Source organism: Ictalurus punctatus, chromosome 26, assembly GCF_001660625.3.
Source record: "Ictalurus punctatus breed USDA103 chromosome 26, Coco_2.0, whole genome shotgun sequence".
NCBI lineage: Eukaryota > Metazoa > Chordata > Actinopteri > Siluriformes > Ictaluridae > Ictalurus > Ictalurus punctatus.
Genome location: NC_030441.2, coordinates 8,562,936 through 8,635,024, shown reverse-complemented (window position 1 = coordinate 8,635,024; position 72,089 = coordinate 8,562,936). Strand labels below are relative to the sequence as shown.

The window sequence follows — 72,089 nt, the reverse complement described above, 5'->3', positions numbered from 1 at the left end:
CTCCCCGATCTTAACTCCAAGGTCCTCTAAGACCAGTTACACCACGGCTTTTAACTTTGCACACAACCCATTGTTCATTTGGCAGAATGTTTTATCCCAAATGACCGAGAATCCAATCCAAGCATAGAGCTGAGTGTTTCAGGGTTAAGGGACATGCTTGAGAAGTGGCTCTTTGGCAGTCTGGAGATTTGGCTAAAGATGAAATGCCCACAGTTTACCCCAAATTTTGTCCGTGGACATGTTTGCTCTGGAACTCTGAGACACTGGAGCTGGCTCCCAAAATATTAACCACTGTTGAGTATAAACTGGTTATAGTTGCGTAACTATGCTCTATGGGTTTTTTTTTCCTTACTCATATTACTGATTCATATGGCGACATCTGCCCCATGATCAATTGTGAATAATTCTGAACGTTTGTGTTTGTACTGTAGGCTTCGTCAGTGTCTCCATGGCCCAATGATGCGCCGTCATTGGCTGCTGGTCGGCGCTTGCGGATGGGTGCTGCTTATCCTCATGTTCGTCAGCAGGTTAATCAGCTTCAGAATGCCGGATGGTACGGGTCACATGGTCTCTTGTGGTTTTACGTTGGTCAAACTGTGGTATTAATAAAATGGTTGAGTACTGTGACACGCTGTGTGCAAGTTGAGGAAACAGAAACTTTAAGCAGCCTTCAAATGATGCTAAATTATTTTCATTTGGGAAATTTCATGAGAACTTGACTACTACAGAGATGGTACTGATATACGCTTACTAATGCGACGAGACTAGAATGCAGTTCTAAATATTTGTCCATACATGGACACCGAGATGATTAAGATATTGCCTAGACTTATGTAGACTGTATCATTTCGGTACAGTGGGTCTCTTGTGAAAGTCAGAACTTTGCTTTTGTCAATTATAAAATGCATCTTTATAGTTGTAACTCAATCAGTCGTTTTATGCTTTGAGCATATTATAAGAGCTGCAACAACTAATCGATAATAATTGATTATTAAAATCGTTATCAATGAATCTCAACGCCGATGTGTGCATGTCACAGGGCTCGATTACTCGGTGCATTACTTCTGTTCCAAAAAAAACCAATACATTGGAGAGTACACAACAAAGTTGTGTCCTAAATGACCTACTATACACTTACACTATGCACTGTGTACTCTACCAACTCTAATTCAGTGTATGAATTTTAGAAAGGTAATATCGTCTCAAATTGAACATTAGCACTTTTTTTTTTTTAATAACCGGAAGCATAAGCCGCTTCCCAGTCGATGGCACGACGTCATGCGCACGTAATGCAACGCTGCTAGTTTTAGCAGATACCCAGAGTCACCGAAAATGAATCGGCTGATTAATCGATCATGAAAATAAGTGTTATTTGCAGCCCTACGTTTTATATATTGTACCTTTCTCCAATGCAATATCTTTTATTCTAGTAGCCTACTGATCATGGGGGTGAATACTCGTACAAGGAACTGTAGGTTTGGACCTAAAAGTGTTTAGAGATTTGCACATGTTCTCTGTTTCAGACTATGGGGGAAGGCCGGTGCTGTTAAACTGGACCTCTCCATCCGTAAAGACTATAAAACCTCTAAATCAGCTTTCACAGAACGCAGCCTCTCAGCCGTCTGTTGCGGTGAGTCAGTCCGCTTCATGCCATAGGCCTTCTTGTGACTCTTATTTACAGTAAGGGGTTGTCAAAAGCGAAATGCTTGCATATAATAATGTACAGTAACTGGATTTCCTGTCACTAACACAATATTACTATTATTATTCCTGCTGCCTAACACAATAGCTTAATTGCTAGTGCCACAATGCCTCTGTCAGTCATGTTGCTACCCAACACTGCTTATTTTGTCATGGGACCACATCATCCCGTGGGCAGCCATTAGAGTATTTCTCCACGTCTTTTGTTGTTGTTTTTTTTCTTTTTTTATTTAGCCGTAAGATGACAAAAAACTGCAGCTGCATACAAACAGGAGTCTCTTTAGCCGTAGACTGGAACCATTTTGTTTTCATAAAACACAAATCAAGTGGACTACAAAATAAACCACAAGCAAACCCTAGCACATATGCGCGAAAAAAAAAATGCCGAGTCATCAATCTGAGGCAAATCGGAATGCTAAAAAGGACACCCTTACTAAAGAATAACAGCGTCTGTGTCTTTGAATGTTTGAGAAGCATGTTCTCCCCAAAAATATGTGCCAAAAGTATTGACACCCCTAAGATATAACTGGGTTTTAACCCTACTGAAAACCTGTGGTCTGAGCTGAAGAGGGAACTCCACATACACAAGCCTAATAATATGAAAGAGCTGAGATCTCCAGTGTTTCTAATCTTGTTAGACAAAACAGGAAGAGACTCAGTGCTGTTATTGTATCCAAGGCAGCCATTGCAAAATAGTCATTTTAAGGGTGGCGATCATTTTGAAACTAGTGTTTTGTTGGAACAATTTTAAAAAAAATAATAAAAAAAAGTGTAAATATAACGATACAACCATATTTGAGCTCAAAATATCTCTTATTGCACATTATTGTTTATAATATAATGTTATAAAAACATTTTTACTAATTTTCATGAAGTGTGCCAATAATTCAGTCATTTTATTGATCATTGCATTAAAATTCACATTAAAATGCATATAACATGGCAAATTTGGGTTTAAATAAACTAAATAGAAAAGTGATTACGTTTATTCTTTTAAACACACTTGTTGTTCGCCTGCAGTGGTTTATAAATGTATAAGCGAATAAAAACTGAAGTGATTTTGTTCTCCTTGACACACCGCAGGCAAAACATTCAGTGTCCTCCTGCGTCACCGCTTCCAGCACTCCACACGTGCCGTTGTTTGCTCTGCTTTGATTGTCGGTCTCTCAGCATTGATGAAGACATAATTAGGTTAATTTAACAGGATTAGCGCTCATGTCGAAACGAGTCGATAAAGCGGTGTTAAAACACAGAAATTCTTCCGGAGAAAAAGTCCATGCATGTGACTCGGGTTAAATAAATCATTTTACTTCTTGATTATTTTTCTAAAACAGCACGTCCTGAAGTGTTTTATTTACAGTTTATCTCTCCCAAATCAACAATTACATACTTCTTAAAAATCTATTCATGTGGTACGTCTCCCATCCGAGTACTTGTCTAACTCGTTACTATAGAAACAATGCCATATCAGAACAAGCATTAATATAAACTTAATATAAGCCACAACAGAGTGAACTGAAAATACATTTGTGTGTGTGTGTGTGTGTGTGTGTGTGTGTGTGTGTGTGTGTGTGTGTGTGTGTGTAATGTAAATAAGAAGCTTCATTCTTAAAAAAAAAAAAGTCTTATTGGGGTGTGTGTGTGTGTGTAGTATTCAGGTGGCCCAACTCAGGTGGAGCTGTCAGACTGGGAGTCAGTGACGGCGCTGCGTTTGCAGCTTTTGTCCAGCGTTTGCAGGAACTCCTCACTCTGGAACCTCACACACACTCCTCTGCGCAAGTTCGTCCTCGACCGCATCTTTGTGTGCGACAAACACCGGATTCTTTTCTGCCAGACGCCCAAAGTGGGCAACACACAGTGGAAGAAGGTCCTCATTGTCCTCAATGGTGAGGGTTTGTTCAGCACATACATTTTATTGCCATGCGTGGATATTCAGGTTTGTAAAGCATGAAACCTGTGAAAATCCTTCTCTTGTGTGGAGTTATGTTATAGGTACTAATGTTAATGATGATTCATCTCACTGCTCTGTGTCCTGATTGTGAATTCTTAGGAAAGTTCTCCAAGGTTGAAGACATACCCGAGAATGTGGTCCATGACCACGAGAGAAACGGTTTACTTCGCCTGTCCTCTATGAGTGACGCAGAGATCACGGAAAGGTCTGGAAAAGTTCATAATGTATCATTTGAGGGGGAAATATATTAATTAATTAATTAATTAATTAATTATGTTTAAAATTCAAGCAAAACTAGTGAAAAACTGCACTTTTTTTGTTTTGCTTTGATGGTCTCGCTCCCAAATGTAATCTCTTCAGCCACATGTGACATGCAGTAATATTATACACAATAATATTATATACACCAATAATTTCCATAAAAGTTATAAATGTATGTTTGTGATACCACCGGGTTTGCTATGCATTACTATGCCTAAACAGAATAAATAATAATAATAATAATAATAATAATAATAATGCAATAATAAGTACCACTGCCTTAAAATCTTCCAATTAATTACATTTTCCTCAATCTGAAGTTCTTTATTGTGCAATATCTATCTGAAATTTCATTAGCTCAATATATTGACTTTTATGAGAGAGTGTATATTCTTTAATAGGACAGTTTAATCCTTCTATATAGTCTTAAACATTTCTTTATACTTCCTGATTGATTAAACACCATTTCAGATCAAGTGAGGCCCCTTTGACTGTCTTTGATATCTGTTCATTTAAACCTAGCTCCTCTAACCTCCTCTGACTCCTTATTAATCCTACAATAGCACTTACTTATTTTCCTTCAAATCGTTTCAGATTAAACACATACTTTAAGTTCTTCATTGTACGAGACCCATTTGAGCGCCTCATATCAGCCTTCAAGGACAAGTTTGTGGAGAACCCGCGCTTCGAGCCATGGTACAAGCACAGCATCGCCCCCGCCATCATCCGCAAGTACCGCAAAAGGCACCGCGACGCCTCCGGAAGCGCCGGTCTGCACTTCGAGGACTTCGTGCGCTATTTGGGTGACGAGACGGGCCGAAAACATCTCGACCACCAGTTCGGAGAGCACGTCATCCACTGGTTAACATACGCCGAACTCTGCGCTCCCTGTGACATTTCCTATGATGTAATCGGCCATCATGAGACTCTCGAGGACGACGTACCGTATATCCTTAAAGCTGCTGGAATTGAGGGCTTGGTATCGTATCCCAGCATCCCTAAAGGCATAACGCACTACAACCGAACGAAGGTTGAGCACTACTTCTCTGGGATCAGCAAGAGGGACATACGACGCCTTTACACTTGCTACCAAGGGGATTTTAGCCTTTTCGGGTACCACAGACCTGACTTCCTGCTCGACTGATATTTGGATTTATTAGAGAGTTGTTTTTTTTTGTTGTTGTTTTTTTTTTATTAGAGGAAGCGGTTCTTCTGTTGCTCTGGTCCTCCTGTAACTTCTGAAATGAGGCACATTAAACCCATACGGTTATTTAAATTGTTTACAGAACTGTAAACAACAGATAATGAGGTGTGTCCAAGAATAAAAGTGTCACTTTAAAGTAAATAACAGCTATGTACTCTGAACTAAAGATGACCTTTATGAGAAGTAGTTACATTTTTTTAATTAATATTATTCTTAATACACTCGTATTGAAATGTCATCCAAATTTCTGCCTCTCAGACTCTCACTACAGAAATGGTTGCTTACTAATAGAATAATAATACTGAGGATTACCACCATAGCTGTCTAATAAACATTTAAAAAAAATAAAATAAATCTCACACTGAATGTGAATCTTTATTGTAGGATTATTGAGAAATAGAAACAGTTCAGTGATGGTAATATTTAGACAGGAACAGCTAATTACGTTATCTTTCTTTACATTAAAATTCTGCCTACGTTCACATTACAAGTATCTTTGAAGAAAGATTTTTTCTTCTTTTTTTTTTTTTTTTTTGCTCGGATACCCATTTGCTAAGTGACTCACTCCTACGTGTCTTCAACAAGAAAGCGCCTGAAAAGCCCTTCACGTTCACACTGATTTCTTGGGAAATTTGTTCCATAGGTTTCTTCCTATATTCAATTATCCACTGAATGGAGTCACTGCCATTGCTGTCCTTTGTGTTTTGTCTATCTGACCATGTTCTCGTTCATGTTACATGGCCACATGTGTCTGACCCATGACCCCAAGTGTATGTGGCTCAGGTCTGATTTGAAAAGGTCAGATGTTTGTGTCTTCACAGTCCTGGAAAAATTCACATTACATTTGTGTCTCTTCAGCCTGCTAATATGAACGCAGTCCTTATTTGGCACAAATACATTTAAACTGTCTACTTCAATAACACGGTTAGTCAGAATCCACTCAACATGCTGAAAATGAATCATTTCAATTCAAGATCATGAATCAGTTCCTTCACATCCATGTGCATGTTTGTTCTTAACTGTATCCATATACTGTGTGACAAGCACAAGATCCTTTTCAGCCCAAATTTGACAAATGCTCAGGGAAAGAATGCCCTCGTTGTATTCACTGGAGAAAAACCTCATGAATGAGTGACTGTGCGTCTTTGTCTTTAGGGAAAACCATAATGCCTGGTGCTGTGTAGCTTCTGTTGTCCATCTCTAGGACTTACTCACTTTCAGTACTCTAGAGATTGTTTTATAATTGGAGCCCCATGGCATGGCAGTGTAACAAGAAATAACAGTATACTTTCTCTCACTATACAGGCTTAAGCCCAAGTTGTAAATATCTTGATATTGAGAATCTAGCTGTGGAACAAAATTCAGCAATTATTTAAACGTTAATTCAAAAAAACTTCTATTGATGAAATTTTATTATTTTCATAATTGTAGGTCATAGGTCTCATAATTTAGCTTGATGATTGATAATCAACTGAGACCTTTCATTTAACCTCACTTATGAATTTTACTAAATACAGTGTCAGGAATAAGTATTGAGAATGAATATATATATATATATATATATATATATATATATATATATTATATATATATATATATATATATATATATATATATATATATATATATATATATATATAATATATATATATATATATATATATATATATATATATATATATAATATATATATATATATATAATATATAATATATATATATATATATATATATATATATATATATATATATATATATATAATATGTGTGTGTTTATTTATTTATTTATTCATTCATTCATTCATTCATTCATTCATTCATTTATTTATTTATTTTCCAATGAGGCTATTCACATGAAATTTTCACCAGACATGTCTTGAAGCTGTCATTACAAACAAAGACTTCTCCACTAAGTATTAAATAAATTTCACTTAGCATGTTCAGTACTTTTTTCCCCGTGTCATTCCGCTTTATCACACATAACTTCATTTATGGATTTTAATGTTGTAAATTCTTTATATTTCCAGATTTCTTGAGTTAATACTGATGTCTGGTGAAAATTTCATGCGAATAGCCTCATTAGAAATATATTTACTGAAAAGAAAAAAAAAAAAACAATGTTGATGCATTCAATGCTTATTTCTCTGATACTTATTTATTCCAGGGTTTCTCAACCTTTCTCTCACTGCGACCCACTTTTTTAAAATGGCAGTCGTCCGTGGCCCACCTGTCCATTAATCGGTACTAATTTAATAGGTTTCTGTTTAGTAAAACCATACTGAATGTAATCCAATGTAATCCAACGCTTTTTGCTGCTTTCGAAGTTGTGTTGAATTGTGTTCAGTCTAGCACTGTGCATGGAGCTAGCGCGTAAGCAAAGAGACCTTGACTGACGTCTCTGATTGGACATAATATATGATGTCAGACTTTTACCTATGGCTGTTTTTACATAAACCTGGAGATATTAACACGATTCAACAATAGAGGTCGCTGTTGCCGTGAACATTGCAAATATACAGTTCTAATTGGTAGTTTGTAATCATGACAGGAAAGTTCTTGCGACCCAGCAGACGATGATCCGCGGCCCGACCCGGTGGGTGAGAAACGCTGGTTTATACTACAGATGTTCATTATTTGGCTTTAACATTACTTATGCTGACATGTTATGGTTTGTTAACATTAACTAAATAATATTAGAAGAAGGAATCTTACCTTGAAGCGTTTCACGAAACTTTTCAGAACGTACAATATTAATTGGGACTTGACCTGGTACTTCAGTAATCACCGTGCCGTTTATAAAGTAGTCCACCCATAAATAAATAAATAAAAACAGTCAAAGCAGCTGTTGCTTTTCATAGATTGTAGTGCTGAATCCCAGAATAGACACTTGACCTATTTAGATGTTCAGTATTTTGTAGTTTATAGAGGGCTCTAGACCAAAATGCATTGCAGTCACTATTTTCAGTCTTCCTTCCTACTGTGACCTACTATACTGCGTGATGTTTTAGGTACAAAATGATTGGAGCTTAATTTTGTACTTGAAACAAATACACACACGTGCACACACCTTCTCATGGGCTGTGATACAATGTAATAGGCACAATAAGGCCATGGAGAATTAATTGGGACTTGATGTTCTTTCTCAGTAAGTAACCACATAACCCGCTAGAGGGAAGAACAGAAACACTGAAGTGCGTTATGTACACATCTTTCAAAGAACACAATGTTCTCATCTCATCCCCTATATTACACACAGTACATTGTGACGATCATGGCCAGGATATGACTCACTTTTTCTTGACTCCCCTTTTAAGAAGCTTGAAACGTCTTTCTTTCATAGCAGATAAAGAAAGTTCAGTGTTCTCCTTAGCATGTTTGTTTGTTTGTTTTTTTGTTTGTTTGTTTTTTTATTAACGGTGAGAACCTAGATATGAACACATTTTCACAGTCATGCTCTCATTGCAGATAGCCTTCACGACCTAGAACAGTGCAAGGCTGCTGATTCTATCCAGACTAGAGTTTCAACCTTATGGCCTAAGTGTGAAATGTAAAGGTCATGTTACAGGAAGTGATGTAATCACTCAAACAAGCCACAGTTGGAAAGGATTATAGATAATCCTACAGTCAGGTACCATTTTTAAACATTAAAATGTTTGTGTTCTTATATACAGTGTATATATATATATGTGTGTGTGTGTGTGTGTGTGTGTGTGTGTGTAAATTTAAACTATGAGAAATGTCATTCCAAACTTTGAGACTTTCTCCTGTTTCACTCCAGCACAGCTGAGTACCTTGTGTTCCTGAGATACACAACAGCTTAAGAGTCTCATCGGTGACTTGAAGGTCATTTTAAAAGGCTGTCATTTCTGAAGGGAACGTGACAGTGGGCAAAACGTGGTTGCCATGGCAACGCACTCCCTTTGCCGTCCTTTCTATACCATGTTGCATGCTCTCTCTTTCTGAATCATGTGACCACTGTGCTTCATTTATAGCCACTGTTAAGAGGCCCCCACCCCCTCCCATCCCCCCACCACCACCACATGCAGTTCCCACTTAGTTCATTTACAGGGAACTGAAGGAAACCGAACGCCCCTGTGTGAAGACCTTAATTGAACGACAATGTGCTCACGGACCTGTGCGGTCTACAGCCTGTGACGCCGAGATGAAAAAGAAAAGAACAGATTTTGAAAGAGAAGCAAAGCAAACAAACCTGTTTTTAACACAAATTGGTCAATTGGGGATCGTCGGGCACAAGTAGCCACTTGCAGCACAAGTGGAGGAGGATGAGTGATTTTGTTTCCAATCTTAAGACCCCCACCCTTGGAAGCAAACACATTATGGTTGATCCAGCAACTGTCTTGAAAGAAGTATTGCAGTTCCATCAGCTGTATCATACAGTCAGCTCCAGAATTATTGGCACCCTTATAGCTCAGTGTCGCACTGAGAGAAATCTTAACATTTCACTGAAGTGAATTCATTCAAAGAAAATAAAACGACCCTTTTTGTTAATACAACCATGTATTACTTACTTGAACATCAATTCAACTCAATTCAGTAATATTTTATACAGTGCTTTTAACAGCAGACATTGGCCCAAAGCAGCTTTACAGAAATCCAGACAGGGCCATTTCTAAACATTTTAGGGCTCAATGTGAGATCTTACTCAAGGGCCCCCACATACACCATTATATTATTCCACATACACCGATATATTTTTTTTTTTTATCTTGCAAAGAGTTTAAAATCAATTAATAATTCATTACCTTGGACGAGGGGGAAAAAGTTCGGTAAACAGTAAAATAGAAATTGTAGATTATACATCCATCCATCCTCTACCGCTTACTCCTTCTTCAGGGTCGTGGGGGAACCTGGAGCCTATCCCAGGGAACATCGGGCACAGGGCGGGGTACACCCAAGCCAGTTTGTGCACAATCACATACACACTCACATTCATACACTACGGACACTTTGGACATGCCAGTCAGCCTACCATGCATGTCTTTGGACTGGGGGAGGAAACCGGAGTACCCGGAGGAAACCCCCGCAGCACGGGGAGAACATGGAAACCGTGCACACACATGGCCCCGGCAGGAATCGATCCCCCTGGAGGCGTGAGGCGAACGTGCTAACCACTAAGCCAAGTAAATTACAAGTAAATTATAATTAATTAATGTACGGAAATACAATAATAAAGTAAAGAAAATAAATTACAATGCACTTCAACACTTAAATTTCTGCTCGATTGATTTTTTTTTTTTTAAAGCGATAACATTTGCATTTGTTCATTTAGCAGATGCTTTTATCCAAAGTGACTTACGAATGAGAAAATACAAGCAAAGCTACTATACAAGATGTATAATTGAGTTCTAGGGAAGAGGTGGGTCTTTAGCTGTTTGTTGAAGATAGTGACAGATTCTGCGGTCCGGATTGAGGTTGGAAGTTCATTCCACCACTGAGGGACGGTTAGTTTGAATGTTCTGGAAAGGGACCTTGAGCCACGCTGAGTAGGTACTACTGAGCGTCGGGCGTGGATTGATCGCAGATCGAGTGAGCGAACGTATGCCTTCAGGAGAGTGTTGAGGTAGGGGGCGCTGTTCCAGACAAGGTCTTGTACGTGAGCATTCAAGGCCTTGAATTTGATGCGGGCGGCTGCAGGAAGATGAAGAGGGGTTTGACATGGGTTCTTTTGGGCTGGCTGAAGACGAGGTGTGCTGCTGCTTTCTGAATCATCTGAAGGGGTTTGATGGAGCTGGCTGGAGGCCCGAGAGTAGTGCATTGCAGTAGTCCAGTTTTGATATGACAAGCGCCTGGACTAGTAGTTGTGTAGCTTGTTCGGTGAGATAGGGTCTGGTTTTCTTGATGTTGTACAGAATGAACCTACAGGACTGGGTTGTTGAAATGTGGTCTGTGAAGGTCAAGTCATCATCAAGAATCACCCCAAGGTTCCTGGCTGTCCTGGTTGGCTTGAGTCTGGTTGAGCCGAGCTGTACAGTGAGGTTGTGGTTGATTGAGGAGCGGACAGAGATGACGAGAAGCTCAGATTTTGCCAATATCATTTGGCAATATCATCATGTGACTTTTTTTTTTTTTTTTTCCTCAACAAGACTTCTTTTACAATCATCCACATAATGAGGTTGTATCATTTGGCAATATTATGTGATTTATTTATTTATTTGTCAGTATCATGGGTCATTTTATTCCCCATGCCTATTTCTCCTTTTCTGTTTTGTCTTTTTTGCATTTTTCCAACCCAAATAGATATGAATGATCCATGCTCCCACAGATGATCATCTGACCTTGGTTACCTAATTTATCCACGTAAATTGAAGTTTCTCTCTCTCTCTCTCTATCTATCTATGTATAATATATACTATTATATAATACATCATATAATATACACACAAAGAGACAGACAGAGAGACTTCAAGCAGCTTGGATTCTGTTCCTCTCCACTCTTCCTCCAGACTCTGGAACCTTGATTTCCAAATGAAATGCAACATTTACTTCCATTTTCCCCGTGATTGTGGTTGTGTGTTCTGAACCAGACTGAGAGATTAAAGCCTCAGGAAACCTTTGCAGGTGTTTTGAGTTAATTAGCCGATTAGAGCTCTTCTCCGGTCGACATTTCCTATTATAAATTTCTTTATTCAAATATTTTGAGATACTGGATTTTTGATTTCCATGAGCTGTAATCATCAAGATTAAAACAACAAAAAAAAATGTAATGAATCTTAAATGTATGAAAGGTCTACTTTTTGAATTAAATTATGGGGGGAAAAAATGAACATTTCTATGATCATCTAATTTTTTGAGATGCACCTGTATACGATATATATATATAAACATTTCCGCCAAATATTAGTAAAGTGTGCTTTTTTTAGTAATCTTTTAAAAATCACGTTGCCCCCTGGTGCTCTGGGGCCCTAAGCGACTGCTTATAGTGAGAAAAAGACCCTCAATGTGGATATAGATTTAGACCTCTAATGAATAAGTCAGAGGCAACAGTGGCAAAGAAAACTCCCTGAGACTCAAAAGGGAACCCATCCTCTTCTAGGTGACACTAGGTAGTGCGATTATAAATCATTTACTCTTCCACAGTTTTATACCATAAAGCCAAAAAGTGTTTGGTATGAGCATATTATGAATAAGAGTCCTGAGGTGAGCACAAGACAAGTCTTTTAGAGTACAGCAGCAGTTCTTTGGTACAAATCTTCAGTATCCAGGTGTGTGCTTTCAGGCATGAAGTGTTTTTGGGAAATGTGATCTTCATTGCATCCATGTGGGTCCATTCACAGCAAGTGTATTCTTTCTCTTGTTCACACTTAACAGCTTTGTTCTGTTGAACAAGAAATTGCAACACTTTGTTGTGTCTTCTGGCCAAGTTTTCTCATGGGCTCTACAATCATTTTGACCTAACCTCTCTGGCCTCCGAGTGTTTGTCCCACAAACTTCACTTGAGCTAACAAGGTAGTATAAGAGCCTTTAAGACAGAACTGGGTTTCCCCAAGGGGAAATAATAAGGGGAAGATGACCAAGGCATTAACAATAGTACTGAAAAGCAGCTTTGGAGTGTGGTGTGGGCACTGAGGTGAGGAGAAGTGTCTTTATCCGGTGCCCTTTAGATCTAAAAATAATATAAACCAACAGGTGGTGTGTTTTTTTTATTTTATTAATTTTTTTTTACGGAAAGTAATCTTAAAAATGTATGTTGTTTGCACTTACCAGCCTTAGGTTCTGAAGCTAAGAAGTAAACAGACAATATGTTCTTGTTTACACTTTGCCAGCTTAGATGGTTTGTCATCTGTGAAAATGGCCTTAGGCTAATGTTCAGGACTGCGTTCTCCTGTTTCAGCATTTCTCTATCTGTTTTTATTGAGTTTCTTGATTACGACCTCTTTATATGGACGCTTTGACAAAACGAATACTTCTCTTGAACACTCTGATGTGATTTCTGAACTCTTGATTTGGTTACGCACTGTAGTAACAAAGCAAACATCATTTTGTTCTCTGAACCTTCAACGCTTGATTTGGTTAAGGTCCACTCTGACAAGCCAAACATTATTTTCAAAGAAATGTATGACTGTTGTCTGAGAGGGCAAGTTATATAATCGTCCTCCAAAGTGCTGGAACGAAAACGGATCATTCCAGCCAATGCCTAAACTTGCTTTTACATGTGATCGCAGCGTGATGCAGAGAAGCAAGAAGGATTGATAATAGGTGTCATAAATTGGTGAGTCATCATGGAGCGCTGTAGAGCCTGCACACGTGCCATGTGAAATGAACACATGGTAGAGACTAAATTCATTTAAACAGCTCGAGCCAGCCATTGTGTCTTGTCTGCCATTCAATAGCACTCATCATTATTAGGTGTACTTTATATGATAAGAGCTTGGGGCGGGAATGGAACCGTGCAGATTACACTCGAGTCCCGTTTACCCTAAGCTTCGGACTCCTTTCTAGGAAAGTTTTAGAGGCGTTTGCTTTTGCACACGGCCCACAGTCGGCTTAGTGCGCTGGTTTGATTATCAACAATTTGATTGCGCAATAACTAGTCCACCAACAAAAATGAGCAAAGAATTTATAGACTGTTGTGCTGCATCCCGGAATAGACTCTTGACCTATTTAGGTGTAAATGGTTTGTAGCATATAGAGCTCTGTCTTATGTCAGGAATGACAGAAAACAATAAATTAATGAGATCGAAAAAATGATGTAAAACTAACTGAAATTTGACTATAATAAATAGACATTGAAATATTTATATACTTTTATATTTATATACTTATTTATTCCCCTATTTATGTCTCAGATATGTCATTTCCTTATTCCTTTTGGTTGATCCTTATTATTCTCCACTGTACACCGGCTGCTCTGAATGCACTACTACTCGAATGGCTAAACAGGCAACAGATGGCCAAACATCTGACACTCTTCAGTGTTTGTTCCAGTTTGTTGATTAGCTATAGTGGATATATAAACATTCTACACACCCCTGTTAAAATGGCAGATCTTTTGTGATGAAAGAAATGAAACCAGGATAAATCATGCCAGAAGTTTTTCCTCCCGCAGTGTGAAATTACAAGATATACAAATTAAGTGAAAAAAAAAAAAGATCTGAAACATTTTAGGGGAAAATAGGAAAAAGAAAAAAAAAGTTACAATAACCTGGTTACATAAGTGTACACACTCATTTTTAACTGGTGATGTGGCTGTGCTCAGAATGAACCAATCACATTCAATCTCGTGTTCAAAAGTAATTATCATGCAGCTGGCGTCAATGAAATTATTCTCATTAACCCTAAATAAAGACCAGCTGTTTCTGTAGGATTTTCTTCACATCATCTTGGTTTCATCTGGCTGCTGAAGTCGTGGTCGCAAAGACCTTACAAAGCATGTCGGAGTCTCGCTGTCAAAAGGAATCGATCAGGAGCGGAGCATAAAAGAATTTCCAAAACATTACATGTACCATGGAGCACCATGACGGCCATCATCAATAAGTGGAGGAAATGGAGCGCAGTGGCATAACCAAGAACTGGGTGTCCTTCCAAAATACACAAAAGGACAAGACAAAAACTTAAAAGCGAGGCTGCAGGAATATCTGACAAGTACTGATTGCTCTCTGCATGTGGCAACAATCTCTCGTATTCTTCACACGCCTGGTCTATACGGTAGGATGGCTGGATTGAAGCCCTTTCTCACAAGAAACATCCAACCTCAAATAAATCACCCCAAACCATGTGACAAAATGTGTTATGGTCTGAGGAGACCAATTCCAAAAGTTATAATAATTCCAAAAGGTATGTTTGCTGCAAAAAAATAAATAAATAAAAGCACGGTGAAGCATGGTGGTGGCAGCATCATGTTTTAAGGCTGGTTTTCTTCAACCAGAACTGGGGCTTTTATCAAGGTGGAGGGAATCATGAATATCTCCAAATACCAGTCGATTTCAGTGCAAAACATTCAGGTGTCTGCTAGTAAGCTGACGATGAAAAGGAATTTCGTCTTTCAGTACAACAATGACCCAAAGCATACATCTAAATCAACAAAGGAATGGCCTAACAAAAAGAAGATCAATGTTTCTGACTGGCCTAGCCAGAGCCCAGACCTGCATCCAACTAAAAATCCGTGGGGTGACCTGAAGCAGCTGTGTACAGGACATGCCCTCACGATTTGATGGATCTACAATGTTTTTGCAAGAAAGAGTGAGAAAATATTGCTAAGATTATCCTCATTGATAGACTCTTACTCAACAAGACAGAGTGGTGTAATAAAATCCAAAGGTGCTTCAACAAAGTATTAGTTTAGGGGTGTGCACAATTATGCAACTAGGTTATTATAAGGTTTTTTCCTCCCTATTTCCCCCAAATTTTCTGATTCCCTAAGTTTCTGGTGGTTTTTCACTTAATTTTTATATGCTGTAATTTCACACTGAAGCTGGAAAAAGTTCTGACACAAAAACCTGCCATTTTAACAAGTGCAGAGTAGACTTTTTATATCCGTTGTATAAACTTGCAAAAGAATACATAACTGAGTTCCAGTGAAAATAGAAAACGTAAGCAGTTGTTAAAGCTTGATTACTGGGTTGTTCAGGTGTTGAGATGTTGTGCAATGACTTAAGTAATAAAAACCTCTGACAGAATAACACTTACTTATTTGGCCAGCATTTTATACTAATGTAGTTATGTTTGCTGTGGCACTAAAGCTATAAAATGCATCAATGTTATCCCATGCTTTTAGATTTAGATTCAGGGGCGCCGTAACGGGGGTGAATATTAGGACGATTCTAAGGGCCCTGGTCAGACAGGGGGCCCAGTAGAACCCCATACTTTCCTGTATGATTTCGGTATTTAAATGGCCTCTTTGCACAAGAATCTATTAAGAGGCAGGCTATAATGAATGCCCTCAGACTGTTCCGAGTGCATGCGTGTGTCCCCTTACGACATTTGTGGATTATTCAGAAACGCGGCACTTCACAGTTGTGAGTTGTTACATGCATCGGGTAGATGGCAGGAGATGACGCAGACGTAATTGGGATACCAAGAAGAAAGAAAAACATGAAAAAGAGGAGAGAGCAAGATGGGGAAGACAGCTAGTCACCCAGTTTTTCCACAAATAAGGTGATTTATGTTCCCTGTTTTGTGCTATGATTCTGAAGTTAGCCCATATATGAAGCTGTTATAATTAACATAAACTAGAAATTCTATCAGTTACTCCCCCTGATGTTTATCCTTGGAAGTTGGAACACAATATTTCCAAGAATGTATGTTTTTCCACGCAATCGAGCAATAGTAATGGAGCATTGGTCTTCAAAAAGGACGGAAAAGCACCGAGCGACAATAAAACTAGTCCAGTGTTGTGTATATTCAAGCTTTCTGAAGCCGTTCAATGACTTTCTGTGAGGAATCGATCGAAATTTAATGTAATGATAGAAATCTAAGAGAGTTTATGAGAGAAGTGTTGCAATGATGTCCGATTCGTGAGTGAATCGTTTGTTTGAGTCGTTCATTTCAATGAATCGGAGAATCCTGTTGATAAATCCAGTCTGAATGATTCATTCCTGAATAGAACCGATTTGATTCTCGAGTTCGACTCGAGGCGGCTTTGTCTCAGGTGGTAGAGCGGGTTGTCCACTAATCATAGGGTTGGCGGTTAAATGCCCGGCCCACATGCCTCCACATGCCGAAGTGTCCTTGGGCAAGACACTGAACCCCAAGTTGCTCCTGATGGCAAGTTAGCACCTTGCTTGGCAGCGCTGCTACCATTAGTGTGTGAGTGTGTGTGTGAATGGGGGAATGAGACTCAGTCTTATAAGTGTGCCATTTACCATTTAACTCACTGATTCAATGATCCTGTCACTGTTTTAGCTAATTTCCACATTTGCTTCAGCAGCTGTTGGTGTGAGAAACATATTATTTACTCACTTAATAATAATAATAATAATAATAATAATAATAATAATAATAATAATAATAATAATAATAGTAAAGTTCATTGCTCTTGGTACTTGGGGAATAAGAAAGTACAAGTTGACAGCTTATAAAGACATCCAGACAGAGTTTCTACAGTGTCTGTGTATGAGAGAGAGTACAATGGTGTTGATTACTTGTATTGTATATATAATTATTTGTATATAGCTATAAATGCATAATTTCAATTAATTTAATAAACATGTCAAATTTAGTTCTTTATAGTCCCTTATTGAATATGCAATAATTGTTTTGCATATTGATAATGATTGTTTTCACATTTGGCAATAAGAAAAGATAATTGAAGGGTGGGAGCTTGGGGCCCGGAGTAAAATTAGCCAAGGGGCCCAGAAACCCTAGCGCCGCCCCTGTTTATATTTCCAATACTGTTAGGTCAGAGGTCCTTAAGCTTTACCCAAAATCTGGCACGGCAGTACAGTTGCAGTCCTGCAGACCTAGCCACAAACCGGCATGAACTATTGTCTTCTTAGGCAAAAGAAACACCAGCTCCTTGGTCTTCCTGATGCTGTTTGTTTAGCTATGAACGCTAAAAACTTTGAGGAATAGCTGTTGTTACATTGAGATCATTTAACACTTTAATTGCACATAGGTCAACTCCAATGAAACAATTATGTGACAATAAAAAGACCGTAAAAAATGTTCAGCAACAAAACAGTAATCCGCATTAGTAATCATAACACAGGCTGTTCCAAGGAACAAGGTTTCATTGAGCTCACATTGATTAGGAAAAAAAGAGCTGCCAAGTCAATGAATATCCCTCATCACTAAACACAAACGACAGTAATGACACAGATGATTGCCTTTAATCTATCTGAAATTATTTATCGTGAATTATTATTTCTTAAACAGTGTTTTTCAACATGTGGGCTGCATTACACAATACACTTTTTTAATAATTAATTTTGTGAAAACAAAATGAATAATTAAAAAAGTGTATTGTGTAATGCAGCCCACAAGTTGAAAAACACTGCTTAAGAAAATGACTCATCTCTGATCTTGATTGCTGTGCCTGAGTGTGAAAAACCCACAGCCTCATTATCATTAGGATGCAACAAAAAAAAAGTAAAACACCTAAAAGGTGTTTAAAATAAATAAATATCACAATCAGAAATAACTTGAGTAAATACTGTATATACCGCAAAAAACTGAGCAAATACAGAAATTCCATTAAATAAAGCCTGAAAACATTATAACTAATTTTGTGAATTCTTGTATTTTTTATTTAGTTTATTTATAACACTTATTATTTTTATTTATTGAGCTACTCCCTCATTCATTCAGTGGTTATTGCCACACAAATGAAACTGATGAATTTCATGAAGAGATGAAATTTAGAAAAGCATGCCATTCCTGTGATTGGGGCTGGATCCCAAATATTTCTGTTGGATAAAAGTTTCGATTAGAATTTGATTTGATTCAATTTCATTCAAACAAGTAGTAGATATAGAGAAACCTTAAAGGAGCTTCTCATACAGTGAAGAAAAAGATGAGTGCAAATACAAAACTGCACTATTAAGACAAAATGAAAAAGACAAATACACTATATAGCCAAAAGTTTGCGGCTACCTGATCGCAATGTTGGAAACACATTGTACAGTATTGTATAAGATGTCTTTGTATGCTGTAGCATTACAATTTCCCTTCACTGGAACTAAGGAAAACAAACCTGTTCCAGCATAACAAAGCCCCGTGCACAAGACGAGTTCCATGAAGACATAGTTTGCCAAGGTTGGAGTGGAGGAACTTGAGTGTCCTGCACAGAGTCCTGACCTCAACCCCATTGAACACCTTTAGGATGAACGGACTGCACCCCGGGCCTCCTCATCCAACATCAGAGTCTGACGTCACTAACGCTCTTGTGGCTGAATAAACAAATCCCAAAACCTAGTGGAAAGCTTTCCGAGGATAATAGAGGTTCTTATAACAGCAAAGGGAATCTGAGGACGTCTGGAATGGGATATTCAACAAGCACATATAGATGTGATGGTCAGGTGTCCACAAACGTTTGGCCATATAGTATGTATAGCCGCAAGGCATTTAGCGTGTTAGTTTTCACAGCTATGTATATCTGGTCAAAAGTTTGCCATATCTGTTCTAACTCTATAACTCGAGTTGTCATATAACAGCGTCTTCGAATCAGGTCTGGAGACAAAACTACTTTTCATATTATGTATTTTTTGTTGGTTTTATTTTGAATTGCTGCAGGATAATCTCAGGTTTCCTTTTTAGCTTCTTGGAACATTTGGGAACATTTTTTTGAATCTGGCATTCATTGCAATTATTCATTAACAACTGGGATGGGTCACCTAATGCATGTAAATCCCAGCCAGCTTTGCTGCTCTTAACCATGACGACTCTGTTTTCTCAGATCTTCTGCCAAAAGCATTCATGACCGTGAATGAACTGCCTGGAGTCCTTTCTTAATGTGGTGTGTAAAGATTTTACAGTATGGACATTGTGCTTTGCAGTAGGTGATATACTGGAGTTACACAACTTTAGTTGGATTTAGTCTGGCTTTTATTTTAGAGATGCATAGAAAGTCTGGACTGAAAAACAGTTTCAGCCTGAACACTGCAATGTACTAACATCTTTTATAACAACTGGAATATCAGGTTGGGTTGAAAAGGTTACATAAGCTAAATGCTCTCATTGTTTTTGTGGGGTTTTTTTTTATTTGTGTTTCATTACACAACATGGCTCTGTACCAAATATTCAAATCAGTGTTCTTTTACAGAATAGAGTACGAGAGGGAATAGCTTCACGGCTAGGATTTCATCGCGGACATGAGCTGAAGGTGAGCTCGACCTCGAGTGTTGCATTGTTTTGATACATCAGTTTATAAAGTAAGAGGTTGCCCGAGGTGATCTGGAGGTTACTTGATTAGTTTCAGATGACCGCGCATCTCAAAAGGTTTTAATCCTCTTATACTACAGCAATCAACCAACACTGAGAATATTAATTATTATTTTTTTAAATAATATTTATTAAAGAATGACGCGTCATACTTTGTAATGTTGTAGAACATCCAGGAAACTGTAGTAGATTTATCGAGTGTGGCAGTAATTTGATTAAGGGTAAAGTGCTCAGGAATGAAGGTCAGAGACACCATGTGAATTAAAACTGGTCATCTACACTATGCTTAACTACAACCCCAATTCTGAAAAGGTTGGGATAGTATGCAAGAAAACAAACAAAAAGAATCATTTGAAAATTCATTCTACCCTGTACTATATTGAAAACACATTATTAACACGTTATTTGATGTTTTACTCTGTGAATTTTATTTATTTTTGAAAATATACGCTCATTTCAAATCTGATGACTGAAACACACTGCCAAATGTTTGGGACATTCAACTGTTTACCGCTGTGTAACATCACCTTTATAACACTTATTAAGCGTTTGGATGCTGAGTGAAGACACCAGTTGGTTAAGTTTAGCATGCGGAATTTTCATCCATTATGCATTTCTTCAGCTGTGCAACTGTACAGGGTCTTCGTTGCCTTATTTTGCGCTTCATACTGCGCCACACATTCTCAATCGGAGATAGGTCAGGACTGCAGGCAGGCCATGCTAGCACCCGGACTCTGCTTACACAACCATGGGCTTGTAATCCGGGCAGAATGTGGTTTGGCGTTGTCCTGCTCTGCATGGCAGCATATGTTGCTCCAAAATGTGTACATATCTTTCTGCATTAATGCTGCCTTCACAGATGTGCAAGTTACCCATGCCATGGGCACTGACACGCCCCCATACCATGACAGACGCTGGCTTTTGGACCTGACGCGGATAACAGCTTGGATGGTCCTTTTCCTCTTTTGTATAGTTTTATCCAAAAACTATTTTAAATGTCGACTCGTCGGACCACAAAACACGATTCCACTGTGCTACTGTCCATCTCAGATGAGACCGAGTCCAGAGATGTCGGCGGCGCTTCTGGACAGTGTGGTTGTATGGCTTCTGCTTTACAGAGTAAAGCCTTAACTTGCATCTGCGGATGCAGCGGCGAATGGTGTTGACCGACAAAGGTTTACCAAAGTATTCCCGAACCCATGTCAGGATATCCATTACAGACTCATGACGGTTTTTAAGACAGTGACGTCTGAGGGATCGGAGATCACGCACATTCAAAAGTGGTTTGACCGGATTCCTTGAATCTTTTAATTATATTGTGCACTGTAGAAGGTGAAATGCCCAAAATCCTACCGACTTGTCTTTGGGGAATGTTGTTCTGAAAGTGTTGGATTATTCGCTGACGCATCTGTTGGTAGATCGGCGAGCCTCGACCTATCCCCACTCTTGAAGGACTAGACATTTTGTGGAGGCTCCTTATATACTATGATCAGACGATTGCCTCACTTGTTTCACATCATCTTCTTATTTCAACTTCTCACATCGCTATTAGTCCTAAATTGCCCCTGTCCCAACTGTTTTGGAACTTGTTGCATGCATCAATTTCAAAATAAATTTTTACCTTCAAAAAACTATGCAGTTGATTACGTAAAACATTATATACCTTGTCTTTATATGGTTTTTATTTAAATACAAGTCAAAGTACATTTACAAATCACTCCTCTTTGTTTTTATTAGCGTTTTCCATACTGTCGCAACTTTTTCAGAATTGGGGTTGTAAAATATTCTTCAGGGCATGTTTGGTATCAGTCTAATCCATGGTTTCATGTCGAGCAATGTGGTGACATCATAACTATCATACAGGTTTAGGAAATAACGTTTACAGTACGCAGATTTATATTTTGCAATGTGTAATTGTTCTTCCCACACACACACACATACACACACACACACACACACACACACACACACACCTACACCCAAGCATACTGGGACCACTTGTCTATACAGGAGACCTTTTCCTATTGTTCCAAAGATTCATTCTCAGGAACCTAATTCACACATAACACCCTAAGGTGAGCTCCTCAGCTAAGGGTCCACATTTCAAAGAGGCGCAGCAGTATGAAAAGGTATGCATTATACAATGTGGGTGTGCATTTATCATCAAGCATCCGATAGCCACGATTCCGTCCACTGACTAATGAAGCTTTACTTCTGTTATGAAACACTGACACTGGAGACTCCTTCCATAACAAACATCTGTTTATGTGGCACATTTACCATACAAGTCCTTGTGTAAGTTGTCACTATAGAAACTATAACGTATTAGACGGAGTGCAGCCAGCACTACTGTCAGAGCTGCGGTTATAGAGAATTAATCAACCAATCAAATTAAGATTTCAAAGGTGCTATAGTGTAATGGTAAATAATTGTTAGTAACTGTGTTTTTGTTGTTGTTTTTTATACAGTATCTGACAAAAGTGAGTACACCCCTCACATTTTTGTAAATATTTGATTACATCTTTTCGTGTGACAACACTGAAGAAATGACACTTTGCTACAATGTAAAGTAGTGAGTGTACAGCTTGTGTAACAGTGTAAATTTGCCGTCCCCTTAAAATAACTCAACACACAGCCATTAATGTCTAAACCGCTGGCAACAAAAGTGAGTACACCCCTAAGTGAAAATGACCAAATTGGGCCCAATTAGCCATTTTCCCTCCCCGGTGTCATGTGACTTGTTAGTGTTGCAAGGTCTCAGGTGTGAATGGGGAGCAGGTGTGTTAAATTTGGTGTCGTCGCTCTCACACGCCCTCATACTGGTCACTGGAAGTTCAACATGGCACCTCATGGCAAAGAACTCTCTGAGGATCTGAAGAAAAGAATTGTTGCTCTACATAAAGATGGTCTAGGCTATAAGAAGATTGCCAAGACTGAGCTGCATCACGGTGGCCAAGACCATACAGCGGTTTAACAGGACAGGTTCCACTCAGAACAGGCCTCGTCATGGTCGACCAAAGAAGTTGAGTGCACGTGCTCAGCGTCATATCCAGAGGTTGTCTTTGGGAAATAGACGTATGAGTGCTGCCAGCATTGCTGCAGAGGTTGAAGGGGGGGGTCAGCCTGTCAGTGCTCAGACCATACGCTGCACACTGCATCAAATTGGTCTGTATGGCTGTCGTCCCAGAAGGAAGCCTCTTCTAAAGAAGATGCACAAGAAAGCCCGCAAACAGTTTACTGAAGACAAGCAGACTAAGGACATGGATTACTGGAACCATGTCCTGTGGTCTGATGAGACCCAGATAAACTTATTTGGTTCAGATGGTGTCAAGCGTGTGTGGCGGCAACCAGGTGAGGAGTACAAAGACACAAGTGTCTTCCCTACAGTCAGGCATGGTGGTGGGAGTGTCATGGTCTGGGGCTGCATGAGTGCTGCCCGCACTGGGGAGCTACAGTTCATTGAGGGAACCATGAATTCCAACATATACTGTGCCATACTGAAGCAGAGCATGATCCCAGCATGTATCCCAGCATGATAACGACCCGAAACACACCTCTAAGACGACCACTGCCTTGCTAAAGAAGCTGAGGGTGAAGGTGATGGACTGGCCAAGTATGTCTCCAGACCTAAAAGCTATTGAGCATCTGTGGGGCATCCTCAAACGGAAAAATATTGACACTTTGGGTCCAATTTGGTCATTTTCACTTAGGGGTGTACTCACTTTTGTTGCCAGCGGTTTAGACATTAATGGCTGTGTGTTGAGTTATTTTGAGGGGACACCAAATTTACACTGTTACACAAGCTGTACACTCACTACTTTACATTGTAGCAAAGTGTCATTTCTTCAGTGTTGTCACATGAAAAGATATAATCAAATATTTACAAAAATGTGAGGGGTGTACTCACTTTTGTGAGATACTGTATACATGAGTAGGGGGGTCCAGTGGTTTAACAGGTACCTAGTGATCCTGAATATGCATTTGGTGGTTTACAGAACACTGATTCTCTGATTCTCACTTTGTGTAAATAATTAATGGGTTAATGGCATTTTAATGGACTGCTGTGATATTCACATCTGTTTTGGCAAGTAAACTAGGAAGTGTTGATATGCATTTAGGCCGGACTGGCAAGTATTGCATTAACAATACAAGTATATGCCAAAACAAACAAGATATTGTTAATTACAAATTGAATATATCCTGGATCTGTAGCTGAAGTAAGAAACCAATAAAATCATCATGATGAGTCCTCATGAATCATCAATCAATTATTAAGACCAGCTGTCCTTATAAAATGAAGTGATGAACTTCAGCAGAGCTGTCAGTCGCTGGTGCTTAGAATACAAACAAGATCGCAAATCTTGTCCGTGGAATCATTCTCCAAAGAATGTGTACGTCATAGCCAGGTGCAGCAGTAGAAACTCCAGAAAACTGCTCCAAGTGGGCGATTAGGAGATTAAAATGTCAGGGATTAAGCCTCCCATCTCGCTCTCTGTACAGCTTTCATTCCACGGCATCACCTCGGGTCCTCGGTCTCTTCGAATTTCCTCACCGATCCCCTTTTTACAGCACCTCTGGTCAAAACATTAAGAAAATCTGCTCTAATGGAAGCAAATATGTTAAAATAAGTACAATTTTTAAGGATTATTCTAAATTTTGTCTGTTTTTAAATCTAAAACAGTATTGGTATTGAGAGGAAGATCCCACGATGGATAGATATGGATCGATGGACCCTTTTTTATTTCCTGGTAAATACCTTAGATAACTTCCTGTTTTTTTCACTGGCATGCCTCTTGACTGGTGGAGTTATGTGACCCACCTAATAGGAGGATAGTTATGTGACAGACCTACTTTAACATGTAACTGCCCTCAAAAGCTAAATATAACTCCAGGAATTATAAAACTGTCTAATAACTAATACATGATGCCAAGAAGCTGTAATATGTTGTTTTTTTTTTTTATAATAATAAAAAATAAATACACATTGTACTTTTTTTACCTCTGATGTTACGGAACGTCCAGGATACACGTTAGTCCCTGTTATCACATATAAGCTCTCCCCTCACCATCCTGGATTGTTTTCTCTCTTTTGAAGTTAATGAAACAAAAAACAACAAAAACAACAACAACAACAACAACAATGCAGCTTGTCATGTTACCGAAAAACCACAAATCCCTCTGTCCTGAAGACTTTGTTACAGTGAAGCTGTACCTCTCGCTCTCTACAAAACATCACAGGAAACGTCACAGTTTTGCTGTTTCTCCGTAACACTTCACCAGGACCAACATATCAGCAATGGCACCCATTTTAAAATCCATTTACACGAGTACCGGCCATCGCCTACGAGTCCCACACTTTCCGAGACTATAGATAAATTCCTGGTCTTGGGCTAAATCAAACGACAGCCCGTGACTAAAACGCTGTGTTTCTTCAGATTCGTAAAGAACTTTCGTAACTTTGTATCTAATCTAATCTAATAACCTTAGCATGTTATGTAAAGACAGCATTGCGTGACAGACGTCATATTAAGGCGGGGTTATCTGACAGACATAAAATAGGAGGACAGTTATGCGATGAACCTACTTGAACATGTAACCACTCTCAAAGGCAATATATATATATATATATATATATATATATATATATATATATATATATATCAATCCAAATAAAAAATAAAGAAAAGACAAGAAAACAAGCCTTTATGGTTTAAACTCGGGGGTTAATCATTATGTCTCTGAATCATTCTCACAGGACTGGCTGTTAAATTGCTTATATAAAGAAGGCTGTTATATAAAAACTGACCCCGCCCCCACGCAAACTTTTTGGGGGTGATTGACAGAGTAATCTGAGGTGGTGTAGAATAGTCGACTCTAGTTATGTTAGCTCCTCCTTTAGGGTTACACAACCCGTGGTTGTCATTATATAAGTGAGCTACATAATGTTCCAATGGGAGGGTGCCTTGGAGGTCACGTGCTACATAGTGGGCGGGATGAATGTGAGGTGTTTATTGTTATGTATCAGGGAGGACGGACCGGTCCTGTTAAAAAACTCGCTCCTCCCCGTTTATCATTCTTTTTCTTTTCTTTAAAAAACAAACAAAACGTATATGTAAGTGATGTAGGTGGTGCATGTTATTTTTGTTACAATGGACTTTCCGGTGTGGGTTTTATACGGGGTTTAAAAATGGAAAGGCGAAGTGTTGGAAAGCGAGGAGAGGGGAAAGAGTCAGCACCGGCGCGTGGAGAACGAGACTACACGGGATTACGCGGAGAGCTCGCGCTGTATAGACACACTGATGCACCGATTACAGAGCAGAGTCGGGTGGTTTTGTTGCTCGCGCTTAAAACGTGACCGCGAGCGTTTAACGTTCGGTGTTTAGGGCTTGGTTTCGTTTGTTGTGTCGTAGCCTGTGTTATCTGCCGTGTGTGTGAGCGCAGACCTTTCACTTCCACCGCGTCGAGCCGAATCCGGCTGTTTTCTTTCTTTCTTTCTCGTTTCCTACTCATTAAACTTTTGCTGAATGGTTCTACAAGTGTCGTCCCGTGTAGCGCTGATCGCATGGTGTGTGTAGAGAGATTGATAGAGAGAGAGATCCGGATTGTGAAACGTTTACGTAATTGAAGGCGATTAAAGAGAGCGCGCGAGCGCGGTCTGGCTAATGACCTCACAAGTCATTACTGTATTTAAATGCACGTTTTCTACGTCATTTCCGGCGCTGATGTAGTCATGACGAGGTAGCGTTTTTGATCACCAAAGACTTGTTCACTTTTTCTTAGTATTTATTTTATTTGTGTGTGTGTGTGTGAGTGATAGATAGCTAGAAGATTTGATTAAGTAAGGATGGACACCGGGATCCAGAGTTCTTCCGAACATTTCGCTCACGAGCCGAGCGCACCCGGTGTGTGTGCAGAAATGCTGGAAGTGGCCGAGGAAGCACGCCGAGCCGGCGATTACGAGCTGGCTGTTGAGATCTACTCGTCTCAGCTGTCCGAGCTCCATCAGCCCGATCGGGGGCTTTGCATGCGCAAAGCGGACACTTTAGCCCGCGCCGGTCGGATAGCCGATGCGTTGGACTCGTACTGCATCGCCGCGGACCTGCACCGACTCCGACCGGAGGAGCTGCGGCTGTTAGTTGAGAGCATCGCGCGCACGATCCGGGTGAAGGAGCCGCAAGCGAGCGCGAGCGCCAACGCGGCCACCTGTTCCGACCCGGACGAGCTCGAGGAAGAGCACGCGCTCGATTTGTTTTCGTGTCGCCTCTGCAAGTGTTTGCTATCCGAGCCCACTACGCTAGTGTGCGGCCACACGTTCTGCAAACGGTGCCTGGAGGACGCCGCGGTTAACGAGTGCAAGTCGTGCCGCACGAGCATGAACAAATCGTGGTGCACGAGCGGCCTGCGGGCCAACGTTATTCTCAGCGGCCTGCTCGACAAGTGGTTCGAGGCGGAAAGTCAGTCCAGGAGGTGCTGGCTCGAGGGGGAAAGCTTGTGGAAGAAACAAGATCTACAAGGAGCCCTGGAAAAGTATAACCAGGCAGTGGACCTAGGTAAGGGATTTAAATAATTGATAGTGTGTGTGTGTGTTTTGTATGGTGTGTGTGTGTGCAGTCTGGTCGCGTGGTAATGCAGCACTGGTGGCGTGACCTACTTCTACTAGCAGTTATAAAACGACTAGAGGGCGTCTGAAACACCCGAGTTTCTTCTAAAGACCCTTTTTTTGGAACAGTTTCTAAAAATAACGTCTACCCTCAGTGTACAAGACTAGATCACATAACATCCAGCAGTGCTTGATGATCCTTGGTTACAGCCCAAGGAAAGAACAGCAGCACTGTTACCAGTTATGAGTCAGTCCATCTGTTTAATTAAAAGTTGAGCTTATTATATATCTCGCACGAGCTTTATTTCTTCACTAGCAGATGGGTTTCCGAGCATATCGTCAGCTGGCCTTTAATGTGCATGGTAGAAATGAAATGAGTACAACTATTAAATAATACCAGCACCAGACACTCACAGCCGTGGTCCAGATAGACAGTGGTAATTATAGCAGGAAGTAATTAAAGTATTAATAATGAACTACAGATATGCACTCCTAGGAAATAGCCTGCACTGAGCCTATACTCACACAGGGGTCAAAGACGCACAAAAAAAACCTTACTGTTATTTAGGCTATGTCATGTTAAGCATCATTACCTAATCAACATTGAATAAATTAAAGGATATATAATAATCATATAATTTAATATTTTTGAAAGCCCTTTTCGCATCTGACCCATATAGACCTATATCTAATTTCAGTCTTAATTGTACAGTCTCGGGAGAATTCCCCGTGCTCTGGATCATGTTGACGTGGATCGTCTCATGACTCGGTTTTTAATAAACCGAGCAAATGAGGTCGTTTGTAGGTGCTGCTTTTAAATTATGACTTAAAAGGGGGTCATGGTGAAGCTGGATGGACCGTGGGATCTGCGCTCTATTGAGCAAGCCTGCATCCTGTTTCTGCTTGCTAGCTGGTCACGCCTGACCTAATTCAGCCCACCAGGTCCTATATCCTGACCCGTTTATATAAGGGAGATGGGTGGAAGCTGCTGGGGTTTTGGTAGAGGGCAAAAAAAAATAATAATGTAGTTCTATACTGAAGATCAGATTGAGAAATAATAAATGCAGAGAACTATAGGGACTTGCATTCCAGCATTCCTGAGAGTCTGGATGTCTCGGGTCAAAATCTTGTCAGGTGCTTGGGTTTTTTTTTTTTTTGTTTTTTTTTTAAATAAATCTCTTGGGCCCTTATTGGGCAGGTCTGTATCTGTACACTTAAAATATTCATTATCGGTCAAATGTTTAAAAACACTCATTCTTTATTTTTATCTTTTTAAACATTTTAGTGATTTAAAAAATCCAAAATAAATCAAAATCATTTAGTGTTTTAGCTTCTTGAAAGTAGACGCCCCTTTTGCCTAGAATTTCCACAAATGTGTTCGTGGCATTTGTCTCGACCGATTTCTTGATGAAAATCAGTATTAAACAGTATTACAGGAGTTCACGCCTACTCTGAATATTTATTGGCTACTTTTTGGAATATTCCGCTCAGTCATCTGTTTAAAAAGAAAAAAAAACTAAACTTGTATTTTAATTCATTTTTTATATATATATAAAAATGAATTAAAATACATGATTACCTCAGGTTTATATGAAAAAGGCGTACACCACTCCCTGACAAAATGACTAACGTCACATCACTTAAGGTTTTTTTTTTTTTTTTTTTTTTTTTTTTTTTTTTTTAAATTTCAGGGAATTGAAGAGAACAAAATAACGATTGTGAAATGGACTGAATAAGTAAACATCAGGCTTCACTCAACTGCATCATAAGTGAACAGTATAAGAACACTGAGTTCTCTAAAATCTGTTTTTCTGGCAACCGAGGTCTCTTCTCTCATTTAACAGCGTCGCTCTTTCCAAGAAAATGTTGTTAATGCCAGAGAGCCGTTTTCTAAAGATAGACAGCTAAAATTCTGTCAGCCGATGAAATTTTTGATGAGGAACCTTTTCTGAGAGGCTTATTCATAGTGATTAAGCAACCTCAAACCGTTTCTGAGCTCACCTTTCCTCTGAGAAGTATCGCTTTCTTCTATGTTCTGTTTTAGCTCCCAGACTTTCATTTGTTTTGTGTGCCTCAATGCATATTTTTTTTTTTTTTTTTTTTTTTTTTTTTGAAATAGCCTTACTGAAATCTAGGAGATGAGTGCACTACATGAGGGAGCAGGGAGTAATCTGATGGAAGAGAAATGAAAGTTCTGAAGTGATTTAGTTAGCCGACATGACTGACTAAACACCATGGCTAATAAGGATGCTATTTAAGTTGCTCTATCTAAAGCTGCACTAAATTGGGTTGCAAAAGGTGAATCTCTGGCTTGCTTTGTCTGAAGCGGTGTTAATTATAATGTTAGTAAGGTAATAATTCTAACAAATTTTATGTTGGAATAGTATCTGGGAGGCAAATTATTTTCATGTAAACTTTACAAAGACAAAGGGTTGATCTGGTGCCGTCCTCGGCTAGTGTTGGCCTCGTGCGGCCAGTTGTTGGCCGCTCTCGGCTAGTATTGGCCTCGTGCGGCCAGTTGTTGGCCGTCCTCGGCTAGTATTGGCCTCGTGCGGCCAGGAAAACGATCCTCATCCACACCGGCGTTTCCGCTGTGTTTCAGAAACGATCTCCGTCCGGACTGCACGAACGAAAACGCATGTCGCATGACCATTCAAGCACACTGGGCATGCCCATACGAGTGTAAACAGGAAGTTGGTTGCATCCAAACTGGCGTTCCATGTCGAAAACAGCGCTGGAGTAGTGTAGAAGACCGGCGTAACCGTAGCACAAGTTATGCGTTTTAAAACGTAAGCATACACTTATGAGAACAAGGCCTTGGAGCTTGAGGTTCACTTTCCTGGAGGTGTTACTTCAGTTTTCTAGGTTCATTACCTCACCTTCCATCTGCATTGAATGACAGACCTCCAAGCATCAAACTGCATCCATATGAGACAATACTCTGAAGTAGGATCAGGAGTGAGCTCATCAAATTACTTTGACTTACTTTTGGTGAGGGTTATAGGATCGTCGGTGTACAGGATGCGCTGTCGTCTACAAATGAATCTCTGTCGTATCCTTACGTCTGTGTTTCAGAGAGACGACGTTCCTGCTTGGCTGTCAATCGATTCCGAGATCTCTACCCAATTGGTTAACTTACTGCCAAAATTACTGACTATATCTAAATGTGGTATTTTGCGGTTTGGGACTTCGCCTTTCTGTTCTTTCCACGCTGTCTTCACTGATTGAGCGTGTAGGCGTGCATATTGGCGGTTTCGTCTCATATCATCTCACAACATGCGGCACAGGCAGCCAGAGAGTAAACACATATGCTCAGTTGACACTGTGTGCTGGAAAGCAGCCTGACTGTGGGATTCTCTCTCTCTCTCTCTCTTTTTTTTTTTTTTTTTTCTTCTTTCTTTCTTTTCTTTTTTTTTTCCCCCCTCCTTCTTCTTTGTTGCTCAAACTTGACAGCTTATTTCTGAAAGCAACCAGTCATGTGTCTAGTCACGGTTTTGCGCATTAGTCACGCTTCACATTGCAGTAAAAGGCAATGTGTTGTCTGGTGGAGGGGATTTGCATTTCTTGTTTCAGAAAGCCTTCACCGGAGAGCCGGTCTCATTTGCGATGACCCGAATTCCCTGCGTGAACCGACGGACATAAATAGATCGCATATGAAGCGTCATATTTTGGGAACTAGATATTTGATCTGGTTCCTGATATTTACGTGACGTTTTCCGTTTCGGAAATACGTTTTGACCCATGTAGACCGATCGCTTCAGTGAGATTCCAACGATTTATCGCTCTCTGTTCGTTATAGAAGCGCAGAGTACAAGTTTGATCACCTTTTTATTGAGTGAGCGAGCTTTTTTGAGGAGGCTTTAGCTAGAATGTTCTCTCTTAAAAACAGAACGTTCGACGTCGGAACACAGGTTTTAGCTCCAGACGAGGGTTTGGATCAACATGACGTGTTCGACCTATCTTCGCCCAAATACGGTGTTAAACTCTCTGAAGCTCAAATAGGATGTTCCAGCACCTGCCAACCTTGTCTTTTTTGGTAGAGCATCATGGGAGTGATAAGTCAGCAGTTACGTCTTTGTTCTAGTAACCAGAACCATGTGGGGAAGCATTAGGGAGCTATATGCTTGGATTAGAGTCTGGATTTGGATGTATAGCTTGGTGATACAGATTGGCGACAAAGGAAAAACCTGAGTAAATGAGCGGAGCATCATAATGACGGCAGGTGATTCTAGACACATTTCTTGCATGATACAATTAACGTCTTGCTTTACCCTGTGGCATGTATAATATGCTGAGCATGGGTAGTTAAAGATCAAAGTGATTTGGGTTTGCTGAGTCACTGGTGGCTCACGTGGACTGTTTGGCCAGTGTTTCAGTAGGAACGGTAGCTAAGATTACATCTGTATGTAGGTCGACGTGAGGGACCGTAACGAGGTTTGGAAATTGGGGCGGAAAGTGCATATTTAACGATCGTGACGCTTGTACATTAGTGCGACGTGTTTAGGAAAAAAAACAACAGAAGAGCTACTGTTCTTCAGGTAACCGAGAATGTCCGGGCAGGATGTGATCAGACTTTCAGCAAGAACAATCCACGAGTTGGGTTTTCCTTTCATTTTTGTCACGAAGAGGAAATCACCTCATTCATTGATGGTCTACTGGAAAAGGTTTGCCATATCGTCTGTCATAGCAGCTAGCAGTTTTACCGTCTTTAACGTCTAGGTTTTTAGCTACAAGTCTAACAGATTTAAGCCAAAGCTACACATGACATTACGCTCTTAACACCCATAATTATCTTCACCAGTATTCGAGTTTGTTCCCCGTCTCTGTTAGTGCAACACCAGTAGTTTTGAGGTCTGCAGCGTTTGGTGCCGTCTGATTGGTATACCCTTCCGTTGTCCCCCTCAGCGGTCCTCAACAAACTATGTATGCTTTGTGAGTTTTCTTTTAATAGATCAGCAGTTGTATTCCAGCTGTGGACCAACTTTATTTCTGGACCAGAAAAACGAAACGATACCCGAAACCATGACAAAAGCGAGGTTTAGGCTATAAGATCCGATGGCAGCAACGTTTTTCTAACGTGGTGTTGAAATTCACAGTTGTGGGGGTAGGAATCAGTCAAAATGCTGTTCACGGAGCCTAGAAGGCAACAGCTAGTCATGCGAATTTTAAAAGGAAAGCCAAAGCCGTGCCGAGGTTGACGTGTAAATGTCAGTCATGTCCCTAAATAATTGTATTCGTGCAACTGATTTATTCATTCATTCATTTTCCCTCCTCTTTTCTCCCATAGCGTCTTCTATCGCTAGTTTACGAGCACAGCGAGCTGAGCTGCAAATGGACATGAAGAACTTTAACCAAGCGATCCAGGATGCGGACAGCGTCTGCCGCCTCCTACCAGCTTCACCCAAGGTGAGAAGGTCGCACTTGTAGACTTCCAAAAGCTCCTCAGCCAAGATTACACGCATGTGTTCACGGTCATTATTCTGTGATCTCTTGAGCTCCGTTCGATTGCTTGCCCCATGGAAAACACTAAGCATCATTCTATCAGAACCAGCAAGCTTAAAAAGAGGTTACGTATTTTTCTACATTCCAAGACGCGTTTTTTGTTTTGTTTTTTTTTAAATCTCGGCTGAAACACGACACGCATCACATTCCTTGTTGTTGCGCTTTCTTTTCCTCTGTAGTACTCGGTTGCTTCACGTTGTTTAATAACCTTATACAGAGACGATGTTGGATTTTAGCGTTAACGGCGAATTCGCGGTATTCCGTCGGGACGGCGGTAAAATTCCTCGAACAAATTGAACACGTTAGCAAAGCAAACAATACGGAGAAAACGTGTGTTATATAAATGAGGAATGAAATACAAGTGGCGTGACGTTGTGGAAACGTAATCGACGATGGAGTGGTGGGATCTAGCCCGATGTGAGCAGGATAACGGATTCCGAAGCCGATTGTTTTCCTATTACGGCGCATCGTTTTTGCCCGAGATTTCTGGGTGGCATCGCTCATAAATATAATTAACTGATGTTAAGGACACTATTTGACCAACAGTTTGTGAACACCAGACCATTACAGTCGTGTACCTTTTTTTTTTTTTTTTTTTTAACATCACATTCCAGAGTTATTCCTTGTTTTAATAACCGCCACTCTTCTGGGAAGACTTTCCACAGCATGTCTGTGGGGATTGGTTTGTTCAGCCGCGCGAGCGTTAGTGAGGTCAGGCGCTGATGTCTGGGGTGCCCTCAGCGTCACAGGTCAGGGTTCTGTGCAGGCCACTCAAGTTCTTCCACTCCAACCTTGGTAAACCATGTCTTCATGGAGCTCGCTTTGTGCACAGGGGCGTTGTCATGCTGGAGCAGATTCCGGCCTCTTCGTTCCTGTGAACTAACTGTAAAGCTACAGCATACAAAGACATTCTATACAACAGTTTGGGGAAGAACCACGTATAGGTGTGAAGGTCGGGTGTCCGTAAACGTCCGGCCATGTTCAGTAGTGTATATACTTTGTCTGATGTTACACAGCCAAGTCGAACATGCACCGATGGATTTGACGTCATGTTAACGCACTCGAAAGTTTCTCCATTTTACCTTGACGGAAAGCAAGGGAGCCTGCGCGAGTCGAGAACACACGGGATGAGGGGAAGGGGCAGGGCTTTCAGGACATTTTGTTTGGAGAGTTCAAAGCATCTGCACAAATCATTCCAGATTAATACGTCCGATTCCGTTCAGTCTTATTTGTATAGCGCTTTTGCAATTGACACGGTCACAAAGCCGTTTTAAAGAAATATATAAATTCCCAATCTAAATTTTAAATTGATAAATTTGAATCTAACGAGCAAGCCAGAGGCGACGGCGGCAAGGAAACTCTCCCCGAGATGATATGAGGAAGAAACTTTGAAAGGAACCAGACTCAAAGTGGAACCTGTCCTCATCTGGGTAACAATGGATAGTGTAGTTATAAATAAATCCCTTCGATAATAAATCCCTTCTATGCTGAAATCATGCACTGTCCACTGATGGAGACCCGGGTTGCAGTCCAATGCCATGTCTATATATGGGCTTCCAAGTGTCCCTAGGCTGTCCATATGGGGCCACCCTCAGTAACCGTGACTGGCCTCCAAGCGATGAGAACCCCAGAAGCAGGGCACCAGGACGGTCCAGACCGGCCCGGAGAGCAGAACAGTTCAGGCCCATTGCTATCCCAGGAGCAACACGTGTAGAGCGTGGGTATTATCCAAAGTCTTCGCAGGCGTTGGCGTCATCTGGAATCTTCATAGAGGCTGGTTCTGAACTGGAGCTGGCGCATGCGCTGATTCCCGAGGTAGGAACAGGAAACGAATGGAGAAGGATTAGCGTGGCCGCTCTTCAGTGAATTTCAGGCGGAGATAACCGTGTGCAATCGTTATCGTTTCATCAGAGATGACTGCAAACACGGTTATGAGATGCGTTACGTGAGTGCTAGGTTAAAGAAATGTTTCCTGTCCTGTTTTATTGAGGAGAAATACACGGCCTTTTTGGCATATTTTTAAGCGAATTGCATAAAGAAAGGCAGGCGTGGAAATACGGTCTCCTCTGAAAGTATTGGAACAGCAAGGCCGATTCTTTTGTTTCTGCTGTACACTGAAGACCTTTTGGGTTCGAGTTCAAAAGATGAATATGGGACCGTAGATCAGAATTTTCAGCTTTCATTTCCTGATCTCAATCCCAAATGTCTTCAGGATGAGACTGTATAATATAATCCGAGTGAACTTGGATATTGGGTTGGTGTAATGGCGAATAAGGACACTACGTGAATACAGTGCAATACAGTCTCGCACAAGCCTCATGATGCACACCAAAGGCAGGAAGTACAGCAGTGTAACTGCACCAACGCGGCCGTGCTCGAGGCAACCGAGGCGGCAGGTGAGATTTCTAAACCTGTACTTCTGGACACGCGTATGACGTACCGCTCTTTCCCCCTTGCTGTGCTGCGTTAGTAGAAATGCTGGTAGAGAAGGAGGCTTCGAATATCTCAATTTGACCTGTGACATTTTGCGCTAGCTGAGCAAAGTCCGTGTAATGCTGCTTGATATAAAAATAGCCTATTTGTAGTTTTATACTATGATCCCGTACATTTACAAAGAGTGTGACCACTCATGAGGAAATCATTATACATATATACATAATGTAGTATATTGCAGCAAATATGGAGTAGGTGAAATTGGGCCGAGTTAAAACTTGCTGTTTATCAGTTCGCAACATGCTGGTCTTCTTATCAAACTATGCTATCAGAGATCTTGCGTTATACTGGAGCAACTGGCTGGTGTTTTTATACCCAGACAGTTGTTTTTATAAATAATGTTTTAAAGGGAGGGTGGAAACGCCTGGAAACAAACCTTTGTAAAGTATGTAACATTTAGTCATGTAATCCTTAAGGATACTTGATGCAGGCAGTAAGGACATTTGCCTAAGGCATCATCTTAGCAGGTGTGGTAGATTATATAGCCACCCTTCCACTGCCTCCTGTTCTTCAGAAAATAAGTTACATATTGTGCGTTAGGTCCTCGGCAACGTTACATGTTACTAATTCCATTCATTTGTAATAATGTGTTTACGTAAAGCTCAGTTTTTGTATTCTTGGCATCCCTTCCGGAGCGAATTCTCCCGCCTTGTGCCTGGTATTCCCGGGATAGGCTCCGGATCCACCATGACCCCGCTGGGGATAAAGCGCTTACTAAAGATGGATGAATTGACTTAGTTTAGTTTAAAACATAGTAGAATAGTATGGTTTTTATTTATTTATTTATTTTTTTCCCACTGTAAAGTCTTGAATATAGTTGTCACAATACAATAAACATATCTTGTGATACTATACCAGCTGAAGTATCACGATACCATGCCGTATTGTCGATTCATAACTCAAATAAATAAAACGAACCAAATTAGCAGAAATGCGTCGATTTATAAATGAAAACGGACAAACCGAATTTTCCTCTGAACGTTTTATTGAGAATGAACAAGACCGAATAACTGGCTGTTGGAGAAAAGTCATGCAACTAATTCAATGTGCCACAAATTTCATCTGTTGTTCCCTAGAGCAATGAAATCAAGCAAATGGAAATTGTCCTCGGAGAACTAACACTGAACACGTCATTTAAAAATAAATAACTGAATTTAGAAACGAACTCCCGGAAAAAATGAATACAATTGAGAAAGTTAGCAAACACGGCTAGCTTTAGTATTTACACGCCGCGGTTAGCGTAACCTTAGCTCACTTACTAGCAAACACGGCTAGCTTTAGTATTTACACGCCGCGGTTAGCGTAACCTTGGCTCACTCACTAGCAAACACGGCTAGCTTTAGTATTTACACGCCGCGGTTAGCGTAACCTTGGCTCACTCACTAGCAAACACGGCTAGCTTTAGTATTTACACGCCGCGGTTAGCGTAACCTTGGCTCACTCACTAGCAAACACGGCTAGCTTTAGTATTTACACGCCGCGGTTAGCGTAACCTTAGCTCACTCACTAGCAAACACGGCTAGCTTTAGTATTTACACGCCGCGGTTAGCGTAACCTTAGCTCACTTACTAGCAAACACGGCTAACTTTAGTATTTACACGCCGCGGTTAGCGTAACCTTAGCTCACTTACTAGCAAACACGGCTAGCTTTAGTATTTACACGCCGCGGTTAGCGTAACCTTGGCTCACTCACTAGCAAACACGGCTAGCTTTAGTATTTACACGCCGCGGTTAGCGTAACCTTGGCTCACTCACTAGCAAACACGGCTAGCTTTAGTATTTACACGCCGCGGTTAGCGTAACCTTGGCTCACTCACTAGCAAACACGGCTAGCTTTAGTATTTACACGCCGCGGTTAGCGTAACCTTGGCTCACTCACTAGCAAACACGGCTAGCTTTAGTATTTACACGCCGCGGTTAGCGTAACCTTGGCTCACTCACTAGCAAACACGGCTAGCTTTAGTATTTACATGCCGCGGTTAGCGTAACCTTGGCTCACTTACTAGCAAACACGGCTAGCTTTAGTATTTACACGCCGCGGTTAGCGTAGCCTTAGCTCACTTACTAGCAAACACGGCTAACTTTAGTATTTACACGCCGCGGTTAGCGTAGCCTTAGCTCACTTACTAGCAAACACGGCTAACTTTAGTATTTACACGCCGCGGTTAGCGTAACCTTAGCTCACTTACTAGCAAACACGGCTAACTTTAGTATTTACACGCCGCGGTTAGCGTAGCCTTAGCTCACTTACTAGCAAACACGGCTAACTTTAGTATTTACACACCGCGGTTAGCGTAGCCTTAACTCACTTACTAGCAAACACGGCTAACTTTAGTATTTACACACCGCGGTTAGCGTAGCCTTAGCTCACTTACTAGCAAACACGGCTAACTTTAGTATTTACACACTGCGGTTAGCGTAGCCTTAACTCACTTACTAGCAAACACTGCTAACTTTAGTATTTACACACTGCGGTTAGCGTAGCCTTAGCTCACTTACTAGCAAACAGGAAATCTTTCAAGTACTTATGACGATACTACTGTTTAAAAAATAAATAAAGTGGCATCAGCTGTATTTTGTAGCTTTAGTATCACGATACTACCGTAGTACCGATACTGCGCAACCCTAGTGTTTAGTAGGGCTGCAACTAGGATACAAAAAGCTCATTTTAATGATTCAATAAAAGAACACCAGCAGGTGAATTTTTTTCATATTTTAAAGCTGCAGTTTGTAATTTAAGCCTTCTCGAGCCTGCAAGGTGAATTGTACTTGCACTTAAACATTGGCAAACTGACACTGCTTATTTGAAAGAATTGATAGATTCCTTGTATGCTGGTGTTGCGAATCAGTTTTTCTAGAAAATCTTTAAAATTATATGATTAATTACAGGTCTAGAACCACTTAAATTTAATTACAAACTGCACCTTTAATGTTCCAGTGTTGATATATTTTTTTTTTTTAAATGATTTTTCTACTGGGACTTTTTTGATCTGGCTCATCGGTAATGAGAATACATGCGTTATTGGGATTTTCTGTCACCAGGCCCACTACCTTAGGGCCAAGGCGCTTTGCTGTGCTGGCCGCAGAGAAGAGGCATTGCAGGAGTATTTTATTTGTGTAGCACTCAAGCCAGACTGGACATCTGTAAAATCAGAGGCACAGAAGGTAATCTTCTACCTCCTTTATCATATTTCCCTCACAGTGCTTGATTTTTTTTATTAATGTTAAACTTGCATACATTTACATAAGCAGTAATAGCAGGTTGCTTGAAGATCAGTATTTCCTCCCGGTGAATACATGGGAATGGAAATCGGCTTGCCTCGAGTTCTTACTAAGTCGAATGGCCTTGGGTGATGAGGCACTTTGTTTGACGTAGGTTTCGATGTTCCCAATTTTGTGCTTCTGTCTTTCTCTGCAGATCCTGAGTGAGATGTTTTCGTCCATCTTTCAGAACGACAGTCTGGTCACACGCCTCCATCCGCTTCAAACCACCAACTCATCCCCTCGCATCAAACCTTCATCACTCCTCAGCTCTCTGCACTTTCCTCTGACGAGGGACGGAGCCAGAGCCGGCTGCTCCAAAGTTCGTACACACACGCACGCACGCACGCACACACACGCACGCACACACGCACTCTTCCGCAGACTCGGAATTCACATACGTAACACACGATGATGTGCAGTCTGCAAATACATTTTTCTGTGCTATATACTTTTTTTTTTTCTTTTTTTTTTGGGTGAACTCCTCTTCATTTAAATCTTTCAACGGTGTACTGGCCCTTTAATTCAGCATGAGCAGCTCGGCAAAAAAAAAATTAGACTTGACGCCGAAGCTCCCGCTTCACTGCTGCTCACTTCCGGTGTGAAATTTTATCAGTGCAGCGATTACAGCGCTTACGAACTGCAGTTTTGTCGTCATTCCACACAAGAGACGTCATCTTTACACACGGCACAAAACTGACGCGTTTTCCCGCCCTCTTTTGATTGACGGAATATAATCGCCCCTGATCATCGGATGTTTTTAAACTATCGGCCGATAGCCCATAGCGGGAGAAATTGCCTTTATCGGCCGATACATCAGAGCATCTCTAGGGTTTTTTGTTTTTTTTAAAAAAAAAAAAAATTTAAAACATTTATTTATGTTGAGCGTCTACTATAAAAGCCCTTACGTAAGTTGTTACTATGGAAACGACAACGTATTACAGCGAGTGTGTTAATCAACCCGAACACCATGTTCTGACCAATCAGAATTGAGAATTCAATAATGTCAGGTTTCAGAGAAGTTCCTTTCACACAAGTAGCAGAAGTGCTGAAGTAGTGTGTTACGGTATGATTTATTAATAACGGGATGCAGACGTTTGTACTGAAATGCATGTGCATCCGCATGCTGCTCTCTATCTTCGGTCTCAGTGTTTGGCCTCTTTAATGAAGCTGTCGCACCACTGAATGTTTAGTCCCATAGAGATGATTTAAAAAAAATAAATAAATAAAGTTAAACAATCTCCTCAGCACTGTGGTGTTTAACTGGTTTAAATCTGTCTCCACTTCACAGGACGCTGCGCTCAGTAATAATAAAGCTTGCGACGGTTCGAGTTCCTCGTCCTTAAATCAGCCAGAGCACAGCATAGAAGAATCCAAAAGCCTGGCAGCTGTGCTTTCCTCGCTCCCTGTAGCTCCTGGTGTTAAGAGAAAATGCTTGGCTGATGCCAGTGCCTTCGTGCCTCCCAGCAAGATTCTCAAAGCAGGTATGTGTTCAAATTACAGCTGTGGCATTTACGAAATGTACGACTGAGGACAATGAAATTGTTGCTCTGCGGTTTCTGTGTACTGAATGTGAGCCAGAGGGTGTCAGAATGTACCTGTTCTTCCTGTACTGTACAACCTTCCAAACAAAACAGGTCATTGTCCTCAGGTTGTTTGTTTATTTCTTTATTTATTTATTTTAAACCTTAACTGTCTGTTCTTTCATTCACACACGTCGTTTCGTTTCTGTTTGTTTAACCAGAGGAACACGTGTACTCCTGCTCGTTCATTCATTTATCCGATCAGCCAATCACGTTGCAGAAGTGCAGTGCGTAAAACCCTACAGATACGGGTCAGGGTTTAATGGGCAACGGGAGATTGTGAGATTGGTTCTGTGATGCTGTTCTGCTCAGCACGGTTGTAAAGGGTGGTTATTCGAGTGATTAGCGCCAACCAGTCTGAATGTTTTTTTTTTTTTTGTTTTTTTTTCCACGTCATTCTATGTTAAACACTATACGCCGGTGCGATTTTTATAACCAGACCCGATCTAGTCTACGCTTTCTCAATCAATCTGTCTCACCCATTCCTGCATACGCTTTCAACCTACCAATCATATACCCCGGTCTTTCTCTCCATCTCTCTCAGATCCACCCAGCTCCTCACACACGCCTCCTGTCCAGCGCGGGACGAGGACAGTACCGCCTCATCTCTTGGACAGCGCTGACATGGAGTGTTCACTGTGCATGAGGTAAACGAGACATTTGGACACACCTGCTTGTATGGTGTTTTAAAAAATATATATATTTTTTAAAAATATTATCACGGATTTGAAAGTCTTCGTCTCCAAGGTGTATAAATCGGAACAACGTTTTGGTATTCACACTAATCGAAAATGACCAAGACTAATCGGAGGTTACCGTGGTAACGTGACACTAGAATTCAATTAAGAAGCCGTTAAAGCAGATTTAATAAAGGGATTGTGTGTGTGTGTGTGTCTTTGCATGTGTTTGTGTGTATCTATATACGTGTGGCTTTGTGTACATTTTTGTCTGTGTTTGTCTCTTTGTGTGTTTCAGTGTGTCGTGTGTGTGTGCGTGTGTCTGTGTGTTACACACATGTATAACTGTTACATTTTAAAGACAGGGAAATGGGAACACTGTGTCCCCAAGACTCCATTATTAATAATAATAATAATAATAATAATAATAATTCCTTTGATTTATATAGCACTTTTCTAGGCATTCAAAGCGCTTGGGCCTTAAAGAGCGCTGATGTTTGCTGATCATCAGCAGCTCTCAGTCGGCGTCTCCGTCCGCCAGCAGCTTCATAATATACACTGAGAAATCACCCCAACTTTCAGTGGACAAGCCTGCAAATGCCTTTAATAAAGCACTTCTTCATTTCTAATGACCGTTTCGACCAAACTCAGCCTTTCCGTTTCTGTTCCACACAAACGCTGGCATTTAGTTTCCGCGTGTCCGGCTTCTTCCTTACTGGAAAGGGAAAGAGGAAGGCCTATTAGAGTACAGTTCACGTCACGGTCAGTAGCTAGCTTTTTCAAAAAATGACAGATTGCTGCTCTAAAAGAATGCAGATTTCCTGCAGAGGTCTCTGGGAGAAAATGGTTTCCAGTAGAGAATCACGACGACGTTATCCGATCGTGGATGTCCGTCAGTCCGTGGACGCGGAAGAGGATGGCTTTACGAGTAGCTGCTGGGTGGGAATTGGCGGGTTGACAAAATCGTGGAGAGAAATGTATTGGGGGGGTGAAAAACCACAAAAAAAAACAATTAACTTGGTAACTCCACCTCAGCTTTACTGTCCTGAAAGGAGGACATTTCTGAGGTTCTGGAGAAGCTGACACGGGAATATGTGCTGCGAAGATACAGCGTCATGGTTTTTGGTAATGATGGTCATGATATTCCACGTGACCGTGCTGTTTTGAAAAGCGTTTTGTAGAGCGGAATGTTCTCAGACAGCGTCCCGTGTCCTTCGAAATCTGTGCCACACGCGTGTCCTCCAGCTAATTATAGCACAAGGTACAGTTACACAACACCGGCTGAAGGTAATTAAAGGTAATCGTGTGTACTTTCTGTCTCCGGTTTTCTAGGTTGTTCTACGAGCCCGTCACCACTCCCTGTGGACACACCTTCTGTCTCAAGTGTCTGGAACGCTGCCTGGATCATAACCCCAACTGTCCTCTATGCAAAGAGAACCTTTCCGAGGTAACGCTGCACTGACGCCGTACACGTGTACTCGTAGTAACGTGTTCGGTGAACAAGGAAGTTGGCTCGAAAGTGTACAATAGGTGAAAGACCACGATCTTATCGTCCAATACGTTCAGTGTGGAACGAATGCGTTTTCACTTCCTCCCCACACATTCCAGCGCAAGAATGCCTTTTAGTCACGATTTTGTCTCCCTTCCACACCCGTGTGTACTGTTTTTTATTAGTTACATGACTTACAAGTCATTGGTGTATACAATTTAATAAATAAAGTCCTACAGTTGCAATTTAAGACAAATGTCTATTATATACAACGTATTTATGTTCTTCAGAATAATGAATTGTTCCGAACAAGACGTGTGCACTATATTGTAATGATGGATTACAGTGTACTCCTAAATAAAGGTGAAATGTATTTGGGTCTTTCTGTGACATGCGGAAGACCCATTAGTAAGTTTGTTGACTATTTAAAAAAATTAAATCTACATGTTGGTCCTTGGGGAACACCGTATCGAATATGTTGCCAGTTTAATGTCGCAGCGAGCGCCTTGAGACGCGCAGCGTTATTCGACGTGTCGATGTAATTTCCTGTGAAACAGGAAGTCAGGGTAGGACATATCGTGTGACCCCGCCCCTTTTTTAAAATGGCCAATAGCATTTAGCTTACCTCACAGCCCGGGGCTAAGCCGTACTGGACACTTAGTAGCATGGATGTTTATGACGTCGAGGGCGGGACACTTCAATTCAGATTCTCGAGAGCGTTTGATTGGACAGAAAGTCTGATGAGACGCTGAAGTGCCGAATGTCATCAAAATCGTTGATCCGTATCGGTGGTAGAGAGAGACGGTACATTTTGAACGCGTATATCTAATAGATAACCTTAAGGCGAACATATTCGTACTGCAAGCGACAAAGTCCAGATGAAATCAAGATTAAAGCTTTAAGTCGGCTTCGAAGTTTTGAAATTTCGGAAGTGTACTCTGTTCGTATAAAACGTGATGCAGACTTCATCTTCGTCACAGATACGATCTAGTGATGAAAGGACGTGTTGATGTTACGTACTCGTGTGTGCTTTAAGGTTAAAATCGACACTTCAAAAGTTTCTCACCTTTCAATCAGTTGACCTAAATGTTAAGCTTGCTTTGGTTGTAATTGCAGTTTCTGGCCACTAGAGGGTACAAAAAGACCTTCCTGATGGAAGAGGTACTTCAGCGCTACCTGCGTGAGGAGCTGGAAGAGAGAAGGAAAGTGCATGAAGAAGAAATGAAAGAACTGTCCAAGTGAGTTTATAGTTCCTCGTTCTGGAACGTTCTTCTAACACGTTATAGACGTCCACATGTAGGCAGCGAGGAGGTCCTTGCCTGACCTTTGCATGGTCTGTCTTTATTTATTTATTTATTTATTTATTTATTTATTTATTTATTTATTTATTTATTTATTTAAGTTAACCTTCTCATCACTGATATTATGGTTATATAGACCGATAAAACAACTCGGCCATCTTTGTTTTGCCAGTGTTGTCTGTTTTAGCCTATTAAACTGAGCTCACTTCCAATAAAAGCTACATGTGACCTATAAAAAAAAATCATTCCTGTCTGTAGTACTGAGTGTGAATTTTATCAGCGTGTAACGCTACAATCCTTTATGTTGTCAAATGTTTCCACTCCAGTTTGAACCAGGAAGTTCCTATCTTCATTTGCACCATGGCATTTCCCACAATCCCCTGCCCGCTGCACGTATTCGAGCCGCGCTACAGGCTGATGATTCGCAGGGCCATGGAGACCGGAACCAAGCAGTTCGGCATGTGCATTTCTGACCAACTGAAAGGGTAAGTGGCATCCAAGACGACGATTTATAACCGTTTGTCGCTTCTAACGTACGAGCATGCGAGATTCGGCACGAAGCACGTGACTGGTAAAGTCTGGCTGTGTTTGATTCGTCAGGTTTGCCGATCACGGCTGCATGCTGGAGGTGAGAGACGTGAAGTTCTTCCCTGACGGTCGCTCGGTGGTCGATACGATTGGCATGTCTCGCTTCAAAGTGCTCAGCCATGGCCAGAGAGACGGCTACAACACGGCCAAGATCGAATATTTGGAGGACAAGAAGGTAAAAGAAACGTGGTGGATTTTGTGTGTGTGTGTGTGTGTGTGAGAGAGAGAGAGAAGTACTAGAGAGCGAGTGATTGAGATTCTTCGAGGTGTCTGTGTGTGTGTGTGTGAAATCACAAGTCTACCATTCTGGCGTGTGTGTGGGCAATCTCAGGTGGAAGGAGAGGAATTAACCGAGCTTCTGAAGCTACACGACTCCGTGTACGATCAGGCCACAGCCTGGTTCACGTCTCTCAAAGACAACATGAAAAGCCAGATCCTGAGCCACTTCGGTCACCTGCCTGCCAAAGACCCCGACCCACAGGTGAAACACTTCCTTCCAGTTACAGTGTGGAACATACCGTGGTGTTTTTTATTTCTTTTATACCACAGCTGACCATTTTTATTTATTAAAGCACAGCCATAAACAAGCTTCACTGCATTTATTTGTTCAATAGCAACACTTTTTTTTTTTTTTTTTTTTTTTTTGATGTCTTTGATTAAACTGTTGGTTGTTAAATGTTATATTTTTTCAGCTGTAGTGGGGTTTTGTTTGTGTGTTTATTTTTTAAAATTGTAGTGCTATAAGTTCTATCTGTATCTCAGTCGTGGGTGATGTTGGGGTCATGTGACCGTGGTGTGGTTCGTTTATAGCCTTACTTTAGATTTTTTTTACTTCTGGCGATTTTTGTATTTGGGCTTTACGCTCACTTCCGGGTTAGCGTACAAAAACGTGTCGTCCTCCCTGCAGTGCTGCGATTTAACTTACAGCCTTAACTGACCCCGACAGCCTGTATGTGTAACCCACAGAGCTCTCGGCCAAACTAAATAACCCTTCGATAACCTCTCAACCCAAAGACGGCGCCCGATGCAGGATTTAACATTCATTTATTTATTTATTTTCAGTATGAGCTTACCCTTAAAAACGATACTAAAAGTACCCCCCCCCCCCCCCCCCCCCCAAAAGATTAAAAATGGAATCAAAACTATTCGTACACCATTAAAACTGACCACAACGAAACGGAAAACAATCTGAAAACAAAATAAAAACTAGCAATACTTTTAAAACTATAATAACCCTGGGTCCAACCCGATCGCTGAATTGATGATTAAATTGACTTGTGCCCATGTTTTCAGGGGAACCCCAGTGGGCCGGCGTGGTGTTGGTGGCTGCTGGCTGTGCTGCCTCTCGAGAATAAAGCTCAGCTCACCATCCTCGCCATGACCTCCCTGAAAGACCGACTCATCGCCATCCGCCGAGTGCTCATCTTCGTCACCAGGAAGCGTCCTCGATGACCTCGGCCTTCCTCGATCATCAGTCGTCGTCGCTGTCGCTTCAGCAGCCACAAAGACAGGTAGCGGGCCACCGAAGCAGCTTGTCGAGTCTTTCATCATCCGCAACCGCTCGTCCAATGATAAACTGACGCGCACCTTCTCTTCAGCACGCGGTCCGTGTTGATCTCCCAAAAAAAAAAATCACAGGCTGAACGAATGACTGTAGCTGAAGACGTAGTCAAAGCTGAAAGAGGAAGCCATGTGCTGATAACCGAATGCTGTGAACATCCCACTCCTGCTTTTGTGCCTCGTGCGTGTGTAAGGCTAACCAAATGCATCTCATGGGCTTCCGGTATGTTTACTAGTCCAGTGGCCTGCTTGTGGTTCACACATCATGTACTAGTTAAGCCTATACACAACTTTTTTTTTGTTTCGTTTTGGTTTGTTTTTTTTAATTACCTCCTTTAAAAACCGGTCTCGCAAGCCGCACCTCGCACAAGTCTTCGTTATCTTTACCGTCGAAATCGAAGAGCGTGACGTTGGAAATGGAACCGTTTCACAGGACGCGTCATCAGTCGGCCTCCGGTCCTTTTTTTTTTTTTTTTTTTTTTTTTTTTTTGTTGAAGTTTTATTAAAGCCTCGCTTGATGTCGATGTGGAAGGATAGAAACGTGTAGTATATCTGAAAGGGAAAATGTCAATCCTGTATTTAATATAGTAGCTAGCATCGTGAAGTCCGGCTGATCAGAATGTACCGGGTGAAATGATGTCGTGTCCATTAGGAGTATTGTGGTGTTCAGTCCCTCCAGGATTTCGCGTTTGCAGAAATCGACGCAAAATCGAGCAAACACGATGAGCTTGCGGTTTTCCAGAATCACCGCAGATTATGTGACGTCATCACAGAGCGCATTCGGACTCGACCCTGTTCGGTTCACGTGCGTCGAACGCGAGTACAGCTAAAATGTCTCGTTTACCATCGGACATCACTGACGAACAAGGTCGCGCAATTTCGCCAATTCAAGTAGGTTTCTTGTCTCGTCGCAAATTTTGGAAAAAGCCGCAGCAAAATCGAGCATCTTTGGCCGCGACAATCACCGAAAAAGAAGAAAAAAAAACTCTGCGAAATCCTGTATGGACTGGTTAATAACACATTTTGGCGCTCTAAGAACACTTTCTTTTTTAAAATATTACAATGACATGGAAATGTGTTTTTTTTTTTTTTTTTTTTTTTTTTTATTTATGTTACTTTGCAAAATACGTGTTGTGTCTAGCAAACTTTCTATTTAAGGAAAGTGTTTTGGACAGCCACGTGTCCTAGCGAAACGCACATCAGCCTGATCGATTCGTTTTGTAATCGGAAAAGCGACGTCAAAATGGCCGCCGTCCTCCTGCACGGCCAGCATCATCATCGAGATCATAGCAGAGAAGAGCCCTTAGACGCTGCGTACACGTGACCGTGCAGAATGAGCTCGCAGAAGAGAGCCGGCTGAACTATCCAGTTATTTCTCCGCAGATGTTGGCGTGAACGGAGATGATCGCGGTCACCTGAAGAAATGACGACGAGGCTCGTGTTTAAATGCCGTGAGGGACTTTGTACCTCAGGAAGCGAGACGGAGACTGACGTGGGTGATTCGGATAATCGCTGTGTGAATCTTTTCCGTTTTCCATTTAGCAGGAATGCTGTTTTCCCATGAATGGATGATTAAGTTGTAAATGTCGAGGTAGGCGGGGCGTCTGAGTGGAATCTGGCTGGAATTGAATCTTTAAATGCGTGGAGTTTTTTTTTTCTTTCTTTCTTTTTCTCCTCCCTTTCTCTCTATCTCCGTTAAGGAAAACCTGTAGCTGTTGCTAAAAAGCAGTGAAGTCACTTTTATCCAAATTTGATTTCGAATTGATTTGTATTTATTTAAATTTTGCCTCATTTCTGTTTACATTTTGCTTTGGATGTACTTGAGGCCAATTGAGTTGCGCCCCCCCAAAAAAAAAAAAAAAAAAAAAAAAAAGCGTGCCGTTGCACTAACACTATATATAAACGCAGGGTGTCCCAAACGTCTCCATACGTAGGGGGCGGTGTTTGCCAGCACCGCGTCGGTTGTGCCTTCGTCAGTGGACGTTCGTGGACGTCCACGTCTCCGTTGCAACACTTCCAGTCTTTCTGAATTTGTTAATCGTTCGGCAGGCGTGTCACGTGCGCGACGTGCTCGCCGTGTTTCCTGTTGAAGTCCATCTTCCCGATGCATCCATGAGAAGGATTTCAATACGTTCTTCTTTTGTCGAAGGTATTCTTAAAGACTATCTGAGGTGTGTGTGTGTGTGTGTGTGTGTGTGTGTATTATTTAAAAAAATATTGACATTTTGCTAAAAGGTGTTAAGTTCCCCTATGTGTGGAAACTTCTGGGACACCGTGTGTGTGTGTGTGTGTGTGTGTGTGTGTGTGTGTGAAACAATATATTGGTCATTGAGGTGTGAAAATACATTTGAAGGAAAAAAAAAAAAAAAAAAAAAAAAAGAATACGCTGTTACTGATGACATTACTGTGTGGCAATTATGTTTGCTAGTTTTAAAATTCGACTTTCCTGATAATGCTGATGACTCCAAGTAAACATTACAGCGCACAATGTAGCGTATATTCGGCCATGTGTGTGTGTCATCTCTCGCCCAAATTCCTCCGATTGTTCTCTTAATACATGAGAAGCACTGTGATGAAGTCGGCTTTCTTCACATCCGGTCAATCGGGACGAGTCCTCGCTACAGATTTGGCAACCGAAGCTGCGAAGCAATTGCCGGCGTTACTTTAAGTCATGATTCTGTGATGAAGATGAAATGAAAATAACCACAAAGTGATGCACAACACAACACAATATCCTATTGGACAGTAAATTCTTGTAGGCCATATCGGTTAATTATCAGTTAAGTCTCAGGTTGCGAAAGTGCTTTATTTGCTCATGTTGGACAGCTTCAGGATTAGTCCCTCATCCAAAAATGAAAATATCGAGTACTTTTATCATTGTATGCTCTATGCACCTTTTACCTTATGTTTCTGCGCAATGAGCCGTCTGCGAAACTTGAACCTGTCGATGATAAAGGTTTGTGATCATCCGTGTACAGACAAATCCGAGGCCTTGGACCGACCTTTTCTTTATTTTTTATTTTTCCACTGTGACCGATTCTTCCTTTTCGTGATGTGTAAGACTTCCTGTGTAGCTCCTCTTTTTCTCATGTAGCATCTCTTCCTGGTTACTGCACAAATGCTGCATTTTTATGTCAATTTGTACGTTCAGATGAAATTAAAGTTTATTTTATATTTGAAATCAAAACGAGCTTCGTGTTTAAATGTGTGTGTGTGGGGGGGGGGGGGGGTTGGTGGTGGTTTAAATGATAAAGATTTCTGTGTGTTTTTGCTTTTTGTATTTTACTTTAATAGTGTTGTTTCCTGAGACTTTTAATTTGACTTTTTGACATATTTTTTTAAAATTTTACTTTTACAGCATGTCCACTGTAGTGGACCACAGGACCATCTTAGTTTGAAAAGACAGCCAAACTCGAAAGATTAAAAAAATAAATAAATAAACAGATTATGGCTGCAGAGTGATATTAATCCAAGAATAAATTCAACTTAAAATAACAAAGCAAAAACAAATGATCATTCTGGATTGTTTCTCTTTCTTGTAATTAGAAGGATGATGGTATATTTTCTGTTAAAATTGAACGCATAGTCATTATACAGTGCCCTCCATTAATATTGGCACCCTTGGTAAATATGAGCAAAGAAGGCTGTGGAAAAATTGTCTTTATTGTTGAACCCTTTGATCTTTTGTTAAAAAGGATTCACAAAAACACTCTGCTCTCATGGATATCAAACAATTTGCAAACAAAATACAGGTTTACAAAACTTTTTTATATATATATATATATATATATATATATATATATATAATCTGTTAAATATAGGTGTGCAGTAATTATTGGCACCCTTTTAGCCAATACTTTGTACTACCTCCCTCTCTTTCAATCTTTATTTTTAAAAAACAATACAATAGGAAAACACTATAAAATCGATAAATCTACAAGATTGAAAGTTCGAGTTGCAAGAGTGCGAGTATAAACACAAGTCTGCAGTAGATGAGTTTTCCTGTTCGGTGTGATGACGTCCTGACAACCTCCTATAGTCCCATTTAACCACTTGTTACCGTCTTTTTCCAGACACGTAAAAGCTTTTTAAAAACTCCTGAGTGGGGTATTAATGATATAATTTATGGCGCCGTATAAACGTGAACATATCTTGAGCTTGTGTTAACCACAGACCTTATTTCAGGCATTTAACAACAACAAAAAAAAAAAAACCCATTCAGAAACCCACTGAGTTCGGGATGACGGATGTCCGGTACACAGGGAAATTAAGTGGAGAAAACAACATGAATGAATGAATGAATAAATAAATGCATGGCCGCTTAGGGCTTCCGTACTTTTGGGCTTGTGGTATTCATTTTGCAAAATGATGAATCATTTGCTACATATTTCTTTTCAACCGCTGCCTATTTCCACTGATGAATAATTAGCCAGATTTGATGGTAATATGAGCCTACCCGCAGTCCCGCACAAAAAAGAGCTCGACACTAAATAGACTTTGTTTACACTAAATTTGATTGCATGTTATTGTACTGATATAAGGTCTCCTTACAGTTGTTAATAGCTACAAAAAGGGGGTGCTGTTTTTTTGCTAGTAAAATAGGCCATGGATGTGAGGTATAACCTGTATATTCAAATAGGTAGATAATGCTAACTAAAAACAACTTTATTCTTAATCTCTAAAATGTTAGCTAGCATAATACTACTACTACTACTAATAATAATAATAATAATAATAATAATAATAATAATAATGATGATGAAAAAAATACAAACTGCCAATATAAACTTGTTCACTGCTAATAGCGATCTGTCACAATATAAACCAGTTATTTAGCACAATAGCTAACTCTGTCATTGCTATGTGCCCCAGCTCAAGATTCTGTTAACACCCATTAAGTAAACTTTTCCAAAGGTTTTATGTAGCCAGGACTCATTTTCCCACTTGAAATTTATGAAAGTTTTGAGCTTGGAAAATGAACTGCGTTGCACACGACGAACCCTCACTTGTGCTGCTCTAAAAGTAGCTGTTAGTCTACGCTTATTCAGTTCAACTCCACGCATGAACAATAGCGACATGTATACACTAAACCGAAGAAATGCCATACTGTAGCTTATAGAACGCAGTCAACGGTCATAAAAGGAAGAAAATGTTAAGTATGAACATGTTCCAACATCTTCCAAGCTTTAAATCACCATGTGTTCATTCTGTGCCATATGGACGCATAGGACCCTGGGAACATAAATACGCACCCCTCTGTCCATACAAACCAGTTGAATGCTAATAGATAGCTGTCACAATACAAGCTGCCTTAATAAACACACAGTGTAAAGCAAGAGAGGGATTATACTGAAGGGCATTAGATCTCATTATTACTGTCTTGACTGTTTATAATATACAATGTATAATAGATTCATATTTATGGTCAATTTAGATTTGTTGGGAATTTCTATCGACCCCAGGAAGCTGTTTAGCTGATACTAAAAACTCCCCTGATACCTTTTCAAATACATGATTATAGCGTAATGTGATGCAGAATTTGAAAAGGTAGTAATTCGGTTAATTGGCATACTAGCTAGGAGGTAACCCAGTTAGTTATCACAATTAGCCTGATAGTAAATCAGTTAGCATACTAGCTAGGAGGTAAACCAGTTAGTTAGCACAATAGCAAGATAGTAATTCAGTTAGTTAACATACTAGCTAGGTGGTAAACCGGTTACTAACCACAGTAGCAAGGTAGTAATTCAGTTAGTTAGTCTACTAGCTATGAGGTAAACCAGTTAGTTACCACAATAGTTTTGTGCATCCTGGTCCCATCACCAGGTCGTCCACATGATGTATAATAAAACATGATTCATCAGACCAGGCCACCTTCTTTCATTGCTCCATGGTCCAGTTCTGATGCTCACATGCCCACTGTAGATGCTTTCGGTGGTGGACAGGGGTCTGCATGGACACTTTGACCGGTCTGTGGCTATGCAGCAAGCTGTGATGCATTGTGTGTTCTGAGACCTTTCTATCATAGCCAGCCTTTTTCAGAAGTCCGTGCTACAGTACAGGAGCTCTTCTGTGGGATCGGACCAGACAGGCTAGCCTTCACTCCCCATGCACATCAAAGAACCTTGAGCACCCATGACCATGTTGCTGGTTCACCGGTGGTCCTTCCGTGGACCACTTTTGGTAGGTACTAACCACTGCATACCGGGAACACCCCACAAGACCCTGCTGTTTTGGAGATGATCTGACCCAGTCGTCTAGCCATCACAATTTGGCCCTTGTCATTCAGATCCTTACGCTTGCCCATTTGTCTTGCTTCTAACACATCAACTTAGAGAACTGATAGTTCACTGGCTGGCTAATATATCCCACCCCTTCACAGGTGCCATTGCAACAAGATAGTCATTATTCAGTTCATTCAGTTATTCAGTTCATCTGTAAATGGTTGTAATGTTATGGCTGATTGGTTTATGATGACGCTGTGCCTCAAAACGACTATTCAGATGTGTCCTATGTAATTCTGAAATGAGCCACAAGATGGCGGTATTTGCAAGCTCATGGTTTTGTTATTGTGTGTGTGTGTGTGTGTGTGTTTTTTTTTTAATCCTCCATTTGCCATGTGGCAAAGTGATCCCATATAACACTCTCAGTTAAATAGGTGAAATAACAACACTACATTCACAACGTAACTGGTCTGGGATCACTTTTCCATCTTAAATCTAATAAACGAAGTGATATGGAGTTAAAGAACCTGACCCTAGATCAGTTTTTCGGTTTTAATTCATACTAAAATAGTATAACCTGATCTCAGATGAGTTTCAACAAGACAGACTTAGATTCTCTAATAAATACCGTCACATGCACATGAGCAACCTAAACAGGTTTGCCTTTTAAATCTCAACTGATATAATTATATGAGGACGTGGAACTCGAGCCTAGAACTGTTTTTCTCTTCTAAACTCCCTTTTCCATTCTGATATGATCATATAGCTATAGATGTAGATCTAAATGTCATGTCCTGCCATGTGGTGTGTTTACGTCGTCATCCATGTAACCCATAAAGCAGCTCTAATGTTTTCTACAGTCACTTTTGAGTGCTGTTTCTCAGCCATGTGTGACTCAGCACAAAAACAACACACAAAAAAAAAACATTTAAAAGGTCACTACATGATCACCTTACACCGCGTTGTGGGAGCACACCAGCCGTCACTCGTGTACATTCATCGTTTTTGTATAATTGGAGTACACAATGGAGCTTGTGAAATAAAAACTGCCATGTCTGCATGGTTGGAGCTGAAAATGACTCAGAGTTTAAAGAAAGCACAACATGCACACAAAAGGCATGTCTAAGCATGTCCCATTGTTGTCAATAGCAGTATAATCACTGATATGACATTGTGACATTTGTAGCTGTATTAATAAGTGAAAATAGACAGAAAGAACGAGCTCTGGTCTGTATACCAACCCTGTATCATGTCATATTCGCAAAGTGGAACCATTTGTCTCATTCCGAGGGTATATGAGTGTTATTCCCCTTACAGAATTGACATAAGTGGCATTTATAATAACGGATGCATCAATACCATTTTTAGCACAAGTTCCTGGTACTTGTTGGTACCAAAACTGATACAAAAATAATAACCTACTTAAATGTTAAGCAGACAGGAACATCATGGAACATGTTTGTTTTTAGCTCTGTTTATGTTTATGTTAAAAACGAGCTCAAGGTGCTCAGTGCTCGCACGACTGAAGCGCTCGGTCTCACTCTCGCTCTGCTGTAGTAGTAGCTCGTCTTGATCTTTTTCCAGAGGGCAGTTTGCAGTCTGCTTTGCTTTGATTGCTGTGATTAATCGTCAAATACATCCATCGTTTTGTGTCGCTTGTTTATTAGCACTAGGCTTATGTCACATGTCGGTATCATCGGGGCGTTTTAAAGGAGAGCGGTCTCAGAGCTATACATCCATCCAACTTCTAAACTGCCTATCATTCAGGGTCGTGGGGAACGTGAAGCCTATCCCAGGGAGCATCAGGCACAAGGCGGGGTACACCCTGGACAGGGTGCCAATCCATCGCAGGGGACACTCACATACACACTCACACACCCATTCATACACTGTGGACACTTGCCGATCAGCCTACCATGTATGTCTTTGGACTGGGGGAGGAAACACAGGGCAGCGGCGGGAATCGAATCCCCAACCCTGGTTGTGTGAGGCATACGTGCTAATCACTAAGCCACCGTGCGGCCCAGACCTATACATGATACCAATCTTGTTATCGACGCGTCGATATTTACACCACAGTGAGAAAATAACATCAAAAACTTGTTAATAATCCCAAAAATAACTTCAAGTAACGGCATAGAATTAGACATACGGTCAAAAATTGTTTATTACTTATATACGATGGGTGGTTTGATGCTTTTAGATACCTGATTTGTATTAATTATTGCTTTCTGAAGTGCTTTACTCTTTGTAAACCACAGTTATTTTGCCCATGATTAGAATTTTTATTAATCCCTCCCGTCAAAAAAAGACTCCTTCCATACATGCTAAATAAACATCTCCTTACAGAACACCATCCATCTTCTATACCGCTTATCCTTTTCAGGGTCACGGGGAAACCTGGAGCCTATCCCAGGAATCATCGGGCACAAGGCGGGGTACACCCTGGACAGGGTGCCAATCCATTGCAGGGCACGATCACATACACACTCGCACACACATTCATACACTACGGACACTTTAGACACGCCAATCAGCCTACCATGCATGTGTTTGGACTGGGGGAGGAAACCGGAGTACCCGGAGGAAACCCCTGCAGCACGGGGAGAACATGCAAACTCCACACACACAGGACCACGGTGGGAATCGAATCCCCGACCCTGGAGGTGTGAGGCGAACGTGCTAACCACTAAGCCCCCCCCATTTATTCATTATAAAAATGAGAAAAGGTTTTCTTGATTTTCATCTGCAGGAAACCTTACTTTACATCTCTTGTAGCTTATTTAAAGCAACACACTACAGTAGTGATTCCTCATTACAGTCAAACATCAAACCTGTAAATGATGGCTGACGTGCATTCCTTTGCATGGGAAAACAGACATGCTATGAAATCATCCTCTCATTATCCTTTTTTTTTTTTTTTTTTTCTATTGCCGCTCTTCCAAGGATTTGAACTACTGCTCGGAATCTGGACAGTTTCCCGGCCTGGCAGTGGTGGAGAGTAAAGCTAAAAATGAGTATAATAATGGATGACTGGCCAGTTCCACTAATGCAATCCCAAACCATGTCTGTCTCAACTTCTGCTTTAAGTGAATATATATTTATAGAGCTCACCGCACTGGAATCTTGTGACAACGATTCATCATCAGATGCTCACTCCTTGTCTGGGACATCAGGTGTTGAAAGTAGGTTCCTTCCTGGTTGCAGATCTGATGCCTGCCTTTCCTCACGTTGTCAAATTTACAAGTTAAAACATGTCACCTGATATTGTTCTCTGGAACCTGAATAATACAACGCTGCTACGTCTTTCTTTATTGACGAGTTCTTGATAGACACATCTAACTTGTAGAACCTCCAGTCATGCTGTATATTTCTGCTATGTGTTTAACCAGTCTTAAGATGACCAGGGAAGTTTCATGTTGACACACCAATGTGCATAGTGCACCTTCGGCATATTCACTCTGAGTGTGCTGGAGTGATCTGTGTATATGTCGGTGTGTGTTCTCTTTCACTGTGTTGATAGCTGTTGATGTAATTGATCTCAGTCCTATCTGAATTACTTGGCACTCGGTTTCAAGTTAAAGTCAAATATCGAATAATTCATAGTTTGCTTGACTATTTCTTGGCTGTTCTGTTCCTCCAAAAAAACAACAATTAAATTTTGGCACCTTTCATGCAATTGTGGAAAACAGCATGGGGTGCAATTTAGTGCTGGCACATTTGAAAAAGTCGACTTTATTTTGTTTCGAATTTTTCAACATTGAATCTAAGGAAACGTTTACGTAACCATTCAGAACTGTATTAATCAGACATGGCACCGATCCGAGTAATAGCCAGAATCTGTATCGGGACGATACCAACAAAATAAACGTTGGCTCAGATATTGGAGGAAGCATAGCGAATATCGGATCCTGTTACGAATGGCAAAGATTGGAATTTCATTTCTTTTTGGAACTGGAAACGTTTACATATCAAGAGCCTTCGGTATCCGTACTGGTGTTGAAAAAGAAAAGTGGTATTGTGCCATCTCTAGTATTAACCAAAAATATGTCATCGTTTTTTTTTTCTTTTTCTTTGCTAACAATGGGTCTCAGTTGTCAAGCTGGAAACGAACAGCTTTATTCATGAATCACTCGTACGAGCATTTAGACAAGAAACTTAGTATTCATGAAAATCGGGAAAAAAACCTTCGTATCCTACTCGTGCTCTTGAATGGATGTAAATTCACGCATAAGAAGACTAACCGATGTGAACCTTGACTCCAAATCATCGAATTTGCATGGATTACTGCACTTATATATATATATATATATATATATATACACACACACACACACATATATATATATATATATATACACACATATAAATATATATATAATTTTATATATATGTATATATATATATATGTGTGTATATATATATATATATATATATATATATATATATATATATATATATATATATATATATATATATATACTGTCGACTTTCAGTTGGTCATTTTTGTTATATTTACAGCGTTTAGCCTTTATCCAGAATGACGGAGAGCTACGGAGTCTCTATAAAAAAATGCATCCTTGTACTAGTTCACTAGGTCAGGGACTAAAGTACAATTTAAGGAAAAAAAATTGTAAAACCCGGTTATTTTTATTTTATTGGCATTAATTAAAGAATATTAAAACGCAAAACACAAAACCATAAATTAAAACAAATTAAAACTAATCAGCTATGACTGTATAAACGGAGGATGGGCCGAGCTGTCTGTGTTATAGTCGTAATCCGTACACAAATGCCTCAGTTGACAGAAGATTTAGCGCTCACTTATTACTCTTGATGTCATATATTATTCAATATTTTCACTGGCATAGAAGTGAGTCGTAATGATTTCCACTTTGTTCATTTTGTGTTCCCAAACTTTTAAGGAGTTTTGTGGGCGTCACCACTGTGTCGCAAACGCTCTTCGCACGTTACGGTTGATCAGCGTATGCGTGCGAGGACGAAGGAAATTATTTTCCAAAACAGCGGAGCATTTTTGTTCAGTTTGGCTGATGCAAACATTTCCACAGAACTTTACTAAAAGATTGATCGGTGAGGCGCAATGGCTGCAACAGTAACAGAGTTGAAAGTAACTGGGTTGAATGTTTAGCATTAGCATAGAAGAAATAGCAAACACACAAAATGCACTAGCGCTAGCACGCGTGAGGACATTCAGGGCTTTCTAATCATTACTTAAAATGCAGTTTTCAAAATTATTTCAAGCTATAATTTTGCCATCAGGACCCCAATATAATGTGAATATAACACTTACTTATATATGTAAGTAAGTATGGCCTCTTAAACGGATCCATTGTGTTAAAAGTGCTTTGTTTTTTCCTCATGGTGATGGATTATGTGTAAAACGTCACATTTATATTTACACAATAGGCTGCTGGGCAAAATGCTCTAACTGTTTGAATGGGCCTTTTCAATTGTGTATGTTTGTTTTATATATTATCTTCAGCCCATTTTCCTGAAGGGTGCCAATAATTCTAGAGTTAATTGTTTAGCTGTTTGTACTTCTTTGACATGATCATTTTTATAGTGGTATAAATCCAGGTTTAACAAAGACCTACAAATTTGCTCAGCATACACATTAGAGAGTTTACAAGTGTAATAAATGTAACCAATCATCACTCAGAAGTTGCATTTAATGAAGGTGTGTTGGTGAAATCGTCAGCGCGAGCTCTAAAACATTCACACGTTCCAACTGGAATCCATCGTCCAAAGCGACAGCTGCTCAAAGATAACATTCGGAATTTCTGCAACGTACGAATGGGAAAGTTCCCAGGATTTCCGTACATGTCCAAGTCATACATCCTCCCTTTTATTTCGCTGGACGGTTTTTTTTGCTGCAAAAAAAAACCCCACATGAACTCTTTCAGGCATGTTGCATTCGAAACTGAGGCTCTTCAAAAGTTGACTGTGTTGTGACAAAGCTCTTATCAGTGAAACGCAAACGCACTTCATGAGTTCCATCCTAGTTTACCTACTGAACTCAACTGAGTTGAACTGCTTCCTAAATGTGAGACCCGAGTGAGCAATAAACCATGACAGTACAGGAAAATAGTCAAAAACAGTGCGATGACGCAAAGCAGTTAGTGTTACCATGTTAACCATCCATCCATCTTCTACCACTTACTCCTTTTCAGGGTCCCGGGGAAACCTGGAGCCTATCCCAGGAAGCATGGGGCACAAGGTGGGGTACACCCTGGACAGGGTGCCAGTCCATCGCAGTCACATCGCAGTCACATTCACATACACACTCTGGACACTTTAGACACTTTAGACATGCCAATCAGCCTACCGTGCATGTCTTTAGACTCAGGGAGGAAACCCCCACAGCACGGGGTGAACATGCAAACTCCGCCCACACAGGGCCACGGTGGGAATTGAACCCCTGACCCTGGACGTGTGAGGCGCATGTGCTAACCACTAAGCCACCATACCCCCCATGTTAACCAATAAAAACCTCTAATACCACAGCAATTTGCCAACTGTTACATCTTTCATTAATTAAACAACACTTCGTAGGCTTTACTCTTTTATAGTTACATTTAATGTTGTGAGTCGCCTGTAAAATGGGTTTTTTTAAAAATAAATAAATAAATAAATAAGTTCCTGTTATGACCTGTTATGGCAGCTATAAAATAATTCCCCTGTCTGCTTCTCTTTTTTTATCAACCACAAACAATGCTGCTTGTCAAAGTCTTTCCTGCGTCAGAAAACTTGAAGGAACGTTACCTGTGACAAAGTACTGATACGGTTCCTAGTCACCCAGGTGTACTAAAAAAAAAACCCAAGTGTAAAATATCAACGGGAATATACTTCAAATATATTTTTCTCATAAGAATTCATAGGGGTGCCAATAATTGTTGCACACCTACATTTAACCAAGATCATTTTTTTGGATGAACCCGTGTCGTGTTCGCAATCGTTTGGTATCCATGCGAGCAGAGCGATCGTAAGCTCCTCCGAATATTGTTGAATTTCCTTGATTTTGCGTTAATTTCTATGATCGAAAAGTCGCAAAATCCTGGAGGGACTGTCTTCTTCAATGGATAAAACTCTGGGTTACTCATCAGAAGGTCAGCGGTTCAATCCCCAGCACCACCGAGCTGCCACAGTTGAGCAAGTCCCTTAACCCTCTCCACTCCAGGGGCTCCTTATCATGGCTGACCCTGCGCTCTGACCCCAACTTCCTAACAAGCTGGGGTATGCAAAGAAAAGAATTTCACTGTGCTGTAATGTATAAACCTGACAAAGCCTTCTTTATTTCTCAATGACAAAATAATCCTGCTTCTCAAAGTCTTTCCTCTCTCAGAAAAATGTTGCCTGGTGACCAAAACACTGAACCTGGAGACTCCTTCCAAAAAAACCACTAAATAAACATCTCTTCACAGAAAACATCATCAGATCAACAGTTGCAATTATGTGTGTATTTTGTTACTGCAGAAATGATAATGTATTCGATCGTGATAGTGCGTTGATGTTCTGCAGTATTATCACAGCTGCTGTTATAGAAAATGTTCTGACCAATCGGATTTGAGAATTCAACAACGGTGTAATGTACAGTAATGCAGCTCCGTTCCTTGTAGTAGAAGGCATACGGTATATTCCTTAACACACGTCACTGATCCTCTGCACTCAGTCTAATTCTTTCTTTCGTCAATATAATATTTTCACCACAACATCCATCCTGCTTTCTCAGCAGGGTCTTTAATATGACTAATAACCTTATGATGCACAGCATCAGCATCACGTTGAGGTCATACTTTGCTGTGAGTCATACTTTACATTCTGACCTCATGGCACCTCTGATGTCCGGATTTTCAATCTGCTTACTCAATACTTTATTTTCATATTGATTATACAGTCTATCACAGCATTTATCGCCGACCGAAAAATTGCAGAATTGCGTGCAGTTAGTTGACACGTGTGGTATCATGAAAACATAGTGTTTTTTGGGGTGTTGGTAAAATTCCTAAGTATTTGTTTGAGCCAGCTTGTTGGAAAAAACAACCTGCTCATAAATTTTTCTTTTTTTAATTCGATGAACTAGTTCTTTCACACACACACACACACACACACACACGCCTAGCCTGACCGGTCTGTCCTGTCTGTCAGTTAGCGAGGCATTCAGGGACTCCTGATATTTGTTGTGTTCAGCTCTACTCTTCTCATTACTGTGAGATGTGCATTCAAGATTAGACTGTTTTGCAGCCAACGCTGTCCCTTTTATTATTTACTTTCATTTTATTTTGTGCTCTTAACTTAAGCCGGGTTCACACTGTAGGATTCTGGCCACGATTTGGTCGCCTGAGACAAATTTTGAGAATGCCTATAATCCTAGGCCAAGATCCGCAGACTTCGATCGCTAGTTTGATGCGTTCCCCGACAGCCGTTGCGATCAAATTTTTCCTCCAATTAAATTCTGGCAGCGTCAGAAGATTTGAGGCACAGTCCCGTAGTGTGGCTTCTCCTACTCCGTCCGAGTCGTCTTGCGTGCGTCCGTTTTATCGCGTCTTGTCTGTCGTTCAGTCTGACATTAAAGACTGAGATCCTACAGTGTGACATGGCTTACAGCGGGGATCGTGTTCGTACAGTCTGACCAGCAACAGTCGCAAAGGACACAGTGTGCACACGGCTTTACACTGCAAAAAGCAAGTGTTGTCTTAGCATGTAAAAGGCAAACCTTATATTTGGTTTACTGTAATCTTATAATAGGAAATACTACATGTATTTGACTATATTCAAGGAATTTCCACTTGCTAAAATGTCATTTTTTGCAGTGCTAAAGACAGGAGAATTGACCTCAGATGGGACACTAGTCCATCACAAGCAACCATTCACACGCTTGTTTACACCTAGCATAGCTAATCCCCCGCTCTGCAGGTTTTTGGGAGGCTGGAGGAAACCAGAGGACCCAGAGGAAACCCACAGGAACACGTGCAGGACATGCGAAACTCTATACAGACAGTAACCCGAGCACAAAAACCAAGATCGAACCCAGGACCATGTGGTTGTGAGGTGCCACCCACTACCCACTAGGTCTTTCGATGTCACATATACAATTTTGTCCAGTTGACAATTTAAGCTTGATGAGGGATATGTAAATGAGGGGCATGAGCTGATACTACTGCAGATAAACAATCACTTTCTTGGCTTAAGTTTGGACTGGTAATCTCCCTGCTTAAGCGATAAATTCGTCTCATCAGTTAATGACCACTGCAATGGACTGTCAGGGTGCGTTCTGGTCTTGTGCCCAGTGTCTTTGAGCTAGGCTCCGGATCCACTGTAAACATGACCAGGAAAAACTGGCTCCTGAAGGTGACTGAACGACTGAGTTAATGATGATGATATGATTTAGAAAGGATGTTAGTTTAGGCAACGTCATCAAGGGATGCTGGATGTCTAGCACAACAGATGGACACCTCTGGCATCGACTGAGTGAGATCACCTTGCTGTATTTGTAACCGTCATTGGTTCAGCCAGCCAGAATGAAACGTCTGGACAAAAAGCTCCCCATGACATACACTACTGCGAAATTGAATAGCCATCTGGGAAGGGGACCAAACTTCATGCTGATTCGTCGTGTTGGCAAATAGCCTCCAGATTGATCTGGGACCATCACCTCACTGGGGGAGGGGCATGACTCCTTTCTGGGTGTTTGTCTTCAGATTCTACCCACTTGCGCTCAGAGTAAAAGCATTTGATTTGATTGGACCTTTATTGGACCCAATAGGAATCATCAATTCCAGTACAGGGGGAAGTATAATGGACTGCTCAAAGACACAGACACCAGTTATTTAAAAGGTTTATTAGGTGTGCTGGAATGGGAAATCACCATACTGGACTGTACTCAGGTGTAACGTGTACATTGAACCCACATATCCTTGGAGTGATGCATCCACAATGTTGGATTTAGCTACACAGGATAAGAAGGTGGTTCCTATTTGGAAAGAATTTAGCTAATGTTAACTGGCACACAACCTTAAAATAGCACAACATATTTAATATACAATCTACAACACGGTGGGTTTAATTCAAAACAGAAGCATGAACAGAATATTCCTTAGTTATTTTAATGCCCCTAAAGCTACCTAGCTACACTACGAGCACGTAAATAGTTTGGTCTAATTAGAAGCCATTAACCAGTTACAGAATGGTATCTAATAGCTTTGTCACTGATACCACTGTCCATTATGTTCAAAGCAAGACTTAACACTGAGAAGCATGGCATGGCATCAAATTTTCAACATGTACAGTCTTACAAACGAGATATTGATCCTTGAAATCCTTCAACTATTTATGTTAAATGCAGAGCTCATAAATCTTGTTATTTAATTGTCCATCTTGCATGGACATGGATACGGATCAATTATATACTCACATAGTACGGTCTGACTGACATACCCCAACATGGGTGCTCAGACTGTACATGAAGCAAGATCCCTACATGACAGTCCTCATCATTCATTCAACTTCAGTAACCACTTTAAAATAGGTCAGGGTTACGTTGGATCCGGAGCCTATCCCGGGAGCACTGGGCATGAGGTGGGAATACACTATGGATGGGATGGCAGTCCTTCGCAAGGCACACGCATTAACATCTACCGGCATGTTTTTGAGAGATGGGAAGAAACTGGAGAACCCAGAGGAAACCCACGCTGGCATGGGAAGAACGTGCAAAACTCCTAGGGTTAGGGTTAGGATGGGATCAGATCACACATTGGCTAATTCTAAAAACTAAAAACACAACAGGGTGTACTGTTATAGGAAAATAATGCATGAGGGATTGATGTGATACAGGTTGGGTGAAGTGGAGCCCGAAGTGGTTTCTTTTCCTATGTGTTTTATTCCTCTTATATCACAGTAATTTGCCAACTTATACCATCCATTTTCCATACCACTTATCCTACATAGGGTTGTGGGGAGCCTTGAGCTCATCCTAGGGAACTCTGGGCACAGGGTGGCACAACCCATTCACATTTGGGAAATGCCAATCAGCCTACAATGCATGTCTTTTGGACTGGGGGAGGAAACCAGAGTACCCGGAGAGAACCGGAGTACCGAGAGGAAACCGGAGTACCCAGAGGAAACCCCTGAAGCATGAGGAGAACATGCTTAGAGGAGTACGGCTTAAAACGTTCCAATTGCTAGCACTGGAGACTCCTTCCGTCAACGTCAAACAAACATCTCCTTACACAAATCATCATATCAACCACGATATGCTTCTCGCTGTTACGACTAGACTTCAATTATGTGGAGTATCTATGACGTCATGGCCAATCTTTTTTACTCTTCCTCCAGGACTCGATATAATTACAATCTCTGTCGTTAATTCTGCATTTCTAACCCGGTACACAATGCAAGCCTGGAGCCGAGCCAGCGGCCATCACGAACGTACCAGTGAGTTAAACAGGCGGATGTGTCAGACTGAGTGATTTATTAGCACACTGTAGCTCAACTGTAATCCGATTGTTTTCTTTGGCCACGCCCTTTAATTTCGACCACCCTGCTGATTACCCAGAACGCACGTGCGCGCGTCTCAGAGCGCGAGCGCCACTCTCGTGACTATATGTATTTTTGAGTGAAACGATTGTTTTACACTTATATTTGATTCGATGTTTTAATCTTAGGTCAAACCTGCGACTCTTTTGTGAGTAATTCGCGCAGTTCCCGGTCGCGTTGTCTTGACTAAGCCCTGCCCTTCCCTCGGTGTGAATCAGCGGACCGGCTTCCTGTGTGTGTGTTTGTTTCTTTCATGCACAATCGCTCTGCCACCTCAACATGGAGTAACCGTGTGTGTTTCTCACCTAAACGGCACCGGAATCAGCCGTTTGCTTCCTCGTGGCAGTCATATTTTGATCAGAAAAGACCGCGTGCAGCCACGGGCTCGCTTCAGAGTGAAGACCAGACATTGTGTTTATATTCTTGAGAAGATGGCGAACGACTCTCCGGCTAAAAGTCTAGTCGATATCGACCTGTCGTCATTGCGGGTGAGTATTCAGTGTCCATACAGCCACTTTAAACTCCTTTAAAGCTCGGAACACTTCATGTTTCTTTCCTTCCCGTGTAAACTACACCGAGCACACACCGTAGAAAGCTTTATTTTCAGTCTCAGAGTTCATCTCTCTCGCGCGCGCTCTCTCTCTTTTTTTCCTTTGTTTGAAAAACCCTTAGCTTGTTTGTGTGTTTTTGGAAATGAAGCGCAACAGCTGCTTTTATCCTTTTATTTCAGTCTCACTTAATAACAACAACAACAATGATAATAATGTTTCCACAGTTTACATTGTGTTTGTTTGTTTGTTTGTTTGTTTGTTTGTTTTCTCCTCAAGGACCCTGCTGGAATCTTCGAATTAGTGGAAGTGGTCGGAAATGGCACCTATGGACAAGTATACAAGGTTGGAATCATTAAATATTAAATAATTAGTGTTAGCGCGTTTCAGTGTGGTGGTTTTAATTGTTATTATTCTGAGCGTGTTCTAATTGTAGCTCGTGTTTTTTAAAACGGTTAGGGTGGAGCTGTTGTGGACAAAAGGCGTGTTTTAGTGAGAGAGCAGGTCTAATGGTGTGTTTTGTAGGCTGTAAGAAGGTGACTTTCACTGCGGGTACACTTCAGAGTTAGTGACCGAACTGGCTCGGAGTCCACTTCAGACAATGTGACTCGGTGTCTGGCTTTGTCTTTTGTCTCCAGCTGGAGGTTTCCTCTTCCGTCCACACGCCTGGACTGGACCCAAAACTCTCAGGTGTCACCTTGGTGCAAGCGTGCGTTTATTTCTCGTTTAGTTTACAATCATACAACTTTTTGTGGTTTGTTTGTTTTTGTTTGTTTGTTTGTTTGTTGTGCGGAGAGAGAGACGGGGAAAGAAACAAAGCTAACGGGCTCTCAAACGTGCAGCGCACGCTCTCCGTCTGTCTGCGCGTGCATGGGAGATGACGCCACTTCCGCTTTTGAAGTGAGCAAGGGAAGGAAAAGGAAGTTTGTCCCGACTGCCTTGGGCTGTGACATTTTTAGTGTCCCGTTTATTATAGAAAAAAAAAAAACATTTATTTTTAGGAATATTGATGTACTCTCTGTATTGATGTACTCTGGCAGTGAGCGCTCGTCGAGCGAAACACGCAACAGGAAGTGACGTGAAAATAAGTAGGAGCTCAAACATTGGTTCTTAGCATGGGATCCATCCTTGCTGTGAGGAAGAAAAAAAAACACTATAGAAAACATTACAGGAATACTCATGGTTTCCAATTACAAATCATCAGCTGTTAAGCATGAGAACCATTGGTCCTTAATGGGATCCATTAGACATGATATGCCACCAGTAGAAGGCAACGGATTACCAGTAGAGATTCACATGGGCCAATACAGCTTCCATTAGCACCAATAAAATTCCCATTATTTTCATTAAAATTATTACGAATTCTATGAGTGTTTCTATTGTTTGGGGTTTTTCCCCCCCAGCTGTGTGGGTCTCTCTGTCTGTGTGTGTGTGTGTGTGTGTGTGTGTGTGTGTGTGTGTGTGTGTGTGTGTCTCTCTCTCTCTCTCTCGAAGTTAAGACAAAAACCCGCAGCTTTTCAGGTTTCTGATAAACTGGAATGTGCAAAGTCCTCTATTCTGAAGTCTTTCCCATGACGGAAGACTTACTTGGGCAAAGCGCTTGACGCTGGAGACTCCTTCCATTAATGTTAAATAAATAAGGATTATATAATTAATTTCTTAATTAAATAAATATTTTTTTATCCATTTATTATTAAAGTGCTCATGAAGTGCCTTGAAACACACAGCGTTATTCGATGTGTTGACGTAATTTCCATTGAAACAGGAAGTCAGGGCGAGGCATATCGATCACTGGACTATTTTTTTGTTAAACTTTTGCAGTTTTTTTTTTTGCCGTGGTAATAGACTATAGTGGCGTTTTAAATCAGGTCATTTAACATTAATTATGCAAAACATAAATACTAGTCCCGTGTAACTGCTCACGACCGCCCTCTGAATTCTTTGCTATGGGCTCTGCTGCGCTGCTGTAATACACTCCTGCGTATTCAGCCAGCTACACGTCGCAGGTGTGTTCACTGCACACTCCTCATGCTCATTTCTCTGCTTAAAGCAAGCAAAGCGAACACTCGCGCGCGTTCAGTACGTTAAACTGCAGGTCAGTAGAGGTGACGCTTTCCTTTACGCTTGATCCAGCAGTACATGTTAGGCCACTTGTTTCTGGGTGTCGACGGTGTCAAAGTCCGACTCGCGATGGCGAACGTGCCGTGTTTAGACGTTTCCTTATTTCCTGCACAAACGGAGATTAGGGTTCGGGCGTATCGCTTTTCGCCGTATAGTTAACGAAGACAGCATTTGGAGAGAAAACCGAACATAAAAAAAGAGAGTCTGGGAAAGGGCTGGAACGTTTTCACGAGGATAGACCAAGAACTTTTTAACGCGCTAGCGAACTTGCTGAAGTTTACAAGCGCACTCGAGTTTTGCTTCCTTTACTCTAGGATAGGGCTGGGCGATATATCCATATTATATCGATATCGCGATGGATGATTACGCGATACACTTTTGAGATATCGTTGGTATGCTGTGCTGTTTATTTGTGTGTGTGTGTGTGTGTGTACTTTTGAATAATTACAAATGAAATGGTAGTGAATGCATGCCGTTGATTTGACGCAATTTAAAAAGAAAACCCCTCAGTCTTCTGTGTTTGTAGGCATGAAAAAAAGTTTCGTCAAACTTCTGTTTTGAGGACGTTTGTCAGTTAAATTACATCACATTGTATATTGTGATATGATACTCCCAAAAATTTTTTTTTTTAAATTAAATGCCATCCATTATGTACAGAAAGTAGACATGACTGGGCGTACCGTTCAGGAAAATAATTAATGAAGGTGTGTTGTGGTGTGACGCAATGTAATTAAGTTGACTATTTTCCAGTAACGTTCCACAGTGACCCATAATAATATACCACAGCAATTCACCAATGCTTACGAATTTTAATTTAATAAACAAATGACACCTCATACATTTTTTTTTTTTTTTTTGTCCATTTATTGCTACAATGAATGTATGTGGGACCTCGGTGAAAAGTTATAACAGCATGTAAACGCTTCCCTCGCCGCCCTCACTTGGTTTTAATAGCATTAAAAAAAACACCACAGCACAAACTCCTCTGTACTGAACCCTTTGTGTCAGAAAGCAAATCACTGACACCGGAGACTCCTTCCATAAATGTTGCATAAACGTCTCCTTTCAAAAAAGTTTCACCATAATCAAAGATTAGTCTCTGTAGTTTTTTTTTCCCTTTATTTAAATAACATGGTTTTAAACGTGTTTAGATTACGTAGCACGTCTAACACACCTGTCCGTACGGGATTTTACGATTAAAAATTTTTTTTGGGGGATTGTTGCGGCTTTATTTTGCTGTGGCTTTGCTGGAAAATGAGACCTTTTAGCTGTTCTCGCGTTTGACGCACGTGAATGGAAGAGGGCTTGAGCCGAATGCTCGTTGTGATGACGACGTCACATGACACGTCTTGGCCACGAATTGCGAACTCGTCAGAATACCGCGGCGTTTGTTGGATTTTGCATCCAATTCTGCGATCGCGAAATCCTGAAGGGACTGACTAGAAGTGATGACGTATCAGAACGCCAGCGTTAATATATAGCTGTGATTTTTATCTCGTTGCTGAACTATCGTCGGCGCATCTGTTGTGGAAAATGAATCGACACCACCTGACTAATCAGAATCGTGCATGGTGGTAGAGCGGGTTGTCCACTAATTGTAGGGTTGGCGGTTCGATTCCCGACCCACATGACCTCACATGCCGGCGTGTCCTTGTGCGAGACACTGAACCCCAAGTTGCTCCCGATGGCAAGTTAGCGCCTTGCATGGCAGCTCCGCTACCATTAGTGTGTGTGTGAATGGGTGAATGAGAACCAGTGTAAAGCGCTTTGTAGAACCGCTAAGGTTAAAAAAAAAAAAAAAAAGCGCTATATCTATATAAGTGCAGACCATTTACTATGAAACAGCGCTGTGGTGTATTAATGTCTTAATGCTTTCAGGTTTATAATGAAGTAGTGTAGATGGTTATCCAGTTGTACTATTTCGCTACATGAGCTCGTACTGAGTTTTCTAGCCGTGTGATTAATCGACACGTTTTCCCAGGCTAAATGCGTTGTTGCTCGCTAAAGAAAACTTGCATGTTTGCCATCTTATATGCGAACAGATGGTGTTTTGGGTTTTAGTGGAGATCGGTTATGTTTGACACGTGGACATTTGATATGAAGGTAAAAGGGCCATGTTTAGCTCCGTTTTTGAGAATAGAATAAAATCGGCCCGTCGTTTCGGATTACGGCGCAGCCGTTTTTCAGTGCCGGGGCCCACTGGCCCGCTGAACACAGAGTTGGCGTTTTATTGTGTTTTTAACGCCGCCCTGCCGCAAAGTTCACTTGACAGTTTTTTTTTTTTTTTCTTCCTCAACACTATGCAGTATTGGTAAAGCTTTTGTTGTTGTTGTACAATGCACAAGTATGCAGAACAAAATCGAATTGTGTTTGTCTGACGTAGGCAGAGATGAGGGTTTTATAGGCTGGATGTCAGCTCATAATATGCTCGGTGTTTCCTCGCTAACATTCTGCTCAATGGCGCTCTTTTTGCTTTACTCCCTGTTGAATATTCAAACCTTTGATACACTGCCATGTGGCTTGCCCCAACCAAATGTCTTGTCGGTTTTTTTCCCCCCCTTATCAACAGTGTGTGCGCTGCATGTACAATCGCTTTGCTTTTGTATCCAGCCCTCTGATTGGCCAGTTTGCTCGTCTTGTTTAGCAGAGTGACGAATGAGCAGGCCGGGTCTGACGCTGGAGGCAGCAGCTGTCGTCGTGTCACTAAGAGCTCTAACTGCTTTATTACAAAGGTGGTTTTGTTTGGCTTTCTGTGGGCTGTTTAGACCGCTTCTCTTTTCACACGGAGAAGGAACGAGTGTGTTTGGAATGAAAGCACCGAGACACCACCCCGGCATTAGCACGGCACATGGGCCCAGACGTTATTCTGAAAGCGGCTGTTTAACTGATAATCTCTTCGGAGAGTTTGAGGCTCAAGCGCAGCAACTCGAAAGTCCTTTTTCTTTTATAGTCGAGTTTTGTCATGTAGTGATTGTGTGTTACTAGTGCAGGCTTTGAGCCATACTGTAATTCTGAATGCAAAAGTTTGTATACCCTGAGGACAAAACGAAGACATCAGCAAGAACTTAAGTCTCTCAGGTCTCACATGTTCCTTCAGTCACACAAGGTGGATGCATTTATTTATTTATTTATTTATTTATATATATATAACCCAGAAACCGTGGGGATGCAAACTTCTGTGAATTTCTCCACAATTCCCGCCCACCAGCCCGCTCTATCAGTTATCTCACTTATCGTACGAAGGCTACCGACTGGGCAGGGCGAAGGCCAAAGCTCGCTTCCTCCAAGACACACAAAGTCAGCCGACCACATCTTTTCCAGCGGCTGCTCATGCTGTGTCACAGGACTATCTGCACTCTGTCACATACATAAGCTCACAGATGTCAACGATTGGCTAGTGTCGCTGTGATTGACACGGGAGAGAGAATATGCCTTCCCTCCCACTCAGAGAACACAGCCAGTTTTGCTCACGTGGCTCCATGGATGACTCTGGCATGACCAGGATTCAAACCCCAGGCCACTTTTTTTTTTTCTTTTCTTTTTTCCTTTTTTTTTTCTTTTTTTTCCCCCTAAACATTTATGACCTTTGGACCTCTGGAGACTCTTCTTGCAGATAAAGCAGAGGGCCGCACCAAACGTGAATACAGTTATTTTGTCTGAAAACTGAATTAACTGAAGAAGAACGGCAGCAGGATGTGAAAAATGTATTCGCTTCTGATGGTGGTTACCTTTTTTTTGGTCTTATGAGCTAATAGAAAACAAGAAGGCAGGACTGTGGTTTCTGCTGGTGGCGCTGCGTATTATTAAGTAGCGGTCACTATGCATGTGACCTGCTGTTTTTTTTGTTTTTGTTCGGTGCACATCTGGCGCGGTGGGAAATACCCGTCTTGTCCACTGAGGATATTTGTGGTAAAATGTAGTTCTCTCTGCCTGCTAGGATTTTCTTGTTGGCGCCTCTGTTCCTGTGTGGTGAAGGCTGACCGACTAGAATTAACTAATGATGTGATGTAGGTAGGGCCGCGCAATTAATTGGCTCTTGATCGCGATTACGATTTTGACCGCCCACGATTACATGAACGTGATCGACTGCGATATTGACGTTTAAGGTTCGTCCTCCGCTCGTAGAAAACTCCGCTGCAGATCAAATCAAGCGCTTACTGATCTTACAGTCACCATAGAGTGGCGCAGGGACGACGTCATTTTGTACGCCGAAACCTGGAACCGGGTTAGCGTTTTAGCGGCGCCTGTGCCAGGGGAAATCATGACGCTGACATGTAAATGGGACTACATACGTTGTCGGGGACGTTAAACGTAAATCACGCCGAACAGGAAAAGTCTGCAGATAAACCGGTTCAGGTGTGCTGTGCACCGTTCCCAAACATGACACCTGGATGAAGATTCATCCACAGAGTAAATCCGTATTATGGAAGATGTTTTAGAATCAAGTTTGGGAAAGTTGTGGGAAGCTTGGTGACGTCGAGCGACCGTGGTGTAGTTCATTTATAGCGTACGGTTAGCTGTTTATTTCTGGCGATTGCATTTAAGCTTCAAACTTCAAGAAAGTTGAGTTCATTTGTGAAAATTGTATTGATTGACAAAACGTTTTAGTGTTGTAAACACTTGTTGGTCACAGAGATTATTATTATTATTATTATTATTATTATTATTATTGCAATAATCCAAAAGCCTATGGGAAAATCCTACTGGGTTTTTGTCGAGGGAACCGGTGTGATGCTAACTTCCGGGTTCCGGTACAAAATGGCGTCACCTCTCTATTGGGTGATTTGGCCTGGTCTCTCTTCCTGTAATCGCTGTTATTGCCTTTTCTGCATTCGCCTGAATTCTTTTCGTTTGGTTGATGGCATTTTTATTTTTACTTATGCTATATTTTAGGTACTATATTTTAGGCAGTTAAAAATATGTTGTCCCTGAAGTCGATGAATAATCGTGACGATCAATATTGATCCAAATAATCGTGATTTTATTATTTTTGGCCATAATCGTGCAGCCCTAGATGTAGGCATGAAGTTAACATAGGGGTTTTTCAACTTGATAATACATCTGGGTTTTATAGCAGCCCATTCTGTTCGTTCCCAGAGATCTGTCGCTGTGAATTTTCTCATCTAAACCAAGCAATTTCCCTCTCTTCTCCTTGTGTTCAACAATCGTTCGTCTCTTACCCGGCTTCCTATTCCCTTTTTTGTGACGCAGCAGCTCCTGACTGCACGGTCTCTGAACATATCTGATCGACTGACAGTCCTGACGAACACCCCAGTGTCCGACAACAAATCACATGTCGAGCTAAAAGCCTACACGTGTGGGTCTGGCTGTAATGAAGAACGGTAAACCGTTTGGTGTAGTGTGTATCAAATATCGTCTTCTACACACCATAAATATGGGATTGTTACAACAGTATCGCAATCCGCACTGTGCGTTATTGAGCAAAACGCGTTTGACTGCATTCATCCGTCACTTCCTGTTCTCCTAAAACCGTTGTCTGGCATTGGCATCGTGGAATCTTTTATCCTGGAGTCCAGTTATATAATCGGACAATTTGACATTCACTCAGACAGTTGTCTCTCCTATTTTTCTTCTGTAGGCTCACCAAGTCTCTGCGCTTTAGGGGCGTGTATGAGGT

At 41.0% G+C, this 72,089-nt stretch overlaps 3 protein-coding genes across 15 annotated transcripts in view; all 3 read left to right on the top strand.

Annotated features, from left to right (window-relative positions):
- Positions 1 to 5,483, top strand: part of chst10 (carbohydrate sulfotransferase 10) — an 8,588-nt gene extending 3,105 nt beyond the window's left edge. For all 3 annotated transcript variants that reach the window (XM_053676120.1, XM_017457977.3, XM_017457976.3), the window contains 5 exons: positions 432 to 553; positions 1,524 to 1,630; positions 3,353 to 3,587; positions 3,752 to 3,857; positions 4,508 to 5,483. In XM_053676120.1, coding sequence (XP_053532095.1) covers positions 432 to 553; positions 1,524 to 1,630; positions 3,353 to 3,587; positions 3,752 to 3,857; positions 4,508 to 5,057 — 1,120 coding nt within the window. In that variant the 3' untranslated portion in view covers positions 5,058 to 5,483. The remainder of the gene's footprint in view (positions 1 to 431; positions 554 to 1,523; positions 1,631 to 3,352; positions 3,588 to 3,751; positions 3,858 to 4,507) is intronic.
- A 20,473-nt stretch (positions 5,484 to 25,956) lies between these two features.
- On the top strand, positions 25,957 to 48,305 carry lonrf2 (LON peptidase N-terminal domain and ring finger 2). 2 transcript variants are annotated; one of them, XM_017457967.3, is made up of 12 exons: positions 25,957 to 27,504; positions 32,842 to 32,960; positions 38,592 to 38,714; positions 38,968 to 39,132; positions 40,102 to 40,294; positions 40,938 to 41,040; positions 42,403 to 42,517; positions 43,676 to 43,797; positions 44,187 to 44,345; positions 44,461 to 44,623; positions 44,780 to 44,929; positions 45,742 to 48,305. In XM_017457967.3, exons 1-12 carry the CDS (start codon positions 26,799 to 26,801, stop codon positions 45,898 to 45,900), a joined length of 2,277 nt encoding a protein of 758 aa, XP_017313456.1. In that variant the 5' UTR covers positions 25,957 to 26,798; the 3' UTR covers positions 45,901 to 48,305. The 2 variants fall into 2 exon arrangements, with proteins under 2 accessions (XP_017313456.1, XP_017313457.1); XM_017457968.3 differs by lacking the exon at positions 38,592 to 38,714.
- A 15,495-nt stretch (positions 48,306 to 63,800) lies between these two features.
- The window catches only part of LOC108258915 (mitogen-activated protein kinase kinase kinase kinase 4), a 59,616-nt gene continuing 51,327 nt past the window's right edge, over positions 63,801 to 72,089 (top strand). For 9 of the 10 annotated variants that reach the window (XM_053676050.1, XM_053676049.1, XM_017457922.3 and 6 more), the window contains exons 1-2: positions 63,801 to 64,270; positions 64,610 to 64,675. In XM_053676050.1, coding sequence (XP_053532025.1) covers positions 64,214 to 64,270; positions 64,610 to 64,675 — 123 coding nt within the window. In that variant the 5' untranslated portion in view covers positions 63,801 to 64,213. The remainder of the gene's footprint in view (positions 64,271 to 64,609; positions 64,676 to 72,089) is intronic. The other variant, XM_017457925.3, reaches the window with a different exon arrangement.

What these genes read in the sequence shown, in the direction of transcription:
- lonrf2 (XM_017457967.3), top strand. Translation starts at nt 26,799, where the DNA reads ATGGACACCGGGATCCAGAGTTCTTCCGAACATTTCGCTCACGAGCCG. An exon ending in TAAAATCAGAGGCACAGAAG is followed by an intron (nt 38,715 to 38,967) that starts GTAATCTTCTAC and finishes CTTTCTCTGCAG; the next exon opens with ATCCTGAGTGAGATGTTTTC. An exon ending in GCAAAGAGAACCTTTCCGAG is followed by an intron (nt 42,518 to 43,675) that starts GTAACGCTGCAC and finishes TTGTAATTGCAG; the next exon opens with TTTCTGGCCACTAGAGGGTA.